We start from the raw sequence: 72,089 nt of genomic DNA on the forward strand, positions 1-72,089 counted from the left end.
CTATATCCATTACTGAGCATCCACTGTGAGTGGAGACTCTGGACAAGGACAAAAGCAGGCTTTGGAAATTCCTGTTTAAGGAAGGCGGTAGGGTGTGAATGACAGTCTTCAGGCTGGAGAACAGAGACACCACTTGCAAAAAATACTCATTTGTGTTCCAAAGTTTCCAACTATAGTGTATGCAATGTCATTTTTCTTTGGAAGCCTTATTGTTGAAAGAATATCAACAACAAAAACAGCAGAAAAAATATTTTAGATATTTTCAAGTGGACATTTTAACAAGGTAAAGGTTTACAAAGAAATAAACAAAAAGAATAAAATAATTTTAAAAGACATTTCCTTATATGCCATTTACATTTTATGGATTTATTTTAATGATTAAAGCAGACATTAAATAATATCAAACATATCCAGTTTTCTGTTGTCATATGTAAATGGTACTGATTTTTGCATGTTGATTCTGCATCCTGTAACTTTGCGGAACTTGTTTATCTGTTCTAATATTTTTTTTTTTAGTGGAGTCTTTAGTTTTTTTCCAAATGTAATACCATATCTTCTGCAAACAAGGATTATTTGACTTCTTTTTCCTTTCCAGTTTGAATGCCCTATATTTCTTTCTCTTGTCTGATTGCTCTAGCTGGAACTTCCTATCCTATGTTTAAAAACAGTAGTGAAAGTGGGCATCCTTGTCCTTATTTCCAGTTTCTTGAGGTTTTTATTTAATCATGAAAAGATGCAGAATTTTATCAAATACTTTTTGGCATCAATTGAAATGATCATATGGTTCTTCATTCTGTTGATATGAGAGATCATATTTATTGAGTTGCATATGTTGAACCATCTTGCATCCCAGGTATAAATCCTACTTGGTCATGATGAATGATCTTTTAATGTGTTGTTGAATTTCATTTGCTATAATTTTGATGAGAATTGTTGCATCAGTGTTTATCAGGGATATTGGCCTGTAGTTTGTTTTGTTATTTTTCTTTTTAAATGTGTTTTTACCTGGTTTTGGCATGGGTAATGCTTGTCTAGTGGAATGAGTTTTAAGCAGTGCCTCCTCCACTATTTTTTGGAACAGTTTGAGTGGGATTACTATTAGCTTTTCTTTAAATGTTTGGTAAATGTTGCTAACATTTAAAAATGAAGACATTGGGTTCAGGCTTTTCTTTGCTGGGAGATTTTTTATTATGACTTCGATCTCATTACTTGTCTATTCAGCTTTTGGATTTCTTCATTCTTGTCTTGAAGGGTTGTATGTCTAGGAATTTATCCATTTCTTCTAGGTTTTCCAAGTAATTGGCATGCATATAGATGTACATAGTAGCTTCTAATGATCTTTTGAATTTCTGTGCCATCAGTTGTAATGTATCCTTTTTCATATCTAGTTTTATTTATTTTGGTCTTCTCTTTTTTTCTTAGTCTGGCTTAGTTTTGTCAATTTTGTTTAACATTTCATAAAACCAACTTTAAATTTTATTGTTTCTTAATTTCAATTTCATTTATTTCTGTTCTGATCTTTATTTTTTTTCTATTAAATTTGAGTTTGTTTTGCTCTTACTTTTCTAATTATTTAAGATGCACTGTTAGGTTGTTCATCTGAAATTTTTCTGCTATTTTAATTTAGGTGCTTATTGGTATAAATTTTCCTCTTAGTATTGCTTTTGCTGTATCCCATAGGTTTTTATATATTGTGTTTCCATTTTCACTTGTTTCAATAAAATTTTCAATTTTCTTCTTAATTTCTTCATTGACCCACTGTTCATTCATGATATACTGTTTAATTTCCATGTGTTTTTATAGTTTCCAAAATTATTCTTAATTGTTGATTTCTAGTTTTATTACATGGTAGTCAAAAAGATACTTGATTTGATTTCAATTAAGATTTGTTTTGTGAACTAATATATGGTCTATCCTTGAGAACTATCCATGTACTGCAGAGAAGAATGAGTATTCTGAAGCCATTAGATAAGATGTTCTGTAAATATCTCTTAGTTCCATTTGATCTGTAGTGCAGATTCAGTCCAAAGTTTATCTGTTGATTTTCTCTCTGGTGAATTTGTCCAGTGCTGAAAGTAGAGGGTTGAAGTCTCCAACTTTTATTATAAAAAGTTCTAACTCTCTCTTTAGCACTAATATTATTTGCTTTATGTAACTGGTTGCTCCAGTGTGAGGTGCATATATATTTACAATTGTTATATTGTCTTGCTGAATTAACTCTTTTATTGTTATGTAATGATATTCTTTGTCTCTTTTTATAGTTTTTTCTTGAAATCTCTTTTGTCTGATATAAATATAGCTACTATTCCTCTTTTTCTCTTTCCATTTTCATGGAATATCTTTTTCCATACTTTTTAGACTATGGGCATCCTTATAGGTGAAGTCTGTTTTAGACAGACCATTGAGTCTTGTTTTTTTAAATCCATTCAGCCATTCTCTGTCTTTTGATTAGAGAGTTTTGTCCATTTACATTCAATGTCATTATTGATAAAAAAAAAAAAAAAAAAGGACTTACTCCTGACATTTTGTTAGTTTTCTGGTTGTTTTGTGGTCTGTACTTTCTTCCTTCTTTCTTTCTTGTCCTCCTTTTGGTGAAGGTGATTTTCTCTGGTGGTATGTTTTAATTTATTGTTTTTTATTTTTTGTGTATCTGTTGAAGGTTTTTTGATTTAATGTTATATAAGGCTTGCAAATAATATCTATAACCTATTATTTGAAACTGATGACAACACTTTTCACAGAAATGAACAAATTAACAACAAGAAATGAGAAAACTAATAAAAACTATATACTTTAACTTTTTCACTCTTTCTTTTTAACTTTTTGTTTTCTCTATATCTTATCAAGTTGTCTATGTATTATAAACTTGTTATAGTTATTTTTGATAAGTTTATCTTTTTGTCTTTCTACTCAAAATATGAGTAGTTTACACACCACAGTTACAGTGTTATAATATTCCGTGTTTGTCAGTGTACTTATTATTGCTAGTGATTTTTGTACCTTCAAATAAATTTTCATTGCTTGTTAATATCCTTTTCTTGCAGATTGAATAACTTCCTTTAGCATTTTTTGTAGGATAGGTCTGCTGAAATACCTCAGTGTTTGAGTGTTTGTTAGCTTGGAAAGACTTTAATTTTCCTTTAATTAAAAATATTTTCAGTGGATATACTATTCTATGGTGAAAGTTTCTCTTTTTTTTTTTTTTTTTTCCTTTAGTACCTTAAATATAATGACACTCTCCCTAGGCTTGTAAGGCTTCCACTGAGAAGTCTATTGCCAGATGTATTGGAGCGCCTTTGTATGCTATTTGTTTCTTTTTTCTTACTGCTTTTAGGTACCTTTCTTTGTCATTGACCTTTTGAAGTTTGATTATTAAATGCCTTGAGGTAGTCTCATTTGGGTGAAATCCCTTGGGTGTTCTATAGCTTTTTTGTACTTAAATATTAATATCTTTTTCTAGGTTTGAAAAGTTTCATCTTATTATCCCTTTGAATAAACTGTCTATCCTGATTTCTCCCTCTACCTTTTTTTTAAGGCCAATAACACTTAGATTTGCCCTTTAGAGGCTATTTTCTAGAGGCATGCTTTTTCTAGAGACAGGCTATTTTCTTGGAGGCATGCTTCATTTTTTTTTTTTTTTCATCTTCTCTGACTATGTATTTTCAAATATCCTGTCTTCAAGCTCACTCATTCTTTCTTCTGCTTGATAAATTCTGCTGTTAAGGGACTGATGCATTCTTCAGTATATTAGTTGCATTTTTGAGCTCGACAATTTCTGCTTCTTTTTAATTATTTTAGTCTCTTTGTTACATTTATCTGAAAGGATTCTGAATTCTTACTCTGTGCTATCTGTAAAATTTGTTGAGCTCCCTCAAAACAACTATTTTGAATTCTCTGTCTGATGACAACATTTATCTGTCACTCTGGATTTGGTCTCTGTTATCTTAGTTTGTTTGGTGAGATCTTTTTTTTTTTTTTTTTTTTAATGCTTATGAATGTTCTTTGATGTCGAGGTATTGAAGAGTCAGGTATTTATTGTAGTTTTCTCAGACTGGGCTTGTTTGTATCTGTCTTCGGTAAGGCTTTCTGAGTATTCAAAGGGAATTGAGGCGCCTTAGCCTCTAGATAAAGTTCTTCTCACTCTTCCCTCCCCTTTTTTTTTTTTAAATTAAATTGTCTTTATTTAATTGACAGTGATCCCCTTTCTGTTTCCTCCTGCAGAAGTAGTCTTTCCCCATTGACCACCACTGCCCCAGGCCCATGGCGAGTACTGTCTGGCTATCACTGATATTCACTCAAGGCTAAAAGCCTCTTTAGTCAGCTTGTGGTAAATACTGCCAGGCCTGGGTATCTCTCATCAGTGCAGTGAGCTCCTCTCTGGCCCACAGCAAGTCCAGAAATGCCATTCAGGAGCAAGGCACAGAATCAGGGACCCCAGAACACCACTTGGTGCTCTGCTCCACTGTGGCCAAGCTGGTGCTCAAGCTGCAGACAAAGTCCCTTTACTCTTCATTCTCCTTTCCTCAAGCAGGATACTCTCTTCATGGTCGCCACAGTGGGGGATGAACTGGGTCACACCTGAAGCCACCATGGCCCTGGGTCTTACCCAAAGCCCACTGTGAGTTCTGCCTGGGTACCACTAGTACGTATTCAAGGCCCACAGACTCCTGAGTCAGCATGTAATGAATCCTGCTAAGAGTAGGTCCTTCCTTTCAAGGCAGCAGGTTCGCTTTTGGCCTAAGGTGGCTCTAGAATTGTCATGCTAGCTAGGGCATGAAATGTGGGCCATGGAACTCTGCCTGGTGCCGTATTTTACTGCAGCTCAACTGGTGTCCAAGTTGCAAGACAAAAGAGTATTTGTTCTCCCCTCTCCTCTCCTCAAGCAGAAGGAAGAAATCTCTCCCACAGCTGTGAGCTGTGCTGCTTGGGGCTGGGAGAAAGGTGATGCCAGCACTCTCATGACTGTCCTAGCTAGTGTCTCACTAGGTCAAGTGCACTGCAAGTCCACTGGCTCTAAGCCCGTCACAGCACCAGGAATTGCAATCCTGTGGCCTAAACTGCCTTTCAGGTTTAGGACCCCAGATTGCTTTATCCTATGGTGGTGGAGTTTTCTGGAACTTAGGTTTCTATTGCTGGGATGGACATGTTCCCTCTGGCTAGGAGTGGTCTAAATGCTTCCTCCGTGGGTGCCAGGTGAATTTTGCCTTGTGTTGCTTTCTGCTGTAACAGGGGAGCACTGAGTTCCAAAGCAAAGTCCAACAATCACTGTGCTCTCCTTCCCCCAAGAGTACAGATTCTCTTTTTGCACCACAAAGCTGCTTCTGGGGATGGAGGAGGGGTAGTCTCTGCAATCCAAGACTGTCTTTCCTACCATCTTCAGTGCCTCTTTTCTTGATATGATATTAAAACCAGGAACTGGAAATGCTCACCTAATTTTTAGTTCTTAATGAAGGTGTTTTCCTGTGTGATTAGTTGTTCAATTTTATGTCCCTGAAAGTAAGACATTCACTGGAAGTTTCTCTTTTTATTCCTTTTTTTATTACTCAAGTCTGTTTAGCCTTATGAATGAAGTCTCTTATTTCTTTCCTGCTTCTCAAAAGTAAGCTTTCCTCAGGCAAAATCCAGATTTTTGAACCCTTGCCTAGGAAGCAGAATCAGAAAGTATCCAGAGGGAAGAAGGCAATAGCATGTCATGTCATCTCTTCACAGTTCTCTTCTCTCCTCTACTTGAGGTTGATTCTTCAGCTCTCCAAAGTCAGTAAAAACATACCTTTTTGTATTTTCCATCTGAGTTATTCCCGAAAGGATCATTGGTAAGCTACAAATAACTCCTTTATACCCAGAAATACATGTCATGCTATTATGCAAAAGCAAATGAAATAGTTTTCATTGGAAGGTTAAATTCAACTGCAGCATTTTTGGGTTAACAACTGGCATGCACCATGTTTCTTTTCGTATTGGTTTATAAAGTTATAGATGAAAGAAGGCCATCCTGCTTTTTTTCCTCAACTTTTTTTTTCTTAGAGCAATACACAGATTCTGGTTTCTACCTTTGGCTATTTTAGAAATTTTACTTTTGCATCTTGACTGTGTGTGTGTGTGTGTGTGTGTGTGTGTGTGTGTGTTTGCCTGCCTGATCTGTTATTTTTAGACAAAATTGTTTAATTATAAATTTCTCTTCTGTCCCTTATTTTATCACAGATATGTGATAAAATAAAGTAGTATTTTATCACATATCTGTATTTTACTTTCTTATCCTTTGCATATTTCTAATACTGCATTTTGAATTTTGAGAAGAATCCCTCAACTTTTCCTCTGTGCCAGTAATATACTTCACTAAAAGGTGAGTTTTGTAGTTAGGATTTAATTTTGTTAATGCATTTTTTTTTTTTTTTTTTTTGAGACGGAGTTTTGCTCTTGTTACCCAGGCTGGAGTGCAATGGCACGATCTCGGCTCACCGCAACCTCCGCCTCCTGGGTTCAGGCAATTCTCCTGCCTCAGCCTCCTGAGTAGCTGGGATTACAGGCACACGCCACCATGCCCAGCTAATTTTTTGTAGTTTTAGTAGAGACGGGGGTCTCACCTTGTTGACCAGGATGGTCTTGATCTCTTGACCTCGTGATCCACCCGCCTCGGCCTCCCAAAGTGCTGGGATTACAGGCGTGAGCCACCGCGCCCGGCCCTGTTAATGCATTTTTTCCATTGGTATATGTGTCATACACATTCATACTTACCTATCAGCTCACCTTTTCTTATGCCTTTGATTATTTTACATGAATGTGAGTATTGCCTCCATGTCAAGAATGTCAAAAAGATTTTGAACAGTTGTTCTGTTTTTAGCTAATAACCTTTTCCCAGTTAAGACTCACTTTGAAACAGTAGGAAACTGTTTTTCATGCCCTTCAATAAGTTTTCAGCAGTGAATTATTAGGGGTTTTTTTCTTTAAATATCTTATGGAGAGAAAAGATTTATCTGACCAGGATTTTGGCAATAGACAGTGCATTTACCTTACTTATTTTCCATTTTCAGTTTAGGTAAAAATCTTTATCATAGCTAAAATGAGAGTGTGGAGTGATAGTTCAGGTTATACCCAATGTCCAGGACTTAATGGGCATTCAGGTAGTGCAGCTTTACAGGTTCAAAGTGGGCTCTTCTTTGACCACCAGACCTGCCTTCTTTTATTGGTTCCTGATATTTTGCAAAGGGAATTTGTCAGTGATTGTTGCTCAATCAATACATTTGTAGGGGGATGGTTGGAGAAGGAAGGTCCAGGGCTTTCTATTCCACCATCTTGCTTATGTGATGACTCTTATATTTATTTCTGAAAATAAGAATAATAAAATGATTCAATGAATGTATAATTTTAAATGCATACACACATATATGTGTATGCATATGTATATGTGTGGGTGTGTAAGTGACATATTAAAGAAAAACTTTAGAGATTTTAAAAAGAATCATGAGAAAACCAACATTTCTGAATTTTGTAGCTGAGTTAGCCTTTTCTTTTTCAATTTTTCCATGTTATTCGTAAAAGTTTCTTAATATAAAGATTTCTAGTATACAATTTTTGAGACTATATCCCCATTAAATATTTAAAAGAGTTCTTTTTTTTTTAATTGTGACTCTATGAACATGTTTTGATATTGATACAATACTTGATTCTGTAACAGGTATACATAACCAAGTTTCATTTCTCTCTTCCCTTCTCAAATGAGTGCTTGTGGCATAAATTAGTCCACACATGGTTAGGCATCATTGCTCACTGACATCTCTATGTGATATAAACTTTAAAAAATCACCTTGAAACAAAACTGAGGCTGTGAGACACCAGATAGGAATTGGATTTTAAAATATATTCTGTGATTTCTTTTCAAATTTGACTTCTAGTTATTACATAAAACTATAGAAAAATGTTCAGATATTTAAATTTTGACACGTCAGTCAGAGACAGAGACAGTGGACAACTTTAAATATCAAATTGTAACAAAGATTTCTTATTGAATGATCTGTATTGCACATTGGTATTATATAAAATTAATATTCTCTGATTTTCTATTGGTTATATTCTTGAATAGTCTAATTTTTATAATTTTTAAATGTTTGTGATCTTTCTAGACTCTTACTACCAAAATTTAGAATGTATTGTATTATAATAATATTTTCTATCTTCTACTTTGGAAATAAAATGTGTTCTTCAATTCTGATGCCAGTTTTGATGCTTAAGGTAGTATTTTATCACATAAACTCTAAGCTAAAAACCACTCCATTTGCAAATTTAACTCATAGTAATATTGTAAGAATATAACTGAAATTGAAACCTTGAATATATCTTATCAAGAAGTAATGACTCCTGACCTCCTTCACCTGTGTTCTTGCTGATGGATATAATACAATTAAGCTGATGCCACACAAAATCAATCATATTTTGGCCAAATTAGCATCATTCCACTTTTGAAAATAAAATAATTACTTTCACTTTCTTTTCTTTATCCTGGCTTCATATATACCAATATTAAAACAAATCATCTTATTCTGAATGTAGTCATAGTCATAACAACAGTTGAAAGAAATAATAAAATTGTAATAGTCCCTTCTTATCTAACCCAATCAATTTATGAAACATAATCTTCTTATTACTCAGTCATCAGGATCAGAAAATTACATAATTACATGATCTAAAAGTATTTCTTAGCTATTTGGGAGTGTGCAGATTGGTAGAGCTATCACTGACATAATGATGAAAGAAACTTTTTAAAGATATTTTGATTTGAGAGGGCGGTCCCGTGGAGGGTAGTTCTGGATCAATTAGGAGAAAGAAGAAGAGAAGGGAGAATGGGAGAATATGCATGCAGACTAGGAACTACACAGGGAGCTAAGATTAAGAACATAGTTTTAGATTCGAGCTGCTTATAATTTTAGGAATGGCATGGATCATTAAGGAGTCTATTCTTGGTACAAAGATCTTATAATTTTTAAAATATGGCATTGAGCTTAAATCATAGATTTGTGAAATTTTTCTCCTAGAAACAGCAGCTAAAGAGAGAGGAGTCACATTTAAAAAATTAAAATAATAATTCTGATCCAGTTATTTCATTGATTCGTAATCGTCATTAAAACTGACAAAAAGACCATGAGTACCTCTAGCTGTTAAATAAGGCCTTTGGTATACCACCACACTGTTGAAACTAAGACTGTGAAGAAATTAAGCAGGATTAATGACTAAGGGTTTAAATAAATCACATATCTTAAAAATCCAATCAGAGAAAAAAATATGTAAAAGCAGGTAGTAAGAGATAGTCTGGTAAGTGTGTTTGAGATCTGGAGTCCCATCCAGCTGGATTCAGATCACGTTTGTCTAGCATTATTAGCCATGTGACCCAATTTAAACTACTTACCCTCTGAAACTCAGCTTCCTCATATAAAATGAGCATAATAATATAAACTTTATGTTTATGAGGGTTAAATGAGATAAAGCATGGTGAAGCACTTGGCACAGTGACTGATACATATCAAATACATAATGTATTTTAGTTATTGTCATTGCTATTAATGCAATCATTTTGTTGTCTGGTTATAGGTGACAGCTTCCCAGTTTAGAAACATTAAGGGATCATGGTTCAGACTTAAGTAAGAACAATACATTAAAACTCAATCAACCAATCAGCCTTGTCAGGAAATCTGCTGTAAGCTAGAAAGGAAACAACAGTGGAGATAACAATTGGAACTTAAGTAAGGCATGGCAAACCAAAGATCCTCAAAAAGATAAGGGATCAGCTGTTTTCAGCCTGACTTGGCGGTGTTGAAGTCAGATGGGGAAGTAAACAGAAATCTAGAAAATTTTTTGAATGCAGTATAACTCATGGACATGAACAAAAAGAGTTAAAAAAAAAAAAAAAAAAAAAACGATGGTAATGATGAAGTCACAGTAGGACCAGAAATACACTGATGCAGTTACCCAAGGGTGATCTAGGACTCTTTAGGTGCCTCTTGGCTATAGTAACACTATTCATCAAAACCTTGTTAGCAGCCATAGATAATCACTAACCGTTGAGAATTTCTGAAATTGCAGGAATTTCAGGATAGGGAGCCACACAGATCATTATATATGGGACAGAATTTTGGAAGGGTTTTACAATGGGTTTACTTATCTTTGCTAAAAATATCTGGTACTCCAACAAGTGATCATGTCTTTTCAAATGCTTACCTACTACCTTACTGGCTCTTTTCTTTTTTCTCTTCCCCTCCCCTACCCTCCCCCCCTCCCCCCTCCTCCCCTCCTCCCCTCCCATCCCCCCTACCCCCTCCCCCCTCCTCCGCTCCCCTCCCCCTCCCCTCCCCTCCCCTCCCCTCCCTTTCCTTTCCTTTCCTTCCTTCCTTCCATCCTTCCTTCCTTCCTCTTTCCTTCTTTCTTTCTTTCTTTCTCTTTCTTTCTTTCTTTCTTTTTCTTTCTTTCTTTCTCTCTCTCTCTCTCTTTCTTTCTTTCTTTCTTTCTTTCTTTCTTTCTTTCTTTTTGTGAATTTTTGTTAGCACAGGCAGCCTTCATGGAGATTAGTTTATCTTTCTGCCTTCCTTCATAAAAACTTTTAAAGAAATGTCAGGAGAAAATAATTTCCAATATATGACAAAAGTTTACATTTAGTTTCAGATTCCTAAAATTACAAATGACACATGTGAGACAAGGGATAAACACTTTTTGTAAATAAATCAAATAATGGATTTGGGAGCAAGAACTTAATAGAATAAATGGGGATTGGGAGATCATTAATATAAATGCTACCTATATAAGTAAATGCAAAAGTGAAATCATAGAGGGAAATGAGAAAATAGAGGTCAGATACCATGATTGTAAAAAAATTGGGGTACATTAAGGTTTTTCATTTTTTTCTCCGGTTTATTGCTTTGCTATTCCTGTTTTTTTGTCATAATAACTAAAAATATTAATAAAATGCAAAGGATTCCCATGTTTGTTTCTAGTTTTACCAAAGAAATGATGAGATAGAAACTCTGTTTTGTATCTAGTCTTTAAAAAATATCTACAAGGGAGGGAATAGGAAGTGGTATCTAGGTAGTGGAAAAGCAGATTAGTTAGCAGTTCATTCACCAAAACAAGCCAAAAAGTGGATGAACATTTTCGAAGAGTTATTAATTATGTTCTACAAGCCTACAAATCTACTGTTCCTAGTAAGTAAAATTCTAAATGCTCCATGCTCTTTTCTACTATCATGCTCCATGCTCAAGAAGGATGCCTTAAATGCTGCAGGTACTAAGAAAGTATTAATGGAATAGCAAACAGAAAATTAATATACTCTTCTGTGCCATGGTACAGAAAGAAATATGTTGTTATTTTTTATAATAGCAATATCTGTTCATACTGTATAAATGGTTTTTAAACAATTTAAAATTACAATATCTGTTATTAAAAAAATGAACAGTACAATGAATTGTCAGTTAACCTCTTCAATAGGTTCTTGGAAACTGTGACTTTGAGTAAAACAATGTATAATGAAAGCAATTTTATCATAGGCTCATTGATATAAACAAGACTAAAAGTTCCTACACTATATTTCTTGTCACAAAAACATCACCAAACTTCTAAATAAAGACTCAAAACACTTATAATATTAAACATTGAAATAAATGTGAGCTATATGTACATTTAAGAAAGATTAATACAACAAGTAAAATAATTATTTACCTTATTTTGGTGATTCAGTGACTGAGCATGGTGATGTCAGAAATTGTCAGGAGTTCCTCCTGTCACCATGCAACTGTGTCATTTATTGTCGTGTATTTATATAATTATTGTAGATTTATTAAAATTTTCATTTTAAAATGATTATTCATTTATTTTCTAACCCACAGATTCCAGTCAAGAGGGATGGGTAGCTGGAGCCTCTCCTGGCAGCACAGAGAACAAGGTAGGAACCAGCCCTGGACAGGGCATCATCCCATCACAGGGTGAACACACCCATATGCCTACACTCTCTCAGACTGGGAAATTTAAATACTGGTTCACCAAACTTGCACATTTTTGGGATGCGGGAGGGGTCAGCCTAAAATAATCAAAAGGATCAGTATCTAATTTAAAGAGAATTTGTTCAAGCACAAAGTGTGAGGCTAGACCATCTGAAAACACCGATGCCAAGATAATGGAGTCAGCGTTCCAAAGTAGGCAAGATTTTACATAGGCAGAGACAGAGGAGTTTTTAGCAGGATTACATTATTTGTATTATACCAGGCTGGCATATAATTATAGCAGTTGATTGGCTACAGGCAGTGTTTCTTTTTGGGAAGGGTACATTTAGCACTTTATAAAGAGGGTGTAATAATCATGAGTTTTCTGTCATCTGGTCTAAGCAAAGCAGGACAAAACAAAGGGGAAGTTAATCTTTAATAAGGGTCGCTAATTAAGAAGGCAAGGAGGTTTTTGTCCCTGACATTGTTTCATTCTCTCTAGTAATTGCACAAGAAGAAAGCAAGTTAATCTGTAATCTGAGAACAGAAGTTGTAATCATATGTGGCTCAGATTACAGTCATATTTCTCTCAAGGCTTAAAACGATTTTTAGAGTTTCAACAGCTTTTAAATTTTATTTCTTTTCGCAAAGGAAACTGATGTACCTGAAGAAAACCCAGGCAGACATGGAGAGAACTACAAATTCCACACAGTCGGTGGCCCTGGCCAGAAATAGATTTCTTTCTAGGCAGTGTTATAACAAAATGACATTGAATGACATGGCATTATTTGAGGAACTACTGTATATTAAGACAAAAAAATGCATTTAAAAAAAAAAATTAGAATTAGAAAATGTAGACATCAAAATGAATGTGCAGAATGCTAGACATTGTTTAAAGGAAATTATTTAAAATCCCTGAAACAGAGAAACGAGAGAATGAGTATGCTCAAAAATAAATAAATAAATAAATAAAGATATATGGAAGACAATTAAAAGGGAAAACCTGTGTCTGATTAGAAGAACCTGATCCAGGAAGTCCAAGAGAAGAGTTTCCTCTAACTATAGGTAAAAAAGAAATTAGATAGAGGCCTGATGTTGTGGATCATGCCTGTAATCCCAGCACTTTATGAAGCTGATGTGGGAAGATAGCTTGAGCCCAGGAATTTGAGATCCAGCCTGTGCAACATGGCGAAACCCTGTCTATATAAAAACTGCAAAAATTAGCTGACTGTGGTGACACACACCTACAGTCCCAGCTATTTGGGAGGCTGAGGTGGGAGGATCACTTGAACCTGAGAGGTAGGGGCTGTAGTGAACTGTGATTGTGCCACTGTTCTCTAGCCTGGGTGACAGAGCAACATCCTGTCTCAAAAAAAAAAAAAAAAAAAAAAAAAAAGAGATGGAAAAAGCAATAGAGACAGGGATAAGGAAGGGAGGGAAAGATAAAGAGAAAATAGGAGAGAGAGATAAAGAGAAAAAAGAAACTGTGAAAACCATTAAGTTAAAAAAAGATGAAATAAATACTTTTCTACTAGTGTTTATAAGTTATTATAAATGTTTCTAGAAAAAGAACCAGGGAATTTATAGACCTATAGTATTGAATGATATTTAATTATTAATGTGAAAAGAACACCGCAAAATGTTTACAGGTAAGATTTCACAATATCTTTAGAGAATAAAAAAGCTATTTCATATAGATATTCTTAGAAGAAAATAAAAACAACCCCAGGATGGACTCTCTAACTCATGATATAAGGGAAATTATAGTTATAAAATGCCATATATGAAATATTTTGGGTTAGATATGTTTTAGAATTTACCATTTGCCTTTAGAGTGGTAATGTCTATATATTTGCAAATGATATAATATTCTCAATAATGTGCAATAGTCTGTTATAGTAATAAACAATCTGTTTATATAAATATTAATTTTCCGTAACAAAATATATAACTATTTACATGAAATTAGAAAAAGACTATTATAGCATTACTATTGTTAAAGAAAACCAAATATGGCCTGAGAAGGATTCCATACTTCTATATTTGAATCCTAGTGAATGAACTGTAACCTAGCTTAATAGACAAAATTAAAAAGCTGGCCAGGTGCAGTGGCTCATGCCTGTAATCCCAGCACTTTGGGAGGATGAGGCAGGTGGATCCCCTTAGTTCAGGAGTTCAAGACCAGCCTGTCCAATATGGTGAAACTCCATCTCTACTAAAAATACAAAAATTAGCTGGGTGTGGTGGCAGATGCCTGTAATGCCAGTTACTCAGGAAGCTGAGGCAGGAGAATTGCTTGAACCTGGAAGTGGGGAGGTGGAGGTTGCAGTAAGCCAAGATCACACTATTGCACTCCAGCCTGGGTGACAAGAGCAATTCTCAGCCTCAAAAAAAAAAAAAAAAAATTGACACCCTAACTTAATAGTATGCACTGGTAATAATAACTGAGTGTTGGCCAATCCCAGCATTAATCATACGTCAACCACTCATAAACTACTGAGTGTTCAAACCACATTCAGTTAAGGCACACGCCCACCTGTACCCAATCTCTTTCTGTACCTCACTTCTGATTCCTGTATGTCACTTTATCTTATTTGTCTATAAATTTGTTCTGACCATAAGGCACCTGGAGTCATTCATTGCTCAATTAAACTTCTTAAATTCAATTCGGCTGAAGTTTTTCTTTTATCAGATGGTGTCAGAAGCAGGATCTGAAGTGGGGCTTCTAGCGACCCCCAGGAGCACTGAGGGAACACACAAAGCACCTGTAGGACCCACTTGTGTCCATTGATCTCTCACAGCAGCTGGGGATCATGGGTAAGCCCCCTCTTGAATTTCAGAGCTCCACAGATTTGTTTCTTGAGCTCTCTGAGTTTCTTTGAGCAAATTTCTGATGCAAACTGGGTTTGGACTGGAGACAGAAACTAGACTGGGTCCAGGAATGGATTTGATATGGGAATTAACTGGCTCAAAACCAGCTAGAGGCCTCTTACATCTGACTGGGTCAAAAAGGAACTGATAGTAAGTAGTAATATAGCAGGAGTTATAAAATTTGACTTTTGAAATTTTTGTGTTCTATCCCTTTGTTTCATTTTTCTTGTGTGCTTAAGTAGGAAAAAAAATTACTGGCTAAGTTAATCAAGAGAACCTGAGAGTAAAACCAATATTTTAGGTCAAATGGAATCCTTCATTTCTGGAAACCTGAATTCCTTGTGGCTTATACTTTAGACTCGGGAGGCAGCAAAGTCTTACAGAAACTGCAAAATCTTACTAAATATAACTTAACAGTGGAATATTCCTAATGAACAATGAATTGAAGTACATTTAAAAATGAGGGCTCTTGATAAAGTCCCTTCTGGCTAAGAACAGGTTTGGCATTACAGGATGTCAACTGCTATTCTGTTTGGAGTAATCTGCCTTGCACTCTTTGCTGATGGCTGTGGTTGACAGGATTAGGTATGTACAGGATCATGGAACATCGGGAGCGTTTTCCTTCCTAAAAGGGGAGAGGAGAGCTGGTGAGACTGCTGGAAAGGATCCCTTTGCTATTGAGAAGCAGCCACCTGAACTTTTCAGTGTCACTGCAATGGCTGGGTCTTTCTCTGGCCTCCCTGATCATTTTGCCTTTTCCACCCTGCCACAGGCAGTGCTTTTCTCTTTCTCCTTTCCCTTTCTTATATTTTCTATTACTCAGGGTGACTGTCTTGCCCAGAGACCATGTGTTAAAACTCCTAGTTGGAGGTTAGACGAGGCCCATTTGAGGGCAAATTTGAACCTTGCCAGTTTGATATCAGGTGCTAAGTAGAGTGGCTAATGTCTGTATTTTATCACATGTATTTTATTCTGGCCAGAACGAAAAATGATAATTTTTCTTTATGAGATGTCTTGGCCCCCAGTGCACAGGTGCCGTAAGCTGAGTCACTAGGGCCTCTCAGTGAAAGGGAAACCAGAAACCTGGCATGCCTACAAGAGGGTAAGAATTTCTTACCAGTCAGATTTTTGGCTTCTCTCTCTTTGTGCAAATGGTTGAATGAATGGTAAAAATCACTGTTTACTTCTTCTGTAAATTTTGTATTAATGAAAAAAAGAATTGTGAGGCTAGTCCTTAAACTGATGTGTTATGAATTTGTTTTACCGTTTGGAGGGGTACCTTAGGATAAAACACAAGTTTAGGACCCCGTAAGCTTGCGCTCGAGATGGCCCAGCACTCTGGTCAATAACAAACTTTCCTGCAGGTCCCTGAAACAAACAAATAAAAAAATCTACATGGGGTCTCTATCTTGTTTTACTTTCTTGGGAGCCTGACCTTGAAACCACATGGCAGTACTTTCAGTCTCTGCCTTCTAGGGAACAGGAATTTTAGGGTTTATGTCATAGTTAGATGTAAAAATTATCTTGAGTTGTTAAAAACCTTTAAAGCTCAAAATTAACTATTCTAGACTTCTTCTGGAAAGTGTGATAGAGACTGTCCTGTGCTGTAGCTCAATAGCTAGGTTCTTGTCCTTTCGCAATGGTGGTCTGAGTTGGATTTCCTGTTTAGAAAAGTAAGTCCTTTCTGGTTTAATATCGGCCAGACCTCTAGTCTCTTTACCTCCACGCACTTCTATATTTGAGTCCTTGTGGATGAACTGTAACCTAGCTTAATAGTTATACAAAATTTATAACCTGGCAGGGCACAGTGGCTCATGCCTGTAATCCCAGCATTTTGGGAGGCCCAGGCAGGTGGATCACCTGAGGTCAGGAGATCAAGACCAGCCTGTCAAACATGATGAAACTCTGTCTCTACTAAAAATACAAAAATTGGTCGGGTGTGGTGGCAGGCACCTGTAATCCCAGCCACTCAGGATCCTGAGGAAGGAGGATCACTTGAACTTGGGAGGTGCAGGTTTCAGTGAGCTGAGCTCATGCTTTTGCACTCCAGCCTGGGCAACAAGAGCAAAACTTCATCTCAAAAAATAATAATAATTAAAATAAAATAAAATAAATTGGAAACCTTACTTATTAGGTAGCAATCCTAAGTGTTGGGCAATTTCAGTGGCCATACTTTAACAGCTCATAGCCTGATGAGTGTTCAAACTGCATTCAAATAGGCACATGCCCACCCGTAACCAATCTTGCTGTTTCTTTACCTCACTTCTGATTTCTGTACACCACTTTACATTTTTGGCCTATAAATTTGTTCTTATCATGAGGCACTCCTGGAGTCTCTGTGATTCTGCTGTGATTCTGGGGGCTGCCCAGTTCATGAATCTTTCATTGCTAAGTTAAACTCCTTTAAATTTAATTTGGCTGAAGTTTCTTTTTTATTACTATTTATGCATATATTGTATTTTGCTAAATTGGTAAATGAAGTAGTGGGATAAATATAAACCGTAAATACTAGAGGTTCTTATTTTTAGTGCATATATTTAATAAAAATTATAACATATGCAGATCCAAACTATCCTGTATCTGTACATATATGTGCAATGCACATTGATTACGAATGCTTGAGGATATTGAAAATGGAGCATTATTATTGTTGCTGTATTGAATCTGGGGTTGGACATCTCTTGATAATGATGGAATAGGGTGCATAGGGATAAAATAACACTACAATAGTTGTTTTTAAAGCCTTTATAAAGACTATTGTATTGTTATCTGGTCCACCAATACGGTTTTCTGTCTAAGTAATCCCACTTTAATTGAATAAATGGCCTTGAATCTCTTGCTCGCTGATAAATGCAGCCTGTTCAAGGGGAGCAGTTAACAGAATACACATTATTACAATATCACTAACAGCGGTTTTATCACCTGCATTTTCATCATTAGTATCTTCATGACTATCTTATGCTTACAATTATTTAACAACAATAGAGCAATTTTTCCATTATGCAAAGAAAACATAACTAATATATCATTATCAATGTTAATCATTTTTTCTATGTCAACTTCTAACTTATTTAAACTTTTGTCTGATAAACTTTTGGAATAATACAAGTTGAGTATCAAAACCACGCAGTTTTGGCACTCAGCTTGTATTACTCCAGTTACTCCATTTGTATTATTCCAAATGGAATAATGTTTCATTTCCAGTATCAATTTCCAACATCATGATAGGACAAATTTTATACTAAAATCATTGTTTAAGTTGCTTATTAACATCTATTATAAATGTATAATACATGAGTATCCTTAAGACCAAATTATTTCAGAAAATCATGATTCCGTATCTTTATTCACTGCAGGAAATATGCAGGACAAAAAGTATTTGTATTGCAATTTCATGGGGATTAAATGTTTTTCATCAAAAAACTCTACTTAAAATATCATTTTGGAGGTAAAATAACTGCTGAAGTCCTAGATTTTTGTAAAGAAAACTAGAAAAGGGATCAATGCTTTTCCTTTTGTTTTGTTTTCTATATTAAGGTATAATTTATATTTGGTAAAACTCACTCTTTTTAGTGAACATTTCTGCAAGTTTTGGCAAATGCTTGCAGTAATGTAACCACCATCAAAATCATCACCCAAACTCCACAGTTCCTCTTTGCAGTCAACCCTTCCTTTCATGCCCAGTTCCAAGCAACTTTTGCTCTGCTCCCCTTTATGTCACTGTAGTTTTGCCTGTTAGAATGCTGTATAAATGGAATCATATATAGCATTTTAGTTCTGACTTCTTTTGCTCAGCATAACGCGAGATTCATGTTACTGAATAGATTAATAATTTATTTCTTTTTATTGAGGAGTAGCATTGTGATATTGCTATTCTGCTATTGTATGGATGTACCACAATATATTAATTCAATAACTGAAGCATCTTTGGACTGTTTCTAGTTTTTAGCTAATATGAGCAAAGTTCGTATACATGTTTGCATACAGGCTTAGTATATATGTTTGCAAACAGGCTTTTGTAAACAAAATTTTTATTTACCTGAATAAATACCTGGCAGTTGGAATGCTGTGTCATATGGTCATTATATGTTCAAGCTTATATAAATGTACCAAACCCTTGTTGCAGGACTTTCTCCTTAGTTCAGCCAAAAATCAGGTTCTTGTCACATGACCAGGAAAGATTAGGTTCGCAGATAGTTTGAAGGGTGAAGGGGAAGGGAATTTATTGGCAGAAAAGGAAAGAGGAAGAACAGCACAGCAAAGTTAGAGGGGTTCCTGTTAACATGCCCCCATGTCGCCAATTGAATCCCATGTTACCACAGGAACAGAAGAGGCGGCAGGGCGCGGTGGCTCAAGCCTGTAATCCCAGAACTTTGGGAGGCCGAGGCGGGTGGATCACAAGGTCAAGAGATCAAGACCATAATGGCCAACATGGTGAAACCCCGTCTCTACTAAAAATACAAAAAAATTAGCTGGGCGTGGTGGCGTGTGCCTATAGTCCCAGCTACTCAGGAGGCTGAGGCAGGAGAATTGCTTGAACCCGGGAGGCGGAGGTTGCAGTGAGCCGAGATTGTGCCACTGCACTCCAGCCTAGCGGCTGGTGACACAGTGAGACTCTGTCTCAAAAAAAAAAAAAAAAAAAGAACAGAAGAGGCTAAACTCCTCCCACTTTCAAATGTGTGTGGTTCCACCCTGTTCTCCCAGTGTGCAGCCAGTTGGAGATTCTCCTGGGACGCTTTTATACTTGGCTGTCTCACTCTGTTCCAAAGCAGCTGTACATTTTATACTTCCAGTATCAATGTTTGAGAGTTCCTGTTGCTCTGTAGCCTCACAAACACCAAGCACTTGGTGTTTTTTCTCTCTCTCTCTCTCTCGCTCGCTCTTTCTCTGTGTGTGTGTGTTTAGTCATTCAATTAGTTGTGTGGTAGTATGTAGTGATGTTTTAATTTTCATTTCCCTGATGACTAATGATGTTGAGCATCTATTGAAGTGTTTATTACACTTTTTGTATATCCCCTGGGTGAATTATCTGTTCAAATATTTTATGGGCTGATTACATACTTCTTACTGGATTTTGCTAAGACTTTATATCTTCTGGATCCAAGCCCTTTTATCCAGTAACTTGCAAGTATTTTTCTCATTGCCTGCGATGTCTTTTTGTTCTCTTAGCAGTGTCTTTAATTTTGACTAAGTACAAATTTTTACTTTAATTTTTACTTCTTTTTACATAGGGCATGTTTTTGGAATTATGCTATGGAATTTGCTTAAATCATGGCTAATTTAATTTTTTTGGATGGTTCCTTCCTTTGCCTAAAATGATTTGCTCACATTTATGTGCTGATCACTGCTGAATAGTCAAGGGATACCCTCTGCAAACATTAGATTCTCTGTGAAGTTTGCTTCTCTCTGGTATTGTGCCTGGTAATTTCTGCCTACCTTAGTCTGTGTGAAACCTAAGCTCCATCTTCTCAACTCAGGGAGTGAACTGAACTTCACCTTGATTTCGCTTCATTGTGTCAGTGCTTGTAAACATGTTAAGTCAGTAAGTGGAGGCATTCCTAGGGCTAACCCCATCTGTATTTTGACTCTCGGCTAACTCTATCCTTTATTGCTTGATTTCCAATGTCTTGAAAACCACTGTCTCATGTATTTTATTTTTTTTGTTTTTGTTTTAGGTTATTACCTGAAATTTCTACCTCCTCAATAAGAGAATATATATTTTATTTAAAAAGGATAATTGAGCTTAATAGTAGCTTACATCAAGAATAAAATATTGAGATCATTAATTGATTTTTTTTAATACTGTATTTGGGCTCTGGAGTACATGTGCACATCCTGCATCCTGTGGGATTGTTGCATAGGTACTTACATGCCATGGTGGTTTGCTGTCTCCATCCCCCTCCACCCCCCATAGCCTACATCAGGCATATCTCCCGGTGTTATACCTCCCCATCCTCCATGCCCCACCAGCTGTCCCCACTCCCTCCCCTCCACACCCCCACCTAGCCCTGTAAGTGTTTTTCCCTTCCCTGTGCCCAAGTGTTCTCATTGTTCATCACCCACCTATGAGTGAAAACGTGGTATTTGGTTTTCTGTTCTTGTGTCAGTTTGCTGAGAATGATGGTTTCTAGGTTCATCCATGTTGCTACAAAGGACATGAACTCATCGTTTTTTATGGCTGGATAGTATTCCATGGTGTATATGTGCCACATTTTTTTTGTCCAGTCTATCATCGATGTGTATTTGGGTTGATTCCAGGTCTTTGCTATCATAAACAGTGCCTCAATGAACATACCTGTGCATGTGTCTTTATGATAGAACAATTTATAAACTTTTGGGTATATACCCAGTAATGGGATTGCTGGGTCAAATGGAATTTCTATTTCTAGATCCTTGAGAAATTACCACACTGTCTTCCACAATGGTTGCACTAATTTACACTCCCAACAACACTGTAAAAGTATTCCTTTTTCTCCACATCCTCTCCAGCATCTGTTGTCTCCTGATTTTTTAATGAACGCCATTCTAACTGGCGTGAGATGATATCTCAATGTGGTTTTGATTTGCATTTCTCTAATGACCAATGATGATGAGCATTTTTACATATGTTTATTGGCTGCATATTTGTCTTCTTTTGAAAAGTGTCTGTTCATATCCTTCTCCCACTTTTGAATGAGTTTGTTTGTTTTTTCTTGTAAATCTGCTTTAGCTCTTTGTAGATTCTGGATAGCAGCCCTTGGTCTGATGGGTAGATTGCAAAATTTTTTTCCCACTCTGTTGCTTGCCAGTTTACTCTAATAATTGTTTCTTTTCCTGTGCAGAAGCTCTTAAGTTTAATTAGGTCCCATTTGTCTATTTTGGCTTTTGTTGCCATTGCTTTTGGTGTTTTAGTCATGAAGTCCTTGCCTGTGCCTATGTCCTGAATGGTGCTGCCTAGATTTTGTTCTAGAATTTTTATGGTGTTAGTTCTTATGTTTAAATCTTTAATCCTTCTGGAGTTAATTTTTGTTTAAGGTGTAAGGAAGGGGTCCAGTTTCGGCTTCCTGCATATGGCTAGCCAATTTTCCCAACACCATTTATTAAACAGGGAATCCTTTCCCCATTGCTTGTTTTTGTCTGGTTTGTCAAAGATCAGATGCTTGTAGATGTGTGGTGTTGCTTCTGAGGCCTCTGTTCTTTCCATTGGTCTATATCTCTGTTCTGGTATCAGTACCATACTGTTTTGATTACTGTAGCCTTGTAGTATACTTCGAAGTCAGGGAGCATGATGCCTCCAGCTTTGTTCTTTTTGCTTAGGATTGTCTTGGCTATGTGGGCTCTCTTTTGGTTCCATATGAAGTTTAAAGTGTTTTTGTTTTCAGTTCTGTAAAGAAGGTCAATGGTAGCTTGATGGGGATAGCATTGAATCTATAAATTACTTTGGGCAGAATGGCCATATTCATGATATTGATTTTTCCTATGAGCGTGGAATATTTTTACATCTGTTTGTGTCCTCTCTTATCTCCTTAATCAGTGGTTTGTAGTTGTCCTTGAAGAGATCTTTTACCTACTTTGTTAGTTGTATTCCTAGGTATTTTATTCTCTTTGTAGCAATTGTAAATGGGAGTTTGCTCATGATTTGGCTTTCTGTTTTTCTGTTATTGGTGTATAGGAATGCTTGTGATTTCTGCACATTGATTTTGTATCCTAAGACTGCCGAAGTTACTTAGCAGCTTAAGGAGGTTTCGGACTGAGACTATGGGATCTTCTAACTATACAATCATGTCACCTGCAAATAGGGACAATTTGACCTCTTCTTTTCCTAATTGAATGACTTTTTTTTTCTTTTTCTTGCCTAATTGCTCTGGCTAGAACTTCTAATACTATATTGAATAGAAGTGGCGAGAGAGGGCATCCTTATCTAGTGCCAGTTTTTAAAGGGAATGCTTCTAATTTTGCCCATTCAGTATGATATTGTCTGTGGGTTTGTCGTAAATAGCTTTTATTGTTTTGAGATACATTCCATCGATACCTAGTTTCTGAGAGTTTTTAGCATAAAGGGCTGTTGAAATTTGTCCAGGGCCTTCTCTGCATCTATTGAGATAATCATGTGGTTTTTGTCTTTGGTTCTATTTATGTGGCAAATTACATTTATAGATTTGTGTATGTTGAACAAGGCTTCCATCCCTGGGATGAAGCCTACTTGATCATGGTGGATAAGCTTTTTGATGTGCTGTTGGATCCAGTTTGCAATATTTTATAGAAGATTTTTGCATCATTATTCATCATGGATATTGGCCTGTAGTTTTTTTTTTTAGCTATGTCTCTGCCAGATTTTGGTATCAGGATGATGTTGGTCTCATAGAAAGAGTTAGGGGGGATTTCCTCTTTTTGTATTGTTTAGAATAGTTTCAGAAGGAGTGGTACTAGCTCCTCTTTGTATGTCTGGTAGAATTCATCTGTGAACCCATCTGGACCTGGACTTTTTTTGGTCCATAGGCTATTAATTGCTGCCTTGACTTCACACCTTCTTATTGGTCTATTCAGGGTTTCAACCTCTTCTTGGCTTAGTCTTGGGAGTGTGCAAGTTTCCAGGAATTTATCCATTTCTTCCCGATTTACTGGTTTATGTGCATAGAGTTGTTTGTAGTTATCTCTGATGATAGTTTGTATTTCTGAGGAATCAGTGGTGATCTCCCCTTTATCATTTTTTATTGCATCTTGTCAATTCTCCTCTCTTTTCTTTTTTATTAGTTGAGCTAGTGGTCTGTCTATTTTGTTGATCTTTTCAAAAAACCAGCTCCTGGATTTATTGATTTTTTGAAGGGTTTTTGTGTCTCTATTTCCTTCAGTTCTGCTCTGATCTTAGTTATTTCTTGTCTTCTGCTTGCTTTTGAGCTTTTTTGATCTTGCTCCTCTAGCTCTTTTAATTTCGATGATAGGGCGTCAATTTTAGATCTTTCCTTATTTCTCATGTGGGCATTTATTGCTATAAATATCCCTCTAGACACTGCTTTAAATGTATCCCACAGTATCTGGTACGTTGTGTCTTCATTTTCATTGGTTTCAAAGAACATTTTTATTTCTGTCTTCATTTCATTGTTTATCCATTCGTCATTCAGGAGCAAGTTGTTCATTTTCCTTGTGATTGTGCAGTTTTGAGTGCTTTTCTTAATCCTGAGTTCTAATTTGATTGCGCTGTGGTCTGAGAGACTGTTTGTTATGATTTCCATTCTTTTGCATTTGGTGAGGATTGATTTACTTCCAATTATGTGTCAATTTTGGAGTAAGTGCAATGTGGTGCTGAGAAGAATGTGTATTCTGTGGTTCTGGGGTGGAGTGTCCTGTAAATGTCTATTAGGTTTGCTTGGTCCAAATCTTTATTCAAGCCCTGAATATCCTTGTTGACTTTCTGTCTCATTGATCTGTCCAATAATGTCAGTGGATTGTTAAAGTCTCCCACTATTATTATGTGGGAGTCAAAGTCTCTTTGTAGGTCATTAGAACTTGCTTTATATGTCTGGATGCTCCTGCATTGGATGCATAAATATTTAGGATAGTTAGCTCTTCTTGGTGCATTGATCATTTTACCATTATGGAATGCCCTTCTTTGTCTCTTTTGATCTTTGTTGGTTTAAAGTCCATTTTATCAGAGACTAGGATTGCTACCCCTGCTTTTTTTTTGCTCTCCATTTGCTTGGTAAATCTTCTTCCATCCCTTCATTTTGAGTCTATGTGAGTCTTTGCATGTGAGGTGGGTCTCCTTAATACAGCACACCAATGGGTCTTGACTTTTTAGCCAGTTTGCCAGTCCATGTCTTTTGATTGGGGCATTTAGGCCATTTGCATTCAACGTTAATATTGTTATGTTTGAATTTGATTCTGCCATTTTGTTACTGGCTGGTTGTTTTGCCCATTAATTGACGAGGCTCCTTCATTGCATCATTATTCTTTACCATTTGGTACATTTTTGCAGTGGCTGCAACTGGTTGTTCCTTTCCCTGTTTAGTACTTCCTTCAGTAGTTTCTGTAAGGCAGGTCTTGTAGTTGCGAAATCTCTCAGCAATTGCTTGTCTGTAAAGGTTTTTATTTCTCCTTCACTTACGAAGCTTATTTTGGCTGCATATGAAATTCTGGGTTGAAAGTTCTTTTCTTTAAGGATGTTGAATATTGGCCGCCACTCCCTTCCAGCTTGCAGAGTTTCTGCCAAGAGATCCACCGTGAGTCTGATGGTCTTTCCTTTGTGGGTGACTCGGCCTTTCTCTCTCGCTGCCCTTAGGATTTTTTCCTTCATTTCAATCCTGGTGAATCTGACAACTATGTGCCTTGGGGTTGCTCTTCTTGAGGAATATCTTTGTGGTGTCTCTGTATTTCCTGGACTTGAATGTTGACCTGCCTTGTTAGGTTGGGAAAGTTCTCTTGCATAATACCTTGAAGAGTGTTTTCCAACTTGGATTCATTCTCCCTGTCACATTCAGGTTTGCCGATCAACCCTAGATTAGGTTTTTTTTCACATAATCTCACAGTTCTTGGAGGTTTTGTTAATTTTTTTTTCACTTTTATCTCTAATCTTGCCTTCTCGTTTTATTTCATTGATTTGATCTTCTATCTCTGATATCCTTTCTTCTGCTTGATTGATTTGGCTGTTGAAACTTGTGTATTCCTCATGAAGTTCTCGTGCTGTGTTTTTCAGCTCCATCAAGTCGTTTATGTTCTTCTCTAAGCTGGTTATTCTAGGTAGCATTTCGTCTAACCTTTTTTCAAGATTCTTAATCTCTTTGCATTGGGTTAGAACATGGTCTTTTAACTCAGAGAAGTTTGTTATTACCCACTTTCTGATACATGCTTCTGTCAATTCGTCAGATTCATTCTCTTTTTTTGTTCCCTTGATGGTGAGGATTTGTGATCCCTGGGAGGAGAAAAGGTGTTCTGTTCTTTGATGGTTTCATCCTTTTTGTGCTGTTTTTTCCCCATCTTCATGGATTTATCTCCCTTTAATCTTTGAAGTTGGTGATTTCAGGAGACGTCTCTGAGTGACGTTTTTTCTGTTGAGGTTGGAGCTGTATCTTTTTTGTCCTATAGAGGGCGTTGCTGGGCTCTCTTGGGTTCAGTCAGGTTGTTGGGTGGGTGGTCCTTCCCTGGAGTTTGTTTGCAGGTGAGATTGGCCCCACCTTCCCGATGGCCTCTCTCCTTCCCCAGCTGGATCTTCCTGGTTGGGGTTAAGCTGGTGTATTTGCTGTCAAGCCCTCTCGTGAGGGCTTCAGTTTGAATTCTGTGGAGATGGAGCCTGCCAGGCCTTATGTTCTGTTTCCCTGCTTTCAACTCTGCCTCCCTCTGTGGGATGGTCCATCCCACTGGCTTTAGTCCAAACTCCCGCCCAGGTCACTGCGACAACTTGCCCAGTCCGGTGGTAGCTGCTGCTCAGATTTGCATTGACTACCCACAGCGCCCCACCATCTGGCAGGGCTCTCGTGGACTGTGGGTTGCAGGAAGGTTGAGATAAGCACAGTATCTGAAAGGGAGCACCAAGGGAATAAAGTCCCCTGACCCTCCGAGCTGGCTGCACGTTTCAGGTGGGGACATGCCCCCTGCCTCCCCGTCTTGATTTGCCCCCCTGGGCAGCTCTCGCCCTGCGGCTCCTTCCCTGGGCCTAACTTCAGTGCCCTGTCAGTCCCACAGAAATGAACCCGGCACCTCATTTGTAGTGTGAAGTCCTCTAGCCCTCTGCGTCTCATTCGCTGGGAGCTGCATTCCAGTGCTGGCTTCTCTCAGTCATCTTGGCACCCCCCATTCCTGAATTGATTTTAAACAATTAGATGATCAGGATTAATCAAACACCTCTAGGAAATCTTTGTTACATATGTGTACTTACACAATAAAATGTGCAAAATGATAAAGTTTGTTGATAAAAAAGATGACCATTTTTACTGTTATAAGCCTCAGCTTCAGAGATTCTCTGTTAAAATTAGTGCATCAGTCTCATCATAATCAAAATTACCCATTTTTTTTTTAGTTTTAGAGTACAAAATAGTTCCTTGTGTGTTCACTGTGTGTTTATTTTTAATGGTGAGCCAAAAATTCCAAAAACAATATTCACGGCCTGAGAACTAGAAATTCTTGAGAATTAGAATAGCATAATAATTTATTTTCTATTGAAGAGATTAGTTCAAATTCACAACTAGATTGAGAAAAAGAGAGAAGCCAGTATTTGTTCTACAACATTTTCATTCTTCATATTATCTTTATTTTTGATACTTTATATTTTATATATCAATTTTTAGTGTGAAATTAATAATGTACTTTTTAATAGCAGCAAATATATAAAGTACCTAAGAAGAAATTTAGAGAAAATATGCAAGATAAAAATAACAAATTATTGAGAGACATTAAAGAAGATCGGAATAAATGGAGATACATAGCGTGTTTTATACAGTTATGCATTATGTAACATTTCAGTCAAAAACATTCTGTATATATTATGGTAGCCCCATAAGATTATGATGGAGCTGAACAATTCTTACACCTATTAGTTGCTATATTACAGTTGTCCTTCAGTATAAGCAGAGGAATGGTTCCAGGACTTCTCACATATACCAAAATCCACACATACTCAACTCCTGCAGTTGGCCCTGTAGAACCTGTATATATGAAAAGTTGGTCTTCCGTGTATATGCATATTTCACATCCTGCAAATACTGTATTTTTAATCCAAGTTGGTTGAAAAAATATCTGCTTATAACTGATCACATACATATTAAATCTATGTTATTCAATAGATAACTGTGTACTTTTTATTGCTATTTTACAGTGTACTTCTGTTTATGAAAAAGTTAGCTGAAAAAAAAAAAACAGCCGACTGGGTGCGGTGGCTCACACCTGTAATCCCAGTGCTTTGGGAGGCCAAGGCAGGAGGATCACCTGAGGTCAGGAGTTCAAGACCAGCCTGACCAATATGGTGAAATCCCATCTCTACTAAAAATACAAAAATTAGCCAGACATGGTGGTGGGTGCCTGTAGTCACATCTACTTGGGAGAGTGAGGCAGGAGAACACTTGAACCCAGGAGGCAGAAGTTGCAGTAAGCCAAGATCACACCATTGCACTCTAGCCTGGGTGACATAGCAGGACTACATCTCAAAATAAATAAATAAAAAGAAAAAAAAAACACCCTTCCTCAGGTCTTTCAGGAGATACTTCAGAAGAAGTCATTGACATTACAGTAGATGCCAGCTCTTTCTATGAGTCCTATTGTCCCAGAAAACCATCAAGAGGGACAAATTGTAAAGTCAGAAGACAATGACATCGACAATCGTGACCCTGTGTAAGCCTAGGCTAATGTGTGTGCTTATGTCTTAGTTTTTAACAAAAATATTTAAAAAGTAAAATAAAATTAAAAATAGAAAAATGTCTATAGAATAAGAACATAAAGCATGAAAATATCTTTACATAGTTGTACAATGTATTTGAGTTTTAAGCTAAGTATTACTACAAAAGAGTCAAAAAATAAATAAAATGTTTATAAAGAAGTTACAGTAAACTAAGTTTAATTCATTATTGAATAAAAATTTTTTTGAAAATAATATAACCTAGGTGTCCAGTGTTCAAAGTCTACATAGTGTCTAGTAATATCCCAGGTCTTCCCATTTATTCATCACTAAGAGAAACTTCTGTGTCTGTATACTCCATCTATGTTAACTGCCCTATACCAGTTACCACTTTCATCTTTTATATAATACTTTTACTGTAACTTTTCTATATTGATATGTTTAGATACACAAATACTCACCATTGTGTTACAGTTGCCTACAGTGTTCAGTAAAGTGGCATGTAGTACAGGTTGGTAGCCTAACAGTAAAGTGTTCTATCATATAATCTATGTGTTTATTAGGCTGTATCTTCTAAGGTTGTATCAGTACACTTTGTGATGTTCACACAGTGACCAAATCGCCTGAGATGGTATTTCTTAGAATATATCTTTGTAATTAAGTGATGCATGTCTGTATATTAACATTTCTAGTTTTAAAAAATTCTGATACTCCAGAACAGATTATCATCAGATAATAATAGAACACTATTATTTTAATAGATTTAATAGAACACTATTTGATAGATTTAATAGAACACTATTAAAAATTCCATCATATTTTTGTGAAATTGACAAGCTGGTTCTAAAATTCTTCGAAAAATGCAAAGGACAAAGAATGCCAATTTAATATTAAAGAAAAACAAAGAATATTTACATTATCAGATACATGCACTAAAGATATAGCTACAGTTGCAAAGACAGCATAGATTTTGTTTGAGTATATACATGCACTGATAGGATATAAAACTCAGAAATAGATCCACAAATGTATAGACAATTAAAATACGATGAGATGCTACTGCAGAATAGTGGGACAGGGATATTATTTTAACAAAAAAACTGATACAATTGAGTATCCATATGGGAAAAAATTAAATTTTACCTCTACTTCACTTTAAAAAATGAAAATTCTAGTCAGATCAATGACCTAATTGAAATCTAAAATTGATCATATTCTAGAATGTAATATAGAAAATGATCTTCAATAACTTATGGCACCAAATGACGTCTAAAAGAGGAAGTAATTTATTATAGACAATTTTATCATTACATTTATTTACTAAAGTAAAATTTGCTAAGAGGTAATTTATTACAGCCAATTTTATCATTATATTTAAATAAATTACCCCTTAGTTTTATCATTACATTTATTGACTAAACTAAATAAATGTAATGATAAATGTGATGATAATACGAATGTTAAATCTAAAAGGAGACTTCACATAAAGGAGATTTTTGTTACGCATATGACAGGGAATGAATAGTACCTACAATATATAAGGAATACACACCAGTCAATGAGAAAAAGGGAGGTAACCACGACTAATGTAAGTTCTTTACATATGAAAAAATGCAAAAGACCAATAAACACATGGAAACATTTTTCATACTATTAATAAACAGAAAAATAAAAATTTAAAAGACAATATGTTGCTATTATTTATCCACCAGAATGGCCAAAATTTCTGCATGATAGATAATTACCGGCAAGGTTATGGGTACCTAGTATCTTCATATTGTGTTAATTAGAATGTAAATTGCTTCAACCATCTCAGAAACAGTTTTACATTATTTAACACATTTTAGGACCCATAAGCTGTTTCATATAGCAATTTTTTCTCTGAAGTACATATGCAAATCTGCTATATATATTCTTCCAGTTATATGAACAAAATTTTTAGCATATTCATTCAATGCAAGAGTTTAAGCAAAGAAAATTAATAAGCAATATAGACTAAACTGTAGTTGAATTTCAGAAACTTAACATTTTTGAAGAAACAAAGCACAGAAGAATTTATGATTTCATTAATCTAAAAGAATTCATGATTACAACCAGAGGAGATTAACTCTAGAATACAGATGTGCATAATCTGATATATTTCTTGATATTTTATTATGATAGTAATCTCTACTATAGCTAGGACAGGAATCTGTTTACTGATGGTTTAACTGACTATGCTACAGAAAACTAGGAAATATTTAGCTCTGGTAACTTGTTAAAACCATAACTAAATCAGAGAAGCAGAGTCAGAACTAATAAAAATAATTCATGCTACTTACCATTTATGGTTAGTGGTCAAAATAAATAGACAAAATATATATTTTTAAATCTCAATTAAAGAGAAACAAATTTATTCCTTTAAGTTTTTAGGAAATCATTCTATTTACTGAAAAACAGATGTTAATAGTTATGTGATGGCATCTAAATGATGACAAAATTAATACAACATAAAATTATCTCAACAAAACTTTAAATTTTTGGAAAATATCTCAAAATATTAATTTCAACAAAATTCTGCTATCAGGAGTTGTACATGCATTGGGAGTTGTACATACTTTACTGAAGTATGTTCCTTTACATTAAAAAATGTAATAACATTTGTAATTATTTTTTCTCATTTATTCTTGCTTTAGTGTTTTTTCTCAATATATTCATCTCAGAATGCTAGAATATTTTCAATCTTGGAGTAAAGCCAATAAATAAATAATCTGTCAGAATCAGTTTCAATGTGGTATAATATGTGGGCTACTAACAAAGAGAGCACACCTGGTTTTTGTGTATTCATAATTTTATTCCATGGAAAAAATAGATAATTATGAGGAAATAGGAAAGGAGTACTTGTTTTTAATATTAATTATTGACAATCAGGTTTTATTGAGGAATAGGATCCAAATATTTTCAAATACCAGGTATCTCTATTTATGTATTTATTTATTTTTAAACTTAAAAAATTATTTTAGGCTCAGGGGTACATGTGCAGGTTTATTATATAGGTAAATTGCATGTCACTGGTGTTTGGTGTGCAGATTAGTTAGTCACACGGGTAATAAGTAAGCATGGTACCCAACAGGTAGTTTTTGATTCTCACACTACTCTCTTCCTTCACCCTCAGCTACACCACAGGGTCTGCTACTCACTTCTTTATGTCCACATGTACTTAATGTTTAGCTTCCACTTGTAATAAAATGTTTTATTTTTTATTCCTATTTTTCTTTAATATATAGAGAAGGGCTAAGGTAACAACCTATTCAACAATTAAGGTGTAACACCTCCTTTAGTTGTTCTAGAAGCCTAAAACTAAAGTGTTCCTTCCTTGATAAATGTTTTACTTTATCATTCATATGTACTAAATAGATAACTTTCATTTTTTTCTTTCTTTGCTTTCTTCCTTGCCTCTCTCTCCCAGCGCCACCAAATTGTCTCTCAAATAATATAAAGCGTTTTATTTCATGGTTATGTAAACTTGGAATGCACTTTCAGTTAACCTAAACATAAGCAGAAATTCACCACTAGATATTAATTGTTTTATAACTTGAATATAAAAAAGTTTTAAAATTATGTCTCTTTTCTGTATGAAATAGCTATAATTTTGGCCCCTTCAACTCATGTCTTCTTGTGTGTCAGTGTTGTTTCTTTCTTTAAGAAAGCATATAGGACTATTATATTATTTTGTTAACAGGTTGGAAAATTATCATAAGCCCTTGTCTTTCATGTAATTATTTGTTCAAATAATGGTTAAATTTATAATGGTGAATATGAAAATTGCCATCTATATTTTGACATTTTTTATAGCGCTTTACCTATACTAGTTTCATTTCTATTTTTATTGCAATTATTTAAGCCATTTACAAAATTCTGCTTTTTAGTTCCGGGCCAGGTGGTTCATGCCTATAATCCTAGCACTTTGGGAGACTGAGGCAGGCGGGTCACCTGAGGCCAGGAGTTTGAAATCAGCCAGGTCAACATGGTGAAACTCGGCCTCTATTAAAAATACAAAGAACAGCCAGGCATGGTGTTAGGTGCCTGTAATCCCAGCTACTTGAGAGGCTGAGGCAGGAGAATCGCTTGAACCCCGGAGGCAGAGGTTGCAATGCAATGAGCCAAGATTACACAACTGCACTCTAGCCTGGGCAACAAGAGCAAAACTCCATCTCAAAAAAAAAAAAAAAAAAAAAAACTATTTTACCATTAGCTTGATGATCAATTTAATAATATTATGTGAACTTCAGAGTTTTTTCTTATACATGTACACTGGAGAGTTCTCATACTTTTGCTCTTATACATTTCCTAGAGTAGAATGGAAAAATCCTAGATTCTACTTTGATGTGAATTCATGAAGGTAGATAATAGGAGTTAAGGAAAAGCACACAAAGACAATTTTTTGTTAACTAATACAAGATGATGTGTGTACATCTATTTGTGAATTTTCATAGATCATTTCCCAGCGTCATTGACTTTGGCATTACGCCAAGCTACATATAATTATATGCAAAATAACTCAAGAAAGGAGAACATTCTGATTATCAAGTAAGTCTCTGTAGGAGCTAAGAACCGTGTCCCCCTGAATGTTCACTGAAAAACTACTGACATGAGGCAGATTGATTTCTAGGAGAAAAGGCATATAAACTTATTTAACGTGTATACACAGGAGGATTCAGAGTGAAGACCCAAAGATACAGGGGACATTTGCCCATTTTTATGTTTAGGTTCAACAAAGTATGGACAGTGATATAGAAATGTGATTACACAAAAAGGGTATGATCTCATGCTAATAGGCTGAGTGGGAAAACCCAGCAATGCCTGCTTAGACTCTTCTTGGCCTCTCTGAGCATGCATTCCTTCTTTCTGGTGTGTGGTGGGAGCCACTCCTGAATGGGGGTCTTATGACCCACAGTCAACAAGTTAAGTAAGATTTCTTTATGGCCTGTTTTTACATAGAACATTTTTACATTTTGTGGCTGGCTTTCAGGAAAAGGGGTTCTGGTTTCTATGGCCTGTCTTGGGAACAGGGAGTCCAGGTTTAATTAAGGCTATCTTCAGGGGAGAATGAGACAGAAAGACAAGCAGGCAGGAGAAGGTCAGAGAAAAAAAAACACTTTTGTTTTTGAGGCTGCTGAGGCCTTCGTTTTGGGGTGTTTTCTGAGCCCCAACATTCCCATAGAGTATGACAGATTGTCTCAAACACAGGAGAGCTGCTGACAATTTTCAATTCCTATCTCTCAGACTGTTAGTAACCCTGAAATATATACTCATTAATTGTGGGAAAAAAGCATTGTAAAAGGAAAATATTAGTTTAATATGTATATAATCCAAACTTATTTTTCTGATATTTCTTTCCTATGGATTTCTTCAGAATTCTAAAAAAAAAAAAAGTTACATTTCCATAACATAATATTCAAAAAAAGATTCTAAGCTAATTCTGTTACAACAGCCCATATCCCAGATTGTAGTTTTTCTTAATGCCCATTATGGGTTTGAATATTAATGACTTCCCAACTGAGGAACTGCACATTTCCATCTGCCCTGAACTCCAAGAACTCTGACTGAAATTCTCAGCTCCTGACAAATATGACAAAGAGGTTGCTCTGAGATGCTCATATGTTCATATTTAATATGTGTTTTTTTTTAATGTTAGCCATCAAAATGGCTGTCTTTCTAAAAGGAGTATCAGTGTAAGCTACTGAAATGAATAAAACTGTCTGTAGTGCAATGTTGTTATGGTGCTGTTACGTAAAAATCTTGATGTTATGTACATGAAATGAACAAACAAGAACCAGAAGAGGTGCATTTTAAAAGCCATTTTTAGGCAAGAATATACAGATTAGCAGGGTTGCAACATGTGTTATTTTTTATAGGATCTCCTTTCATATATTGGTGACTACCGTTTGAAGGAATGCCATGGGGGCTGTAAATTGGGCTAGTCACTTCCACACCTTATCTAATATTATGTACAAAAAATAAAGTGTAGAAGGATCTGTTCTTAAAAGTCTTTTGTTAACAATGCTAATAACATCAGCCTTTAATTTATTAAAAGAATAGCCTCTTTAATATTCCTTGCAGTTAGCATTTTACATCTCCCATCACATTTGGACATTTCAATTTGCATAGATTTGAGGGATTGTTTAATTTTGAGAAATTAAGCTATCGCTTTTAACTTTCATCTCACATAAATTACTTTTATGGCCACATGTTGAAAAGGATAAATGTAATAAATGCTTGGAGAAAAAAACAGAAGTAACTTATTTCTGTTCTTGTAAGTTGCTGTTTAACAAGATATCAGTAATGGAGACAGGTATTTTAACAACAACAAAAAATGACTGTTTCAGTTATTTCTAAAGTACATACATATATATGTGTATAAAATTTAAAAAAAAGTTTACATTTAAACACAAAACCATCAATATAGTTAAGATTGCTAGAGGAAATCATATTATTATCATTGGTAGGTGAATTTATAATATTTTAAAGGGATGATGAAAAGAGCAACAATGTTAGCTATAATTTATTGAACGTGTACTGTTTAATAGATGCCAAGAGCTACGATAGGTGCTTGATATGAATTATTCTTAATATTAACAGAAATCATGCAAGATGGATAGGTTTAGCTATATTTTATGATTATGGAAATTTAAACTCAGTAAATTTAAGTAATTTATCTTAGGATCATAGCAAAGCTGATTTCAAACTCAAGTCAACTTTGTCAAAAGCTCATGTTTTTACCATTGTGTGATCTCAGAAGATGACTTTTAGATGAAATTGAACAGAATAACTGCTCTTTTTTCTACCTTCTTTCCATATTCTCCCCATCTGCATCAACTCAGGAAAGGGATTGCTGAGCCCAAGGTGAATCAAATCTTTCTAACAAGAGTACTTCAGGGTTTAGTCAGAAACATGCACAGAATTTTCAGGGCAACATTTCTGGACATTACTTTTCCAGAAGATGTTCAAAACACATAAACTTACTGGTTTATGAATTTTATCCTTACTGAGACCCCTTTCCAAGAAAATTAAAAGTGGCAGTTAGTAGAGTAAGGAAAAGAAGGTGATGGTGGTGGTAATGTAGCTCCCAGAGGGGTTGTATTTGGATTTACATAACATTATCTTATATGGGAACCTATGAATAGGCTGCTATTTTGATTCAACTAAGAAAAGACAAGAAAAGTAGTGCCTTTAACTCAACATCTTATATTTGTTAGTCTTAGGAAGCCATTCATGATTTTAAGAGCTGTCAGATGCCAAGATAAGTGGCAAAAGGAAATTATATGTGTGCCTTCAATTGCTTCTTATTTTTCAGAGCAATAATCTACAGCTAACTTTTCCCTCCATAAGTTCTTAGTGCAGTCCTATTTCAAAACAAGAAAACATATTAGCAACTTCTTTAACCTTAGGATTCTTATTCTCAAAATTTCCCACTATTTTTCCTTTTATCTCTTGATGAATAAAACACGAGAAACGCAACATGAAATGGTGAGTAGATTTTGTGCATAGTGACAAACATTTGCAAAAACAGAAGTTCCTCCTTTAATTTTTTTATCTACTTACTTCATTCTTTTTTGGTGTCTGGTGAAATTTTAGAGATGTAAAATGTAGTGAATATGTATTTTATATATTGAGTTTAACACATTAGAATATATTCTAATTACACCTGAACAAATTATGACCTCATTTTTTAATCAGCTGAATGACATGATTAGAGATATGAACTAATGTCAAAATGCTCACCGACAAATCAGACACTCCCTTGCAAAACTGATTGTAAATGGAGCCCGATCATCATTAAAAATATCTGTTTTTTGTTTTAGTGCCATGAGCTAGACATTAGCAAATCAGTCTAAGTTTCTAAGAGTCACATGCATGGCTCCTTTGATTCACATGTGTCTGTTCCCTTTTTTTCTGCTGACACTGTGGCTGCTGAAAACACTCCTCTCATTTCTCTCTCACCAATTTCACAACACAGGCAGCTGTCAAGATCAGTGTGGATTCCTCAGAAGTCCCCAGTTGTGTTTCTCAATAAAACTTTCGAGCTAAAAGCTTATGGAACCCCATGAGGGAAAATAAGGGAACCCAAGGCTTCTATATTGCAGAAATGCAAAAACAATTCCTTTAAAAAATAATCCCATGACTTCCACGAATTCTCAGCTCCTCACTCCTCTCCCATGTTGGTGAGCTCCAGTCATCTGGTTGCTTCGTTATTTATTGAAAGCATCTTGGGGAGCAATATGTTGTTTCCCATGGTGTTATTCAATAGATAATGAATTAATGAACAGAGGAGCAAACAGAGTTGTGTATCAGGAGGGAAGCAAAAGAGTTTGTGCATCAGGAGGGAAGTAAAAGAGATTTGTGTGCAGTAGAGAAAAGACCAGGAGAAAACAATAAAGAAAAGTTCCTAATGAATGTAAAAAGAGTTGTTCTGTTGCCATACCTTGCCTTTTTCTGTCACATAACAAAAATACTAAAAGAAAACAAAATAATATGTAACAATCCTGATATCAAAAAGGACAGATGAATAAAGATAAATTGTCATCTTTTGTGTCTTCATAGTGATTTAATAAACACATTTAAAAATACAAAGTAGTTTTAATTCAATCAACTAAAATTATTTAGTAAAAATAAGTAACTTAAGAACATCTAGTCGGTCATCTGTGTGAAAGCCAATATAGTTTATCTATGGTAAACAGAGGCTAATTCAGAGACTTGACGGCATTAAATATTTTTTAATTCAGCAATGGACTCTTTATGAGGTATTACTGTTTCTCTAATGTGAAGACGTTTCCCTTGATCCACTGTTTTCTTTCAGAAGCTCAGAAATGTTAACACTGCTGGATATTCTCTTTCATAAATGTTTCTTGTGGCTCTTTTGGACATGAACAGATCTACAGAACTGTTGCTAAATGATCATTTTTTATCATGTCCATTGTGGTTTAATAGATAAAGCTTATTCATATAGTGTCCAAAACCAATCAACCTCTAGTGAAAAGTGTCATATCAAATTTCGAATGTAACTGTTATAATTAATATAAGAATACCTGTTTAAAAATCAATTATTTCATAAAAACTTACTAAATAGAATCCCATTCCAAATATTTCTTGTTATGAAGCTGAGCATAAGAATGATACTCTCTGATGTTAGACTTTTCTTCTTCAGAACAGAAATAGTTTTTTTCTCTCCACCAAATAGTTTGAAAGGGTTTAGCAATAAGAGAACAGGTAGAAACAATGTTTGTTTATGTATTTATATGACAGGTCAGTGTGCATTTGCATAAAACCAAAGATAATGTGTACACATAGACATACATATACATACGCAGGGGAAGGAATTAGGAAGCCTGCTTTTGGGGCCATCTAAGACTTACAGTGGAAGAAGTCTGAGGATAACTGCCAACGAGTATGAAATATGAATAAAAGTAAAATTGTTTAAACATTTGAAGGTATGCAATTGAAATGGGGAAGTGTGCAAAGAATAGATTATGAATCTATAAGACAAATCAAGACCATCATGAAAAAGTGAGGCATGAAGACCATGTCTGAAGTGTCAGTTTTATTGTTCTTACATATGAAAATTTATGAGTAGCATTAGTTAAAGAGAGTTGACTTTCATAAAACTTGTTAACAATCAACTTAAGCAAATATAATGAATAATCACACATACTTTTGTTATTCATTATTTTGAAAATATTTTAAAATATTTTTAATCTGTTTTAGTTTTAATTTTTTGTGATCTCTTGGTCCATTTTCTTTATTTTTTATTCTAGTTCTTCAGTGGTGTTAGTATTTTATTTTAATTATTTCCATTAAAAGTCCTTATTATTTTGGTTTCATACCCTATTCTTTTTTTTTTTTTTGCTATAGTTATTACTTTTAGTTTTTAATTCTTGTTTGATTTTTTATTTGTATTTTATTTTACTACATTTATTTTCAATATAAATCCTTAAAAATATAAATATAATAATGTAATAATGTTTCTTATTAAAATTTACACAAATCTTGCCTGCAGAGATTTAGAAGCAATTGAGTTAAGGATGTTAACGATAAGCTCATTTTTCCAACTCGATCCCTGAAACTCTATGTATAGGGTCCTTTAATTAATCACCTTTGCAAGCAAACAAATAAAACAAATAAATATTTCCATGGATTTTATGGAAAACTTGCTAGTTACTTCAAGATCTTTCCAGAAGATTCATATTACACTCAACATATTGTTCACTTGAATGGCCAAAGTGTTGAGTCTTGACATGTACCATCCAAAATCTTTATTTGTAGTTCTGTGCTTTGAAATCCATCTGATATAAAGGCCCCAAATTTTGCACAAGCTATGCTCAGAGTCTTCCCTCATTATAAGGCATTTTTAGAGTCCAGAGAAAGGTAAGACAACTGTTCTTTCCAGATAATTCCCATAATTACTGAGCACATTAGAATTCTAAAACTAATGCAGAACGTATTTCCACTTTTCCATGCCTTCAAACCTAACACCATTAGAGAAATCTCAAAATAATGGCTAATAGCAGAATCCAGGCTTCTTCTCTTGCTCCAGGAGGAAACAGGAAGATGTTCTATTGTTTCATGACCATTCCAATGATATTTTCTTCCCAGCCTTTAATTGTGAAACTCCCCACAGCCACACTCTGGTTGAGGGTCTGGCTTTTCCGACATTTCCTATCCAATTTCTTTTACCATTTTCACTGTGATAATTGGCAATGTGAGCAAGAGCACTGATACATTGTCTTGCTTATACAGTATATAACTTTAATTCAGTTCCCTTTCATGCTGAATGCAAAAGTATGCCTTAGTATTTATGAGATGTCTTTAGTGAGATGACATAACTTACAGTTGGCATGAGTCATTGTATTTAAAATAAAAATTTATCTTAAACTTCCAAATGCTTTGTTTTTTTCTCTTTTGCTAGGTATTTATTTTCAGAGCTTGGAAGAACATGGTATAATTTTAGTCATTTATTTTATCTCTTTTAAAATATATACAATCAGAATAAAAATAGAAAGAATAAGCAATATAAGATCTTCAGAATGATACTAAAAAATAGAAAATATGGATAAGAAAAAACATAAAAATGCACACACCACATAGTACATGTAGAAATGGTAAACACCTGCCATATACCATTTCAGATTATTTATCTTGTACATAAAACATTAAATACATCAGTTCATTATTTTAAATGTTTCATATATGATATGTTTCACATTTGCTATAGAGGGCTGAGAGTCTTATATTTGAGTTTTTATCTTTTTCTTTGTCCCGAGTTTTCTGCAGGTCTTGTTGGTGTGGGTGTTTTTAATATAAATGCTTAGCTTCTAACTATTGTATACTTAAATTATCTTAAGAAAATGTATAATATTTCTTCTATTACTAAAATATACTTCATTATTTTTACCATGCATATAAGAAATATTTGTTTATAACTCATGTTACACAAATTATTATAATGAGGGTAAATACCTATGTTATGGTTTATTTCAAACATAAACACGATATACAACTGGCTTTGGCTAATGCTTCTATAGATATCTGTGGGTTTTTGGAAGGGAACCAGTTATTCTACACTTTTTGATGACTACCAAACAGTCTTCTGGTATTAAAATCACAAATGCTAGTTTGGGCCTATTTTTTTGAAATAGATTAAGTCTACTTCCAACATTAAATATTTGGGGAATTTAATGTTTTAATCTGGATTGCTATTTCTCCCCACAAAATTTAGCGTTCTACTTAGGGTATGGACGCTTTAGTTCAACACAGTGAACTACTCTGTATTGAAGATAAAAACTACTACACCTTCTTATTGAAGATATCTTACTCAGTGGTTCCTTCTTCTTTCTTCTTTTCTTTTTTAGAGACAGAAACGTGTCACTCAGGCTGCAGTGCAGTGACATGATCATAGATCACCGTAGCCTTAAACTCCTGGGCTCAAGTGATCCTCCTGCCTCAGTCTCCGAAGTAACTGAGACTACAGGCATGTATCACCAAACCAGGCTGATTTTTAAAAATTTTATCTTTTTCTAGAGGTAAGGTCTCCAATGGTCTCAACTCCTAGTCTTAAGCAATCTTCTCACCTTGTTCACCCAAAGTGCTAGGATTACTGGAATGAGCCATTGTGCCTGACAAAGACAGTGTTTTATGATAACCACTTGGCCTTTGTGTGCAATTAAAGTGGTGATCCCAGCTTTATTACTTTTTCCTGTTCTTTACTATCAGCATCCTTCTTGTGAGATAATCACTTTGACACCCTGAGGTCACTATATTTTGTCATACCTGGTTAAACCGGCTGCTTCACTGCTTGTGTGTAACATGCTTATAATATCAAGGCTGTAAATACATTTATAACAAATGTAATTTTCTCTGTAAAGGCACAGGAGTATCCCTTATTTTCCAATTAGAAATACTAATGACTTATGATTGTGATTATCATGGAATGTATACCTGAAATATAATAGATCATTGATTGTATTAAATTATACTCCTCTTGTGGTAGTAAGATAATAGTACAAGCTTACTATTGCTCACAAATGTTCCATCAAATGCAAAAAGCAAAGGTAGACCTCAGGGATCACTATTACACTACTTAACCTTGGAAATGGTTTTGTGATAACAAACAGCAGGGGCTAATGAGAAATGGCAGCTTTCCACTTGCATGAGGATCAGCCTGGCCATCAGGGCCCAAGGACTGCTAAAATAAAGCCAGGAAGTGAACAGGTTTGAACTCATTCCAGATAAAGTCCAGGGGAATTAATAATTCAGGAAAAGCTAGAATGAGAACAATATAATATGTAGAAAAGAGAATTTTGTGAAATATTGCAATAAACAAAATAGGCAAAATGTTGAATGGTATAAGTAGTAGTGACTTTTGAGTAGGAAAATGTGGGTTTAAATCCTTACGCTTTGGATATTTAGCTGTTTAGACATTTATTTGTTCAGCTGTTTGATAGCCATTTGATAGGCAACATTTGTTAACTTCTCTAACTTGTTGTTTCTTCATCTCTATGTGGCAACTATACCTTCTTAGCAAAAACCATTTAAGACACTTACACATATTTATGTGTGTATGTGTATTTATATATATATATATATATATATATATACATACACACACATACATATAGTAGGCATATAATTAGCCAGTTTCAGGCATTGTTGCTACTGTATCTGAAGCTGCTATTTCTATTATATTTATCCCTACTAATCCTATTATTGTGTGCTGTGTTCTTCTACCTATTAGTCTCTATAACACTGAACAAAAGTTCTGAAGTGAGATAAACTTTCCCATATGCTATATGGAGACAGCATTTCACAATCTAAAACTGGTGATCCATATGTTTTATTTCATTAATTATTTAATATATACTTTTCTTAGAGTTGTAATTAAATACAATTGTAATTAAACACAACTTCTAAAATAGTCTATAGAATTGAGATTTTAGGAATTTGGTACTAATATTCATATTAGACTTGCTCCCCCATTCCACACCTCTGTGAACTCTTTTCCAATATTCCAGTATCAACAAAAATAATCCCAATTACTTGGAAATCCCACAAGATATTTGCTGTAAAAAAAAAGAGCAATGCTATCTATATATAAAAAAAAAAAAAGAGAGAGACCTATGCTGTTACTGACTTGAAAGGATCCCAGATACTCTTCTCCCTGCGTAGCTTCCCTGAAATTCAGAATTCTATATCTTCACACTTGAGCTCCGGGAAGAAAGGGAATTTAGAAGCTGGCATTTGGTTCATGAGGTGCCATGCCAATCTGTAGCCCGTGACCAGGGACTTTCTTTTTTTCTCTTTTTCATCAGACTTAGAAACATATCTTTCAAATGGTCCCTGTCATTTATTCATTGGTCAGTTCAATCAAGGAGGGAAAGGAAATATTAGTTGGATTCTAAACCTCAGAAAAGTTTTAGAATTTTTGTTTACTTTTTACCAGAGGTGACGTCAAACGTAGAAATGAGAATTGAGTTAAACTCAGATTAAATATTTGGCATTATCAGATGTATATATTTACCTTTAAAAAAATCACCTGTTTTTATTTTCAAGATTATGATTAGAGGCTTTTAGCATGCCTCAGCCACTTGGAAATAGCAAAATAATACATAAAGGACAACTCTGTGAGATGTATATATTTTATTTTCTTTATTTTTATTTTACTTTAAGTTTCAGGATACATGTGTAGAACGTGCAGGTTTGTTCCATAGGTATACATGTGCCATGGTGGTTTACTGCACATATCAAACCATCATCTAGGTTTTAAGCCCCACATGCATTAGGTATTTGTCCTAATGCTCTCCCTGCCCTTGCTCCCCAACCCCCGACAGGCCCAGGTGTAGTTCCACTCCCTGTGTCCCTTCCCACTCTATTCCCAGGCATATCTCCAGGAACTGAAAGCACCTGCTTACCCAGAAAAGCAGCATGAGCGGACTCACCCTTCCAGTGCAGAGACCATGGTGCAGTGGGACCCTCTCTATTCCACACTCAGGCATTTCTCCAGGCAGTTGGAGTACCTGAATGCCTGGATCTGCAGCCTAAGCAGCCTCACCTTTCTTGTGTAGAGACTATGGTAAAATGAGGACTTTTCTGCTCCACTCCAAGGGATATCTCCAGGTATCTGGATAATCTATATGTCTAGATTAGCAGTCTGAGCTGCCCCACCCTACCTGTGCAGGGATTGTAGTGCTGTAGAGTCCACTAAAGTCCATAACCAGGCAGATCTCCAGTCAGTTGGAACATGCACTCTCCTGGAATAGGAGTTTAGGCTGTCCCTCATCCCTGTGCAGATAACTTGGGACCGAAGAGTTTTCCCATCTCCATGGCTAGCCATACCTCTGCACACTTGGTGTCTCCCCACTGGATTGCACCTTGGCACTGATACTTGTGCCTACCTTGGGGAGACCTGTAGGCTGACATGCCCAGTCCGGCCCCACCCGCCTTTATCCCACCCTCCAAGGGCTGAACAGGGATTTCAGACCACTGTGTACTCTATCAATCAGTCCATGGCCTCAGGAAACAGAGAGCTACTCTCAGTAAACAAGTGTATACCCAACTGTGTTGGCTGCTGCTTGCTCTTACCTATAAGTGTCATCTACTGGCTTATAGGGCAAACTGCACAACCTAATATAAAACCTGCTGACTTAAATACATAGAGCTTACAGAAGCAAAGCCAAAATACCCTACCCACCATTCCTAAAGCCACACAACTTAGGGAGGAGGGGAAGGGAAAGAGAAGGAAAAATAAACCAACATATTATAGGGAAAGAAAGGCAAAGAAAAAATCCTGTCCACATAAAAGAAATTACAGCAATTAGAAGTGATAATATCTCCAGCTGGGAAGGAACCAGCACAAGAATTCTATCACCATGAGAAATCTGAGTTTATTGACACTATCAAAAGATAGCACTATCTCTCCAACAATAGTCTCTAACGAAAATGGAGAGTCAGAAAAGACAGATAAATAATTCAAACCATGGATTGCAAGGAAGCTCAAGAAGACCCAAGACAAGGTTGAAAATCAACACAAAGAAATTTCTACAGCAATCCAGGATATGAAGGACAAGGTAAACATCTTAAAAAGAAGTCAGAGCTTCTGGAAACAAAAAATTCACCTTAGGATTTTCAAAATACAACTGAAAACTTTTTCAATAGACTGAAGCAAACAGAAGAAAGAATTTCAGAGTTTGAAGGCTGGTCTTTTAAACTCACCCAGTCAGACAAAAATACAGAAAAAATTAATTTTAAGAAATGAACAAAATCTTCAAGACATATCACATTATTGCTATGTAAAATGACCAAACCAATGAATGATTGGCATTCCTAAGACAGAAAGAGAAAAAATAAACAACCTGGAAAACAGACTTGAAGGAAAAATTCAATGAAATTTTCATAATCTTGCAAGAGAAGTAGACATCTAGATACAATATTCAGAGAACACTTTAGAGATACTTTATAAAACAAATATCACCAAGGCGTACGGTTACCATAGTTAGTCCAAGGCCAATGCCTCTTAAAGGCAGCTAGAGTAAAATGTCTGATCAGATAAAAAGAGAACTCCATCAGGTAAACAGTGGACTTCTCAGCAGAGATCTCACAAGCCTGGAGAAATTGGGGTCTCTTTTCAGATTTCTTAAAGAAAAGAAATTGTAACCAACCATTTCATATGCTGCCAAACTAAGCTTCATAAGGGAATGAGTAATAAAAACTTTTTTCAGATAAGCAAGCACTGGGAAAATTTGTTACCTCTTCATCAGCCTTCCAAGAGATCCTGCAGGGAATTCTAAACATGGGAATGAAAGACTGATACCTGCTACTACAAAAACACAATTACATAGCCCAGGGATGCTATAAAGTGACCACATAGTAGAAGCCACAAAGCAATAAACAACTTCATCTTAGGATCAAAACCTCACATAGCCATATTAAACTTGAATGTAGATGATCTAAACACCCCCACTTAAAACACAGAGAGGCGAGTTGAAGGAAAAAAAAAGACCTATCTGTTTGCTATCTTCAAGATACACATCTCACACATAAGCAAATACATAGGCTCAAAGTAAAGGGTTGGAGAAAGATCTATCACTCAAAGAGAAAACAAAAGGAGCAGGGGTTGCTATTTCTTGGGGGATGGAGTCTTGCTCTGTCGCCCAGGCTGGAGCACAGTGGCATAACTTCAGCTCAATGCAACCTCCGTCTCCCGGGTTCAAGCAATTCTCCTGCCTCAGCCTCCCGAGTAGCTGTAACTAGAGGAGCCCACCACCATGCCCAGTGGTTTTTTGTTTTGTTTTGTTTTGTTTTGTTTTTTTGTATTTTTAGTAGAGAAGGTGTTTTACCATGTTAGCCAGGATGTCTTGATCTTCTGACCTCATGATCCACCCGCCTATGCCTCCCAAAGTGCTGAGATTACAGGCATGAGTCACCGCACCCAGAGTTGCTATTTTTATATCAGATAAAACATACTTTAAGCCATCAACAGTAAAAATGGACAAAGAAGAACATTACACAATGATAAAGGGTTCAATTCAACAAGACTTAACTATCCTAAATATATATATATGCTCCTAACATATCAATCTAGATCCATTAAACAAGTACTACTAGATCTATGAAATGACTTAGACAGGCAAACAATAATAGTGGGGGACTTTAACACCCAACTGACAGCATTAGACAAATTATAGAGGCAGTTCATGTGGTGAGTAATACAAATAAAACCAACACTGTGGCACACTGGAGAGGCTTCTGAATTGAAAAGGTAAATTTCTGTGTTATAGTCTTTGCCCTATCACTAATCAACAGATAAACCCGACATGTCATAAAGTCATGGAATATGAAGTAGTTCTATATGTCAAAACTTAAGTGGGATCAGGGTGGAGGAGGTTGGAATGAAGTGGAAGGAGTAGTAGGGTTATGAGATCCAAGGCCAGGCACCAGATCTTAGCACCAGATCATGTCATACTTCAATGGGAAATGTTTAGAGACTTGCAATTCATGTAAGAAGTGATGAGGAGAGAAAGAAATATTTTAAATTTGACATTATCAGTAATGTAATTTAAACAATCACTAGCCAGGCTGTCGAAGATAGTTTACATTGTACTTGAAGACAGAATACTAAGCAAGCTGTGGCAGAAAGCTGAATAGAGTAAGTCATAGTAATGGAAACATAGAAATGGCGAAGACTTAAGAAATATTAAGACATTTAAACTACAGAACTTGATGGTTAGATATAGGAAGACAAGACATGGGATCAGATTTACAGGTTTTTCTTTTTTTTAGGATGAATGATTTTATGATTCACTGAGATGGCAAATACAAGAGGAGTACGAACAATGACTAAGAAATATAGAACATTTTTCTTCATTACTTAACAAACTAGTAATTCTAGTTTTATGTTCTACTTTTTTTATGGAAATAGTAATTTGATATTTGTTACACTTGTTGGATAGAGCCAATCAATTTAGATCTATAAAGGACTTGTGATGTTGCATTCATGCTTTACAGAAATCTCCATGAAGAGAGCCTCTTTGGAGAACTGAGCAGTTTAAACTAAATACACTAATTTCACAGCTGATGACTTGAATAATCTAAACAGGCTCTGTATGACAGCCTCTTGTTCGACATTTCAGGGGGATTCTATAATTAAATAAATTTCCTAGAAGAAAGCTGTTAGTCTTTCAGTTCTGGTTGGCTCTAATCTGTGGAAAGACTCTGATAACCAGAAACACAGGATTGAAAATGATGCATGAAATAAAATGCACAAAATATACTGAAAAGTGAAAAGAATGATGAGTTTAGATATGCATAGTGGTTATCAATCTGTCTCTTTTCCTAAAGAACCACATGTGACAGAGACCTAGTATGTCTTCCAGTATACTTATGCTGTCCGCCTTAATCCATGCTCATGCTGGCATACCCAATAAAAAAGGAATTGTGGTTGTTCTACCTCTTCGTGAAAAATCAAAAAGTTTCATCTTACCTAATTTCTAACTTCCTCCCTGCATTTTGTTATATAAATATCATGCAAACCAGGAGATAAGGGACATATAATACAGTGAATGGCTGCCAAGGAGGTGAGAAATTAGTAGACAAGAAATGCACCAACATGAAAACAGCCTGGAATTTGACATTAGACATATCTGGGTTTATATCTAGGCTGTGAGACTTTGTGGCTGTGTGGTGATGATCGTATATCAACATTATTTTCCTCATGTAAAATAGAACTAATATTGAACGCATTTTAGAATTAGTGGGTTAAAGCAATTCGACACATATCTTAAATTTAATAGTATTAGAATGACATCATTAGAACATTTATAAAATAATTAGTTTAACACAAATACTACTTAAGATAATGTTAATAATGCTTGGAGATATTTGTTGTTTTGAAAATGTTAATACCTTTAAGTATGTTTGCTCAATTCACATTTTTTACATACAGTGTAAGTTTTTTAGTTTAGTATGTCTCACTTTAAACACCATGAGCTAGGCTGTTTTGCATTGCTATAAAAAATACTCGAGGCTGGGTAATTTATAAAGAAAAGAGGTTTAATTGGCTCACAGTTCTGCAGGCTGTACAAATGTGGTGCTGGTGCCTGCTTCTGTTGAGAATCTCAGGAAGCTTACAGTCATGGTGGAAGGTGAAGGTGGAGCAGGCATCTCACATGGCAAGAGCTGGAGCAAGAGAGCAAAGGGGAGAGGCCACACACTTTTAAACAACCAGATTTCCCATAAACAAACTGAGCAAGAACTAACTTATCACCAACGGGATGGTGCTAAGCCATTCCTGGGGAATCCACCCCTATGATCCAATCACCTCCTACCAGGCCCCATTTCCAACACTGGGGATTACATTTCAACATGAGATTTGCAGAGAACAAATATCCAAACCATACCACACCATATTTGTAATAATTTCAAAGTTAAAACTTAAAGGGAAATTAAAAAAATAGTATCAATAAAAATTATATAGGACCAAGATAACCCTGGGACTGAAATATCCAATATTTAAAATTATTTTAACTTTAAAAACAATTATGTAGGTTTAATATATAAGTGAGCCTTCAATGTACTCTGCTTAGAAGAGTTAAATAAGAAGTACAGAATTACTTAAAAACTGTGGTGTACTGAATTAAGGATATTCAAGTTTATTTTACCAATCTTTGTTGGTTATCATACAATCTCCACTATACATCTTCTATAGAAAATTATCTTGGATTTTTGTATATTTATCTGTGTGTATGTTCCTGTCTATATTAGAGGAGAGATTGTCTTTTTCCTCTGAAATACATATGCATTTTTCATTTCTATTTGAAAAATTCCAAAATGGAAAAATATACAAATGATATTTTTAAAATTTGAAGTGTTTCATGCTTTTAGAATAAATTGTTTTTTAACATTATTATTTTGATACCATCATGATTTAGTTTTTAGTATTGCTGCCCAGTTAATAGGTATTTAAAAAAGAAAAAATAAGAGGAGAAAAGAATTCATTAAAAGGAAATAAAATCAGAAAAAAATGCTGGAAATTTGATGTAAATAAATCTCCCAGATAGACTTTTCTCAAGAGCTTTGAAAGAAGTCAGGAGTGAAATCTTTAGCCAAAGTACATTACCTGTTGGAGTAAAATCTGCAGTGTCAGGGTACAAAATCCTGCTAATGTTATCAACACTCAGAAGACACTCTGCAAACACGATTGTTGAGATTTCATTGTCTGGTGTCTATGTTGGTGTAATATATATTTTTAAAATGTATTATGAGAAAGCAACTTCAATTATATAAGCACAAGTATACTTACTAAACTTTCCTTCATAAATTAATTTATCTAGTATTTCAAAGGATTTTTTATATGCTGCTTTTCCAAAGATTAGAAATATTTCTCTTTATTGGTAGATTATTTTCATTATGTGTACTCTATAGAGACAAGAGTTAAAAAACAGTTTATATGAATAGATGTCAATGCCAATAGTGATGCTTTGCTGTAAACCATGTTGTCTTTAGGCTTACCTATATTTTAAAACATTATTAGGAAAATAGAGTACAAATAGCAGAATTCCTTAAGAGTTTATGGAAGGTTAGATGACACATTTCACATTTTGAAATACACATTTAGTATTTCACAGGGTCTTTTTTCCATGCTCTTTTTCCAAAATTATGAAATATTTCTCTTTGTGGGTGGGTTATTTTCATCATGTGTACTCTATAGAGATGAGAATTAAAAAACAGTTCATATACCTAGATGTCAATGTCAATAGTGATGCTTCACTGTAAACCATGTTGTCTTTAGCTTACCTATATTTTAAAACATTATTAGGAAAATAGATTACAAATAGTAAAATTCCAGATATAAAATAATTTTAAGAGTTTATGGAAGGTTAGATGGCACATTTTAGGCATGGAAGTCATTGCCAAATGGGGTTACCTATTCACACATACACACACACATAAATGTACATAATGTAGGACTCAAGTACACTGGTATAAGAACTTTTTTTGTCACATAAAACCAGCAGGTGACAAATTTAATAATATCATTATCCAAAGTGACCCTTAAAGCTGAAAATACAGACCCAAAAGCACTGAACTTAATTTAGGAGTTAGCCAGGTTTTAACATGAAATTAGGGATGTGTGAAAGTTCTCAAACCTTGGAAAATTTCTGGACTAGATGGATTATCAAGTAGACACAGGGCATCATTAACTTACTTACCTGATTATATAGTCATATTTGTCTAATAGCCAATTTTGTCACTGTTATAAATATATGGAAAGAAAATCAACCTTAAATGTTTGGGATAACATTTAGTATTTAAGTAATAGTGTATTTAAATAGGTTATTTGGTGTGTTCGTTACTGAAGCTACAAAGATAGATGTCTCCAGTAGGAGACATCTCAGGTTCTTTAAGGTCACACAGTTAGACATTAAACAGAGCAACACTTAGATAATATTACATCACACTCTTTACTCATGGCTTCAGTCATGATACTAAATGTGAGTGCCCCAAAGATGCATTTTACCTAGTGTTTTCTGGAAGGTAAAGACTGCTTTGAGGTACTAGGGATCTGGATCCACACTAGGGAATCTCCTGGGCCTGATTCTGTATAATGGTTATCCAATCCTTTATCTTATAGTTTGATTTCTCTTTAATCTAATGAGTAAACAGCTGAGAGGGAGTTAGGGGGAAGTGATCACCATTTGTTTGATATAAAAGTATGGCATGTAAGAGCTAATTTCTCCTATGAACAGATTTTCTTATAGTCTCAAGTAAGAAAACATCTTTCAGGGAAAAGGGAATTCTCATTCCTTAAAAGGAAATGGCACAAACACATATATTTGGTGGTAAACCTGAAATAGGTACCAAAAGTGAAATTAAAATTGGCTTCTCCAGGAGGTAGCATGGAAAATACGAAAGGAAGAAAAATGGAGAGTAAAGCAGTTTCATTTCTTTGAATTTTCTTGAGAGATGTTAAATTTCAACAAGATGTTTTGTTTTCAAAACATCTGCCCAAGTATGTTCTCCTGTGAGTTTTACAATTGCTTTGATAGTTAGCACTGCTTCTGTTTTTGCATATATGGAACTCATTATTTGTCACAGTGGGAGTGGGTACATTTACATTTCTTCTTGGCTGCAGAGGAAAAAAACTGTGCTGCTTTATGACAGTACAAAGAGGGGTCAAAGAGATCCAGATATTAGAATCATTTCCAAACACGTGGTGCTTGCTATTCCTTAAGTAGCAGTGTGACATTTATTTTAATGCTATTTAAATGCATCAGATTCTGCCACACTCTTCCCCATGCATGTATTCATGAGAACGTCTACATTTTGTGCATAATGCATGGAACTTTAAGCTTATCATGTCCCATTTTTACATAGTTATTAAGTATAAAAATATGTTTTCATTAATCAGCTGGCATTTAATTAATATAAAATATCCATCTGATTAAATCTCATTTAGTTGCCTATTCAAAACAGTGACATTTTGTGTGTTATTGGACAACCTTACTGCCCACACAGATGGCATGCAATAAAAACATTAGCCAAATATTATACCATAACTGGTTGAACAAACTGAAGCACATTCATCTTAATAAAATATAATATAGATCAGGCCTCTGCAGAATATCCAACAAATAAATTATTACCAAAACAGATTGGTGTTCACTCTCGCATATGCTGCCAATTGAACATATTTTGCCTTTGTGTGTGTAACAAGCAGATACAGATGTGTAATATTCTGTCTTTGATCTTGAGCCCATTTTACTTAATATTAAAGAACAAACACAAAAGCAGAGAGATTATAGAGTTATGAATTTCAGCATATCTTATGACCACTTGGGATACTCATCATTAAGTATGCTATTAAAATTATTTAAAAGAATTATTAATTACCATGTGAATAATCATTAGTTAAAGAATATCCTTTTTTCGTTAGTAGTAAGATATTTGGACAAAAATATTCCTAAAATAAAACACAATTCTTAGTCATAACAAACATTCATTATTAGTATTAATCTTACAGTTGTTAACTAGATTATGCCTAAGTTTTTATCTAGGTTTTATCTAGATTATGCAATTAAATACTCACTAAAAATTGAAAAAAGTATTAGTTACCATTTATACTTTTCTGATGAAGAAATGTAAGTATAAAGAAATAAATTAAATTTCCCAACATTATACTAAAAATATCTGGTTGTGAGGGTTGGATTCAGACATAAGCAGACTAACTCCAAAACCCATAATTTAAAGAAACAGCTGTACTTTCTCTTCAAATTTATTCACTCAAAGCCATGACATCAGTGTTGATCTTTATTATCACTCTCCATAGAACCACCTCATGTAATAAACCATAAGATCATCAAGTAAAGAAATAATTCTTATTGATTTCTGTAACCTGGATCCCTAGCACATTGTCTAAAATAAGAATAGACATTCAATATGCTTAAATGATTGAAAGACTAAACGAATGAGCTACTGATGGTTGAGTTGCTGATATACATGGTGGTGTCCTGGGAAACAATGACTTTTTAAGACATCCTTGTTTGTTGTATTCTCACAAATATATGCTGATTTGCTGAACTGAGACTTAAAACTCCAAGTCCTTGGAAATGCACATATATATAAATGTATACAACTACACACATACTCATACATACACATAATACATATATGTGCATGTGATATAGATGAGAATATATTTTACATATTATTATACTGAATAAAAATATTGAATTGAGCTGTTTGCTATTTGCAATAGACTCTCTTACTCTTGTCTCTTCAGTTAAAGGAAAAATTGTTTAGAATATAGTTTTAGAAACTGAATGCATTTTTGCAAATGAGTGAAGGCAGTAATTGCTGACTTATCACCTTACCTGTGACAGGAATTTCTCTTAGCCATTACCTGGTATAATAGCTTTTGTTTCTCAATTTTTCTCTAATGATGCAGCTCTATTTATCCTTTTTTTCTGAATAAGAAGGGTAAGTTGGTTAAGATTATATAAGCAGAGTATTGATAATGAAGAATTACATGGCACAGTGGAAACCATGTACTAAATAGCACCTGATGCTTATATTTAAATACCCATATACAATTATCACAAACCCTAAGATTTATTTCTATTTAATTTCCCCATGCTTTTAATTAATGGAGATATCAGGCATATTTTCAGTACTTTTTAAAGCAATGATCTGTGTGGTCCACAGAAACACATTATTCACCATAGCATTTCTCTAAAATATGATTTGGTAAAGTTATAATCTTTCTACTTCTTTGTTCATCATTCAGGGAATTGTTAAGTCTAAAATTTCCTTCATTAGCAGAAGCATTTCCTTGGTAAGTATTAGTCTATCTGATCTCATTTTTTCCCAACTCTCTCTTCTAATCCATTTTTAACATCACCTCTAGATTGATGTGGCTTATAAAATGTCTTCATATATAACTATCTTCCAAAAACCTGTATTATGATCGTTGCTATAAGGATAAGCTCTAAGTTCCTTCTCACAGCAAGAAATGGACATCAAAGTTTGATTTTTTTCTCACCACCTTTCTTCTTAACTATTATTAACTTTGTTCATTGGCTGCAATATTCTTCCCTATTTAGGATTTGTCTCTGAGACAAAAAAGACCAATTGAATGGGCCTCAGGATCTCTTGTGATTTTGGAGATTCACAAGAGATAAAGTCAGATTGAAGTAGCATTCCAAAAAGAAATTACAAGAATATTTCTGAAACAAAGACACAAGGCTATATTCAAGAGGAAAGCTGTGTTAATAATCAGAAGAGAGTTATGTGCAGAGGTCTGCTGAGAAGGCAAATATCAGAAGAAGTAGCAAAGTCAGTGAACTGGAAATCTAAGAAACATAGGAACAAGAGCAAAGTATGAATTCAATTAAACAGTATGAGTTATTCATCCAACTGTGATATATTATAAGATATCCTTTTATTCAGTACCCACACACTGGATTTAGGTGTGGGTGGGTCATCTCAGCTGTTTAAACACTGAGTTGGAGCCAGCTTAATTAAATTCACTAAGACCCTCCTTTATAAGACTCTTCTAAATGTGCTCCATGAAAGGCTGTAGGACATTTTAAAAATCCTTTAACAGTAAAATGTGAGCTCTTCCTGACCCTCAAATTGAACTGACATCTGTGGCATCATGAAATAAGAACCACTTCTATGGGACACTGCAATTCTTTTTTAAAAACTTTAATCTTGATTGTCAAGGCAGAATTGTTAAAATGGAATTATGAAATCTGGGTTCAGAAGAAAACAGTAAAATACAGGTTGGATATGCTTGAGGGTGAATTAACTTTAAGCTCTAAAGTTGGGGTTGATAAGACTTTATACATTACCTGGAATGGGCCAAAGTAGCATGGCCAAACACTGGAATGGGATCCTCAGGAAAAAGCATTTCACAGAAAGGCCTGGTAGCAGGGCTGCTTTCTAGAAATGGCCTTTTAGAATTTTATAAGCCTAGAGCATTTGGTTGTCATAAAGCTTTCTCATTCTATTTGACATTTTAGGAAAAACAATCAAGGGTAAGGGATTATAATTGCCTTGTGGTGAGTTGAAATTTACCTTGCAACTTTCACAGGCAGGCTTGATTATGAAGAGAGGTTCAACATAATTATCTGATTGGGAGGAGACATATCACATAAGCATGGTTAAAACATTAGTAGCATCTTCCATCTAAATTTTGGTCTGAAAGGAGCAAATATTGGAACCAGTAATTTCTAGAGGGACATGAAAAGAATTAAACTGAGAAGCATGTCCAAGAATGCAAGTATGCTATAAAATTTATATTGCTGTTTTAATAGCATATTCTTAATTATTTTAAGCATCTCTGTTGCTGTGTAGAAATGTGAAATAGAAATATTGATCTTATGTAATTTTGTAAACAGAAAACCTCAATGGAACTATGGATTTTATTGGAAATTATAGGAATTTTACAAATAACGTAGTCATTTGTAATGAATACTGAATAGCAAGTTTTGTTTCTTTCCAATCCTTATAACTTTCATATTAAATTATCACCTGGCTACGTCCACAAATACATGTTCAATAGGAACTATGTTAGATTTTGACTTTTGTGGATGATTTTAAAATATTATCATATTCTTCACTAGTGTTATAATTGTTGTAATGTTTGATAGGTACTTGTTTTCAGATTTAGCATGCTGCCTTCTATTAATATTACTAATTTTGTAAGTTATAATTTTTTATTAGTTTCGAGAATGAAAGGTGAACTATATTACTTTGCATCATTTGAAACATTTTTTCCTTTAAGCCTGTTGTATAATCAGTTACATATTTTTTAGTAGTAGTTTCATTGTCTTTTAAAAGTCATCCTAAATTTGATGGTTATTTGTTAAAAGCTTTGCATCTATCTTCATTAGTAAGATTAGTTTGTAATTTTGTTTGCTTTAACAATCAAGATTATCTTAGAGAGATGAAATAAATTATTCTTTCTTATTTGGAAGAATTTATATAAGACTCAGATTAGCTCTTCTTTATTCTTAACTGTTTTTTCAAGTCCTTAATGTCTCTGTAATTTCAAAGCCTTTGTAATTCTTTGTAAGATTTCATGAGTTATATTCTTTCCACAATTTTATCCATTCATCTATTTTTAAATTTAGTCACAATTATTTTAATAATAACATGCCATATTTTTTCCACCTTTGAAACATTTTTATTTCCAAATTGGTTCATTTGTCTTCAGTAATTAATTAATATCACCATGTGTTGGGCTTTATTACTAGTCTTTAACAAAACAACCTATGCAGTGATATCAGCAAGATAGCAGCATAGGAGTTTCCCTGTTCATATTCCCACAAAGCAACAATAATTTTACAGCCATCCATGGACAAAAGAGCCTCTTTAGGAGCTTTTGGATTTGGGTAGGAAACCTGTTGAAGCCCAAGACCTAGGAGGACTTTTTTAAGAGGACAGAGCCCACAGGTGATAGGCTCACTGACTATACCCCTAAATTCAGACACAGGACAGCCTGTCACCTGTCACCCTGTGGATTCAGCTACAGTCCCATTTGGCCTTGGTCCTGCTACCAGAACCAACCACCAATGAATCTCAGAGGAGCCATGCCCACTCGTGCTTGTAAAACAGGCCCACTGACCTTGATTCCAGCTGTGGACCCTGAAACTGCCCTGTGATACAGTTTCAGCCCCTCTCAGCTGTAGTCTGAAAGTAGTCTTGCTCACACAGGGAACTAGGGCCCATTGTGTCTTCAGGACAGGCTTGTAGACCCCAGCCAAAGCACATTCTGAAATGGCCCTATAACTTGGCCCCCAACCCTCAAAGCTGTGATCTGAGAGTAGTTCCACCTGCTCACTGTGACTCAGTTCCAGACCCTCTCTCCCATGGTCTAGGGCCAAAGACTCAACCAGTGACCCACTGGGAGCCCTCCCAAGGAACAGAGGAAGTCACACTGTCCACATACCTGATAACAGACTTGCTGTCTATGTACCTTAAAGTGCACCCTCATCCCAACATCAGCCCTACTGATAAAAGTATTAGAGGCATTCCAGTCTACTAAGAGAAAAGACAGCATCAATGTCCACTTGAGCCCCTAGTAACAGGCCTGCCAACTGCAGACCCCAGTGTGAACCCAGTAGCACCACATGATCCAGCTCCAATTCCACCCAATCGTGATCCCAAAGGTAATTACATCCGCTTGGGAATGCAACAGGAGAAGGTCTTTACTCTCACCATTTCTATTCAACATAGTGATGGAAGTCCTAGCGAGAACAACTAGGCAAGTAAAAGAAATAGAGAGCATCCACATTGAAAATAAAGAAATTATTTTTTTCTGTTTGTAGATAACATGATCTTATATTTTAAAAAGACTCTGTCAATAAGCTGTTTGAAATAATAAATTAATTCAATAATGTTGTAGGATCCAAAATCAGTATTTTAAAAATATGTCCTGTACTTTTGAACAAAGTTATATTATCTGATGTTTGGGTGCACAGTTTTATGAATGCCTATTAAATTAGATTGCTTACGTGGTTTAAAACTTCTATACTTTTACTGCTAAATGCTAAGCAGAATGATAATTGAAGTAACTGTATCAAAACCACCCCAATGATAATTTGTCTATTGGTCACTATACTTCTATAAATTTTGTAAATACATTCAAGGAGGTATTTCATGAAAGAATTTTATAATTATTATCTTGATCTAGTGAATTGTACTTTTTAATCATTCATTTTGTATGTGTAATTAAAAATAAATTCAAGAAAAGAGAAAAAAACATAAAGGTCAATATTTTATACATTTAAAAATCCATATTTAAAACTCTTAATAGGTATGTAAGATATGAATGGGAGGTAGAAAACATGGGATCTATTTTAACAATAGAGAAAGTTTAAGAAATAAAATAGGAATGGTACCTCATTCAAACTGATAAATTACCATAAATTGAAGGATAAGACTCACTCTCTGAACTGTGTATCTAAGGCCCAAGAGAAAAAAAGAGGCCGGGTATCATGCATGGCTCATACCTGTAATCCTAGCATTTTGGGAGGTCGAGGCAGATGGATCACTTGAGGTCAAGAGTTCGAGAACAGTCTGGTCAACATGTTGAAGCCCCGTGTCTACTAAAAACACAAATATTAGCCAGGCATGGTGGCATGTGCCTGTGAACCCAGCTACTTGGGAGGCTGAAACACAAGTATGACTTGAACCTGGGAGGCTGAGGCTACAGTGAGCTGAGATCACATCACTGCACTCCAGTCTGGGCAACTCAGCAAGGCTCTGTCTCAAAAAAAAAAAAAAAAAAAAGGAAAAGAGAGAGAGAGAGACGGAGTAGAGAAAGAAAAAAAAAGATTACTCTGTATGAATTATTAAAGTCTGTGGCAATATTTTTTGAAAAAACACTCTAAAATTCTAAAAATTATTTTAAAACATGAAAATAAAATCAGAGTGCCAAATAATATACAAATGATAACATAGAAAATCTTTTCATGGATAATTAGGCAGAAAAGACAAAAAAGTCGAATATTCCTTTCTTTAAAATCTTGGGAAAAAAAGCAAATACCAACACTTTTCTCATCCCCAAAAGGAAAAGGTAATGTGTAAATTGTCATTGTGGTTAAGTGTTTTTCCAGTCTTTTAAATATTTGCCCACGCATGAAGGTATCAATTTATTGACAAATATTTTCTTCAACATAAACAAGGCAATCAAATTTTATGATAATATCCACACATGTAAGAGCTAGTGGACTTTACTAACCGTTGGAAATCGTCTATTATTTTTGGATTTAAAAACAACTTCTTAATTGTAAAATAATATGTTTATTTTATCAAAAATTTAAAAATACATGTAAAAAATTAAAAAACAGTGAAGAAAGACTTAATTTCTAGAGCAGAGATAACTATAGTTGTATAACTAACTTACACAGTCTTTGTATGTAAGTGGGAAGACAGGTCGTGAAGGCCTTTCCATATCAATGAATGTCAGTGACCAAAATGATAGGTGAAAGTATCCCATTTGTTGATTTATTTACTTTGGGCATTTGTGTTGCTATTTGTCACATAATTTTAGTTACTATCCTGTATTGCAGACTGAGCAGTTCTAATCAGAAAATATGAAATTTGAAATGCTCTAACATCCAAAATGCTCCAAAATCTGCAACTTTTTGAGTGCTGTTACGGTGCCACAAGTGGAAAATTTTACACCTAATCTCATGTGACAAGTCACAGTCTAGATGAAGCCAAATTTTATTTCATGCACAAAATTATTAAGCACAAATTACCTTCAGAATCTGTGTATAAAGTTTCATATGTATGAGGCATCAAATAATTTCCTATTTAGACTTGGGTCCCATCCCAAGATATCTTATTATTTATATGTGAATATTCTAAAATAAAAACCAAAAATTCTTGAACACTAATGGTCTGAGACATTTTGTATATGCGCTACTCAATCTGCATTTTCTGAGATTTATCTCCAGAAAAGGTGTTACTGGAGTGAATAAAATAAATCCTTTTAAGGATTTTTAAAACAATTTGGTAAAGGTGGACAACTTAAGAAGTGTCTATTTCTCCGTACACCTGTCAACACTGTGGGGTTTTTATCCCTTGAAAGTAAAACTCTAAGAATTATATGTAACTATGAATATATGTGTATAAATAGAAATATGATAGACTATATTTATTGCACAATTATCTATTTGAATGGAAAATTTCCATATTGAATAAAATAATTTTATATTATAAAGTAATGAATCAGTCATAGATGGCAGAAATAAACTAATGACTTTATTCTTCTGAAATATATTTTACATATATTTGATTTGTGTGATTGTTTTTCTGTCATGAATCTATAAAGTATTTAATTTCTTTCTTTGGTAAATGATTAATTTTGATTTTAACTTTATGCATTTAAGAATTATTGGCTTCCCTACATGAATAAATTAGAGCCTACTGAATATACTGAAAGATGATTAAAATAAATAAATGTATTTTAAAACAGGGGAGTTAAAAATGCTTTCTGTTTTTGAGCACTTGGCTTGAAATAAAAGTAAACAGCATTTAAATTTAAGAAAAAGTAGGAGTTTGACTATGAATATTATTGTGAAATAGGAATAAACTTTAGAATTATGTCAACATTTTAAAATATTTTATTGAGATTTTATTAGATTTTAAACTAATACAAATAACTAAGACATTTCTTAGAAAATGGCTTTCAGATATTAAATTTAATTTAACACATTGTTAATCAAATTATGATATTAACTTACTGTGAGATTCATGAAAAACATGTCAGTTAATATGGAAATTAATAAAATTGTATTTCCTATCTTTGATTTCAAGTTTTTAATTTTTATGAGAATAGAAATTGAGGGACTTGTTAAAAATTAAATTGCAGTCTAGTACTTGCTCTATAATTTAACTTTAGTACAACAGTTTTATCTTCATGATATTACTAAGTAATTTTATTACTTTTGAAATTCTTTCCCCCCGGGCAATTGTTAGTTCTGAAAACTCAAGCTAAACGAAGTCCACTGACATAGATCTCGTAATATTTCATCACAGCAACTGATTTTTAAAATCATTCAAAGGAAATATCATTATTGTGACCATTTCTTTCTTTATTTTTTATCTGTGACTATCTGACTTCCCCACTAAGCTCCCTGAGCCTAAAAGCTCATCTATCTTGATCACTTTTATATCTCCAGAGTTAAGTTGATATATGAACAACATACTTTTTTATGTTTAAATTTAGATATCATCAGAATCATGCTTACCTCTACCTAAAATTGTTTCAAATTTCTACAAAGAAAAGAAAGGAGGCAAGTGACTGGTGTGGGGGTGGGAAGTGGTGAGATGTTCCTCAAAGTTTCAGTGTACAAAGTTTCAGTTAGGAGGAATAAATTGTGAGAGTCTGTTATACAACATAGTGACTATAGTTAATAATGATGTAAATTGAAAATTGCTAAAAGAGTAGATCTTAAATGCTCTCACTACACACACACACACACACACACACACACACACACACACACAAAGATAAATATGTGAGGTGATGCATATGCTGATTAGCTTGATTTAATTATGTCACATATGTCAAAACATCACATTGTGTACCATAAATATGTACAACTTTTATTTGTCATATATACATCAATAAAGATGAAAGATAAATGAGAAAATAATAATACTGAAAATTATACTGTTTCTTTGATAGTTTAAATGGAGCAAAGAACCTAGCATTTTTGTTAGTAACAACAAAAATTCCTAAAAATGTATTCTAATTTAATTTAATGGCATCAACCTACAGGTAATTTTTTGGAGATGAATCAGCACATTATTCTAGACTGAGCATTTTCAAAATCATTCTTTTGAAGTGTAGAGGTAGACCAGGAGTGGTGGCTCATGCCCATAATCCTAACATTTTTGAAAGTTGAGACAGGAGGATCCTTGAGGCCAAGAGATCGAGACCAGCCTGGTCAATCTAGCAAGATTTTATCTCTACAAAAATAAAAAATAAAAACAATTAGCCAGGCAAGGTGATTTGCACCTGGAGTCCCTGCTACTTGGGACCCAAGCCCAGTATTTCAAGGCTACAATGAGCTATGACCACACCACTGCACTCCAGCTTGGGTGATGAAGTAAGGCTCTGTCTTTCAAAAAAAGGAAAAAATGAAGGAAAGGGAAGGGGAGAAGGGGAGGGGAAGGAAAGGGAGGGAAGGAGAGGGGAGGGAAGGGAAGGGAAGGGAGGGAAGGGAAGGGAAAAATAAAGAAGGAAAGAAAGAAAAATGTGGAGGACTAAAGGGTGGGAAAGTAAACTTTAACTACAAATGCTGACTGTGCTAAAGTGGGCAGAGAAGGTATAGTGGACTTTCAAAGAATTAGAATATACTACCCACATTAAGAAGTATAAATGTGATTGTAAAATGTATCTCTAAGATCTCTATGACTATTTTCCTTCTTTATATCTTTTGTTCTTTTTAAATACTTATTTTGGAGTTACTGTTTGAGGAGTTTCTTCTTTGAAGTTAATACTCATTATGCACCTTGAAAAAGTTTTTCAATATTATCTTGTATATTCAGTTTAGATATATCTTTTGTATACATTAAAATCATGAATATGAAACCGCCAGATTGTCGCATAGAACTGATGTTTATAGTTTCTTTTGAATCAAAATAAAAATTGTTCCTTTTAGTCTTAAAAATTAAGAAAGTTACATTTGTCTTATCAGCATTCTTTTCTGAGACCAACTGTCAGACTTGCCAGATAGTAATAAGAATCTGAAACTTATCAGACATCACATCTAAACAATGAAATGCCAGACCCCTCACCTGCCATGATTGCCTAACCAATCATATGCTTCCTGTTGACCAACTCCTCTTTGTTACTCCTCCCTACTTCCTATTTACTATCTTAAATTTACATTTCCTCCCTGCTATATAAACCCCCAATTGTACTTGGACAGAGAAATGGATTCAAGGTTTTATCTCTCATTCTCCTTGGCTGTGGCGCTTGAATAAAGTCTTTTTCACTATCAATGGTCGTTGTCTCAGTGATTTGCTTTCTTTGCTGCTAGCAACAGACCTAGTCTGGATCCCTGGTGTTTCTGTAACAAATAACTATTGAGTTTTTATTTTTTTCAGTGATGTGATTTGACTACTATTTTTTTAGTAAATATTAGTTATAAATCTTATGGTTTTAGTACTAAAAAATCATAACTATACTGTAATACTTCATTCAGGATTACTATTTCCCATAAATTATTTTAATATCTATATATATACATGATTTTAATTAAAAATATTAAATATATCCCATAAAAGTCTATAATGTATGTAATTTTATTAAAGCAGTCTTTTTTTTTTCTTTTCTCTGCCCTTTCCTTCTATTTTTTCCCCACGCATATTAAGTAACCCACATTAACAGCCTAGTTTGTACCCTTAAATGTTTTTGTATTTGCCCAGATAGTTCTAGAAAGATTTTTATAGATATAGTGGATTTGGAGGTCAACATTTGACGGAAACATATTCATAGTATAAGTTGTATTGCATCTTGTTTTTCTTACTCAAAATATCTCAGGGAAATCCACATGTATAATCTTGTATAACTCAATTATCATTCATGTAGTCTCTTACTGACTTTCAAAGATTGTGTTATTAAATTTAAAGTTATTTTTTTATGTCATGTGAGTGACAGATACAATGTTTTTTCCCAGATGAGTAGCCAAGTGTGACAAAACTGTTTACTAAGTCATCTATCATATATTAAATGCCCTTGTGCACTGAGACTGATTTTGAAATTCTCCTACCCATTAAAATATGTTTTGATTACAGTGGCTTTATGTGTCCCTCTAACTAGTCTCCTTTACTCAGATATTTGTAGAGTAGTCTCAGCAATTATTCTTTTATATTATATGTAATATTACTCTATCTATATTAAGGTAAAATTAGGGAAACGATATTAGAGAAACTGGAAATGCTATGATAGCCCTCCCACTGAAAAACGTGGTACATTTTCCATTTCTTTATGTTGATATTATGTCTTTGTTTTTCTAAGTATTTACACATATTTTTTACTTTCAATTTTTCTATTTTATATTTCTGAGTTCACATTTCTAATCTAAAGAAAATGATATTGTTTTTCAATATATTTACCTCATATCAAATCATATTATCTTGTAAATTATAGTAGATATTTATAGGGCTTTTTGACATTTTAGCTATGTATTAGTAGCAATAAAAGTGCAGTTTTAACTATTTTCTAAAATTTTGGGTATTTATTTTTCTATTGATAATTATTTGTTAAATAAATTAAGTCAATAAGTAATGATAATGATAAAGGGCATTGTTATTATCTTAATATTAATTTAAATATCTTTAGTCTTTCACCATTACTAGTCTTTCACCATTAATGGGATTTAGAATTGCTTTTTATTTTATTTATACATTTTATAGTATTCCTATAAAATTCAGCATTTTTTTTGGAAATGCATGTTAACATTTACCAAGTATATTTACACCAACCAATGATATTGTTTGATTTTTGGTTTCTTCTAACTTATCACGTAGTAAATTATCAGATTACCTGATATGTAACTGGTCCATATTCCTGAAATAAATTCTACCTAGAAATAAAGATTACATTTGATAAAGTATAGCATTTTTTTATTACAGTAAACATTTTGCATCTATATTGGCAAGTGATATTGTTCTATAATTAAATTTTTACTTAATTTATTTGGTATTAGTATTAAATTTTTCTTAGTCTATAAATATTGATTCTTATGTATTTTTTGTCAATATTAAATAATAGTACATTTTACTATGGTTTAGAGGTTATCATGTGAAGTATTTATTCTGCTTTCTAGGTATTTTAAATTCCTTTCTTTTTTTCTTGATATATTGTTTATTGCATATATATATATATCTTAATCTTCAATATGTAAAATATATTTATCATATTTCTCATTGTTTTCCTTACTATATTAGATTGGGACCAGAGAATGAGCCTTTTTTTGTTTGTTTCTTTTGGTTAAGAACGTATTTGTAGATTAATTTATATTTGACTTTTGTAAATGTGACCTGGACTTAGAAATATGCATTTTCAGTATTTTGGGGATTTAAATGAAAAGTAATATTGTTTATCATTCAAATCTAGTATATCCTGCTTTTTATCTGCTAGATTTGTTCCACTTCATAGTGATATCAAACATCCCTATTATACTATTATAAAGTTTCCTTTTGTTGTATTTGTCTCATTTCCTATTTATTATCTAGCCTAAGGTTAAACTTCAAAAGTGTTCCTGTTTTCATTACATAAAATTCTTGCCAGTGTTTTTTAACCATTTTTCCCTTTTAAGATGTTAACCTTTCCAGTAGAACTTGATTTTGTTGGAATTTTATTTGTTTGCTATATTTATGATCATCTCTTAATTTCCAACCTTTCTTTACTGCTTTACTTTTGAGGCATTCACTGATAACAGAATAGGAATGAATGTTATATATTATTTAATATGACACTTTAGTTGTAAATGCATTTCTACTTGCCCACGTTTATTGTGAATATCTATTTGGTATTCCTCTCCCTTTGGATGCTATTTATTTTATTTTGTTGTTCCTCTTACCTTTATTTTATTTTGCCTGATGTGCTTGCTATTTATGATACTTTTTATCATTTCAAAGATGAATTTTCTATTATAATTTAATTTTCTTTCCTTCTTCAGTTTGTATTTTCTTTGCTAGTAACCTTTTTAAAAATGCTTGGTTCTCTATTACTCTATGTCAATAGATACCAGTTATTTCCTGACTAAGGATTTCTCCTTTCCTCTGCTTTCTGCACTCACCTCAATTACAATCGACAGGTATTGTTAAATTTTCTAGATTAGTTTCATTTCTTCATTTTTTTAACCCATTCTTCTTTATCCTTACCCTTCTTCCATAACAGTGAAATATTACCTCCTTCCCCACCACCAAGCACACACAGGCTAAGTTCAGCTTTGAAATCATTGTATGTTTATTTCCCTATTATTGGAGTTTTCATGGCAGCATTTCTATAACCAGCACTTAGCACGTATATTGAACAGTCTAAGATGTTCTCTCTACCTTTCAACTCCTCTTTTCTTTGGGTAATTTTTCTCATTCATTTCTTATTTCATTACATTTCTTCCTTGAGAATTTTCTCACATGCAGCTCATTGGGATTACAATCTAAAATTTTGTAATGATTCTCTTTGCTTCAGTGGTAAATGCCATCTTGGCTAATTACAAGATTGTTGAATAACTTAATACTAAGTTAACTGGTAACCGGTAAGTGTTATTCCACCATCTTCTGGTTTCTAGAGTAGAAGATGAAATGTGAGTTACAGTTGTGATATTTGTCATCAGTATGTTAATTTTCCTTTCTTTCTGGAGTCTGGTAGAAGTTTTCTTTATTCAAATATTTAGGAATGTTTGTAGGTTATGTGTCCATAGTCTATATCCATTTAAAACCTTTCAAAAATTTAATGCAACCTTTCAACCTTCTGCATTGTATGTTTCTTCATCTCAGAAATTTTTTAAAAATTGAATTGCTGAGATCAGTGGCTTATGCCTGCAATTCTAGTGTTATGGGAGACTAAGGTAAGACAGCTTGAAGCCAGGAATGTGAGAGCAGCCAAGGTAACACAGCAACACTCTGTTTGTACCTTTTTTTAAAAAATTAGTTGGATATGGTAACACATGCCTGTAGTACTAGATACTTGGGAGGGTGAGGTGGGAGTATCACTGGAGCCCTGGAATTGGTTGCTGCAGTGAGCTATGATCACATCACTACACTCCAGGTTGGGTGACAAAGATCTTACCTCTAAAAAAAACAAAGATAAATAAATAAATTTAATTAGTATATCTCCCCTTCCATTTGTCAATTTTTCACATTCTGAAATTATATTGATTGCATTTTAGATGTTACTAAGTTTTCTTTTGTCTTTCTCTCTCTCTTTTTTTTTTTTTTTTTGGCGGGGGTGGAATCTTGCTCTGTTTTGCCCAGGCTGGGGTGCAGTGGCATGATCTTGGCTAACTGCAACCTTCGCCTCCTGGGTTCCAGAGATTCTCCTGCCTCAGGCTCCCGAGTAGCTGTGATTACAGGCACTCCCATCACATCTGGCTATTTTTTTTTTTTTGTATTTTTTTCTTGTATTTTTGTATTTTTAGTAGAGACAGGGTTTCATCATGTTGGCCTGTGTTGTCTTGAACTCCTGACCTCACATGATCTGCCCACCTTGACCTCCCAAAGTGCTGGAATTATAGGCATGAGCCACGGTGCCTGGCTCAGAAAAAAAATTTTTTCTCCTTGATCTTCCTGGCCTTAATTTTATGTCAACAGTGACAGTTAACTTATTCAAATGATCTACAGTTTTAGTTCGGAAATACCATTTTTGCAATTTGTATTTTTATAAATATTGTTATTCTTACTTGTGTTGTTTTTTGCTTCCTCTGTCTTTCCTATTTTACAGCATAGTTTGTTTTCTTTTGTCTTCCCTTTCTCATGTAGATTGGCTTTCCAAAAATTTCAACTAAACCTGAGCCCCAATGAGGTGGCTGTCACCTCATTGGGGCTCAGGTTTAGTTGATAACCTCAGATAAAGAGAATCCATGGGTGGGCTACTATTCCTCCATGAAAGCACCAACAGGAAGCCATCCTGCCCCCTGGTCTTCTAGGACTTTGTCAGCCCAGGAATAGCAAGGATCTAGACCCATCTCTTAGTCCTTCCTTAGGTTCTTGGTGGCCTGTGAGACTAGACCCATTCATGTTGGGGGGTGCCAAACTTTATTTTATTTTATTTATTTTTTTTATTTTATTTTATTTTATTATTATTATTTTTTTGAGACGGAGTTTCGCTCTTGTTACCCAGGCTGGAGTGCAATGGCGCGATCTCGGCTCACCACAACCTCCGCCTCCTGGGTTCAGGCAATTCTCCTGCCTCAGCCTCCTGAGTAGCTGGGATTACAGGCACGCACCAACACGCTCAGCTAATTTTTTGTATTTTTAGTAGAGACGGGGTTTTCACCATGTTGACCAGGATGGTCTCAATCTCTTGATCTCGTGATCCACCCGCCTCGGCCTCCCAAAATGCTGGGATTACAGGCGTGAGCCACCGTGCTCGGCCCCAAATTTTAATAAAGGATAATGATTGTACAGGCCAAGCTCTTTCTGGAATCTCTGTGTTCTAATATTTACCAAATACTTCTTTAGTAATAGAATGATCTCTAGGCCATTATCTGCTGACCTAGAAAGAAGAAAGTACTATAGTAGCTTTTCTGACTGGGACCTCTGTATTGTCCCACGCCTTATTATCAACCAGGCTCAGCAGACTCAGTAGATTCCTGGCTCTGGAGAGAAATACAGATTCACAGGGAGGGGACTGAGAAGAATTCAGTTTCACCAGTGTCACAAAAATTCTCAACCATGTCCACCATTAGGTTGAAAAACATGAGCTAGCAAAAATGACAGGCTATAATCAAATAAATATTTTCTTAAAATAATAGCATTTTACTCACATATAGACAGTGTACCTTTTTTTCTCTTCAGGGACTGAATAAACAAGCTCATGCTATTTCAAAACATGCACAAAACATGTATATGCACAGGCATAATTCATGTTTATGATCACATATACATATTCCTCATTTATTTTCGTTATATTGCTTACAATGCCCCTTGTAGCCATCAGCTCTGGTGCACTTATGGAATGAAATAAAAATTATCTGCTTGCATTTGGAACTATTGCCCTATAAACACAGTTATATGTTCTCTAGAAACAAACATCTGTTTATTGATTCTTTAGGTTGTTTTCTACTCTAAGTTATCAGAAACACTTTTCCTAGGCATCTGCATCAAAATTCATGTGCAGCTAGCCTGCCTAGTGAAGCATTGTATTCTTTATATTTAAGATAGTTGAATGATTCCGCTTAGTTTAAGTGGCACTTTGCCACACATATATTACAATACAAGACGAACTCAGAAGAATCACTGAAGCTAACCATACATTACATGCATGGTACAATCACCAGATGTCTCTTCTTACTTTGTTATGTTTCATAAAGCTACACTGACATTGTCATTACGTTCAGAAATTTGACTCTGCTCACTTTGCCATCTTTAAAATAGACACCTCTGAAGGTTGTTGCTTTAACAAATAGAATTTGCACCCCCAGTTATATCATTAACATTTGTAAATAATTATGTTATTTTACTTATTCATAATAAGTGATGAGAGTAAATGCAGAAAGAAGAAACCATGCAAGGCAAGAGCATGAAGAAATTCTGTAAATTCTACCAATGAGTTTTCTCTCCTACAGCATTCTTAAAACAACAAAACAGTTTCTGTCTCTTTGACTCACTTACGGAGGTGTCTGGTTTTTATGGTACATATTAACGTATATGACTGAGACTGTAAAATGCCACAAATTGGATCAGAGTGAAGCATTCTCCTCATCAAACTTTATGTAGCTTAGTTATTTGGCTGAATTTGGCTTTGTGGTATAAAACTAGAAATACTGATCTCAATTTTGCCATTGTTGGCATTCGTTCTTGTGGACCCGATTATCTAAGCCTGCCTAGGTGATGCTGTGACTGTCTGCAGCATGAGGAAATACTCTTTTGCTTAGAGCATTGCTTTTCTATCAGGCCATATATACTACAGGTATTTCAACTAATGACATTTTCCAGTAATCAAAAAATCATTTAAGATTATACCATATCATTTTTATAAATAACCATTATATAGAAGGATTGAGTGTTGAGATAATTAAAGGATTCAATTTTGTTCATTTGTTTATGTATTTTTGCATAGTCAGCTTGGAATTAACTTATTATTAAATAATTTCTATATTCCTTATACTTTGATAACTTTCTGCCAATTAAAATGTGAATTAAAAATATATATTATTTAAATACACTTCACTGTAATTGAGTTTACTACTAATATCTCAATTATTTCATTTCGTTCTCCAGTTTACATGTTTAGAAATAAGAGTCCTAGAGACTCGTGCCTGATTACTATCCCTCAGCACTTCTCTTCTCTTCAACATACATTTCTTCAGCATTACAAGTGTATGTAAATGACAATTCTTCTTGAGTGATCAGATTTCTTTCCATGGACGGTAGATATTTATTTGTGTTTTTTCCTATTAAATATTCTATGGTAAATTGTTAATTCTAATTTTCATAGATATCAGTTTACATTCCCTGCTCCTTCTTGCCCTTTGGAAGTCAGAAATATTTAATCATGTTACAAGTAGAGTTAAATAATACATAAAGTACTTATGCCATTGTTATTTTGAATATTTTTTGAGAATGCTAAAATGGAAAGCCTCTTATTCTCTCTCTGGATTGAATATTGTAGTCTTTCAACTTTACTGTTATTGAATAACAGTATTATACAAAAAGATATATTTTAAAACTTAAGACATGATAAGAACTCCAGTTTCTCTAGAGATGATGAAATTGACATTTTATCTATATTATGGGATAAAATTTACCTTAATTTTTTTTCTGTTTTTCAATATTAAGGTGCTTCATTTTCTCTTGCATTTTAATAATAAAGGTATAGTGGTATATATTAATAAAATGTAACATGATATTATGGAAATAGCTTTCTCTGACTTTCCTTTTAGGTTTGAGTAAGTTGTTCTTTCGTGCCCAAGGTCTGTGACTCAATACTCAGTCTTAAATAATAAAGGTTGCATTTCATTTCTATTTAAAAAAACCAATTTTCAGTAATTAAAATATCTACTCACATGTATTAATCAAAAGTTCTTTCTTGATTTAAGGAGGCCTCTCTCAACACCCAATATGGGATGTTTATAGGTCCTGAGACTCTCTAGTTGGGAGTAAGGCATGGCTAATGTTTAAATTTTTCGTTATCTAGTGTTTCCACTTGTTACTTCTTGAAGATGGAAACATATAGAGGTAAGAGATATGGGAGCAGAATAGTTCCTTCCTGATAGATACGTCAAGGCGATCAGGCATCAGTGCTCTCTGAACTAACAAATGCTCAGCTAAGACCTTTTGGTGACTGTCTGTTTCCTTCAGATCTCCAAGCAAATTTTTGTCAGCTCCTTGTAACCAGTTTGTGGGCGGAAGCGAAAGGTCTGCTAAGGATTAGTAATCTTTTTCTACCACCTTCTGTTCAAATATGCATGGGGTTCTAATATTTCTTATTAAAACCTAGTGTCTGTTATTTTAATACCAACAGAAACTTGAGGAGAAACCACCCAGTTTGGACATCTTGTTCCGTAAATATTTGATGGCACCTTTAACTTGTTCATGTTTTTGTTGCATTTATTTTATTTCTTCCTTTGAGGGTAACTCCTGAGAAGTGGTGCTGTGTTAGAAAGCAATGGATAGTGTTTAAATTCATGATATATTGGAAGGTATTTTTTTAGAAAAAGTTGAACCAATTTACAATCCACTAGCCATGTTTGCAATTACACCTCTCAGTAAATTTTAGCCTCCAACATTTCATTATTGTTCTTCTGATAATTCAATGGGTTAAAAATAAATATTACAGATATTTTATTTTATATTGGTTCAATTACTTGCAAGATTGAACCTCTTTATACATGTTTACCAGACATCTGTCTGCTCATGTTTTATCAAACCATGTCATTTGTCCAATTGCTCAGTTAACAGTTTTGCTCAGTGCCTTAAATACATACAAATAAAATAACAGTACGGTGTAAATAGGCACAATGTGTAATATAAATAGTAACTAACCATCACTCAACATAAGCTTTATAGCATATTGAACATATTTGGAGCCCAGCTGTTGTGAACCTTATGCTATAAACAAATAACTTTTTATCAGTAATATTTTTACTAGAATTTTAAAGTTGTTGGCTTTGTTATAAGTTTTGAGATATACTTCTTTAATTGTTAAGTTGAAAAAATAAACATTTAGCATGGTGTTTTAAAATGAATTTGAATTATAATTTCTATTGAGAATAACATATCTTTGTAATTTTAATCTTGCCATCCAGAAGCATTTTGCACTTATACCAATTTTCCTATACTTTTTCAAAAAGTTTTGCTTTTCAAATTCAGCTTATTGATTTTACTTGCTAAGTTGTTTATGTTAAATATATCATTTATTGTTTCAATAAAAACATTTTACTGTATTTTCTAACTATTTTTTGGTGATGTAAATGAAGGCAATTGATCTTTCTAAATATATTTAGTGATTGCCCAGCTAAATGAAATTTTCTTTCATTTCTAAATGATTGTCTTCAGAATTCCTGGAGTACAATTTATTATATTACAGCTAGTGCTCGACTTACGACCACAATTGGTTCTGACAGACCGGTCGTAACACGATTTGGTCGTAAGTTGAGTAGGCTATATGCACGCGGAGATGGTAGTGCTGCTGGAAGCTGGTCCACACTGTCGTACGCCCAGCTGGGCAATGTTTGCGCTGCCAGATGCGGAGCAGTCGTGGCTAGTGATTGTGGTCGTAAAGTCGAATGGTCATAAGTTGCATAGGTCGTAAGTCAATCAATACCTGTATAATGATTACGTTTCATATTTTCCTATAGCTATTTATTTTATTATTGATTCTTATCATATTCTACTGGGTAGGGCTCCTTGTGATAAGATTTTATACTCCTGACTTGAAAAAAGTATTTTTTATTCCCATTAACATTGTCAGTATTTATTTGTTACAGTATATTATTTTTCAAAAGCACATTTTTCTATTATTGAGTATTTTCTTTAGTATTTCTAAATAAATTTATTTATTCATTTATCTATCAGCCATCTGTTTTTGATCTAAAATTGTGCTGCTATGCATATATTATAACTATGGAATTATAATACACTGATATCAGGCCTTATCCTATCTCCCTATTTGGCTTGTGCAAAGCTGTACTCAGGATAGAGGACCACTCATCAGGATAGAGGGCCAGTCATCCATTTTCTGGATAATATAGACCCTAAATATCTAGTCTGACAGACACTTAGGCAATGGAAAAGCAATTTTGTTTATTCTGAATTATGTTATTTTCTGCTTTGTAGCACATGTAGTCCTGTAATTGCATTTTTTTCCTTCTACTATCATTGCCCTTGAAAGTAGAGAATTTTCCCTCAGATTACAGAAAAGGAATATTTTTCTGCATATCCATTTTCTTTTTTTTTTTTCACTGTGTTTGAAAACATAGTTGTATGTTGTAATTAAAAATGTGGTTTTGAAAAATTATTTGGCCTATAAAATGCATATTATTCCTTTTGTATTTGTTAATGGTGTTACATAGTATTTGGTAACATTGTCCTCATTTTATTGTCGTCCTTATTACTATTTAGAGAGTATCAGCTTTATGTTTTTTTACTTTTCCAATGAGAATTCAGTTCTCTCACAGAATAATTTTGAATATTTCTTTTTAGAATGAATTTTCCCATGATCCATTTATATTTTGATATGGGAAGTGTGAGAAAAAATAGGATATTTATTTTTAAATTTTTGTGAGTTCAAGTATTTCTTAATAAGTTACTTTATAGCAAAGTGAGTTACTGTGGCCACTGTATAATACTAAAGATAAGTAAAAAGTAATCATACTATATGATACTAAGAATGAACCAAAGGTATTTATTCATTAGGGTGTCTCTGAATATATGTAAGAGAAAACTCAACTCGAATTGCTTAAGCAACAATACAATGCGTCGTTTCCTATAACAAGATCGGGAGAGCTTCTTGGTTGATTGATCTAGTGGCTCAATGTCAGTGTAAAGAGCCCAGAATCTGTCAGTTGCTCTATCTGGTATCCATATTGCCAATTTCTTTAGCTTATTTCTATGTCTAGTTGTACAAAAGCTGTCACTTGCCATGGGATTTCAGGTAGCCTAGTTCATATCTGGCAGGAACGAATACCTCTTCCACATCCCTTTCCTTTAAGCCTAATTGGTACAAGCTA

Source organism: Sapajus apella, unplaced genomic scaffold (assembly GCF_009761245.1).
Source record: "Sapajus apella isolate SASKATOON/1434 unplaced genomic scaffold, GSC_monkey_1.0 scaffold55, whole genome shotgun sequence".
NCBI classification, from domain to species: domain Eukaryota; kingdom Metazoa; phylum Chordata; class Mammalia; order Primates; family Cebidae; genus Sapajus; species Sapajus apella.